This window comes from Monocercomonoides exilis, assembly GCF_001643675.1.
Source record: "Monocercomonoides exilis strain PA203 chromosome Unknown scaffold8-1962414, whole genome shotgun sequence".
Classification (NCBI taxonomy): domain Eukaryota; phylum Preaxostyla; order Oxymonadida; family Polymastigidae; genus Monocercomonoides; species Monocercomonoides exilis.
Window position 1 is genome coordinate 1,758,585 of NW_027150553.1, and position 57,575 is coordinate 1,816,159.

Below are 57,575 nucleotides of genomic sequence, written 5' to 3' on the forward strand. Positions count from 1 at the left end.
TTATTATTATGATAGTTTTGACAGCTTTTCACTCAACACATTTCAATTCAAAAGAAAATTTGAGATTTTGAAATGAAAGTTGATAACAATATGAGAATGTCACAAATGAAGTTAATAATTCAAAAGTGATATATTTTAAAACAAATTACCCATTTTTCAATATCTGCCTGGCGCATCACACCATCTTCGTGATTCTTATCGATGATATCAAAAATGATACTCTCATGAAAAAACGAAAGATGAGGTATCTTGAAATATTAGTTTTTAACCAACTGCTAAGTTTCATTAATTATAATAAATTGAATTTGTTCAACAAAAAAGATGTTTCTTTTCGGGAAGAACAACTTTCAAATAATTGAAAAAAGAAATGGCTGAACAGGTCAACATCAAAACAATTATCCTTATAGATATTAGTGATTATTTTTGATATCAAATTTTTTTCTTTCAAAAATTTCGGTTCGAAAATTTTCCTTGGATATCAACAAAAGAACACTGAAAAATGAAAAAACTCATAGAAGACATCTTCATCTTTATTTGAGTGAAAACATTTGTTTTTGGAATAGTTTTGATGATTTTTCAATTTGAATACAAAATCTCTTCCCAATGACAAACAAGCTTAGAAAAATGAACACCCCGAAAAAAGTTATAATTTCAAAAATAATCACCCACATTTGTTTTTGTTTTTATTCAAGTGAAGAAACATCAAAAATCAAAATTATTGAAATTTTTGTTAAAAACTTTTTTTTTTTTAATTTTTAATAATTTTTAATTTTTTTTTGATAAAAATCATTCGTCGATATATCATCTCACACGGAATATCAGATATAAGTGGGGAATTATAAATATCGCATTTCTAAGAATAAATCATCAGTTATTGTGAAATTTATTGATGTTTGTGGTATTTTTTTCCTGATGGAAAAAGCAACATTTACTGAAATAAAAAATCTGATATGATCACCAAAAATTGAGCAAAAGCAAAAGTGATCATATCAATTAATACTGTATTTCTGGTGAATTTATTTTATTTGAAAAAAAGGATAAAACTGTATTTGTATTGAATTATCAGTTTCCAATATTTAATAATTAGATTGAAAGATAAAGATAATTTGTGATTCATTATCGGCAAAGGAGATTACGGAAAATGGATGCTTTATCAACTTAATTCGTTAATTTTGATAATTCTTTTGAATAAAAACTTTCCATTTCTTTGCGTTTTGGTATCTAAGAAAAATAAACAAAAAAAATAGTATCAAAATCAATTGCTCAGCCAATGAAGACAATATCTAATCATTGCCAAAATCTTTTTTAATCTCATTCATTTTTGGATACATTTTTTGTGACTATAAACGATTGTGATTATTAGCAAGGGTCAAAGAGAGTGCATCTACAGCCAAGCCTGTTATAGATGCGATTGTGAATATTATATTTTTTTTTGATTTTAAACCAAAAAGCCATAACAATTTCATATTTCCATTCCTGATTTTTTTGAAACACTCAAATATATACATTGTTTCATCATTGTTAAAGTTTGTATTTTTTTCCTTTTCTTTTTCTTTTTAGCTTCATTGAATACTTTTAAAGTATTACATAAGCAAACTATTTCGATTTTTTTAATCAAAATACTATTCTATTTCACTTTTTCTAATACAAAAGACAAAAGCTCACAACAGGCAAAAAACTTTGTACCAACAATGAAAAGTGCTCAAACAATAAACATAATCTCAATGATGTTTACATTGTGAGTCCGATATTTCCAAAGATGATGAATTCTCTCCTGTTCCAATAACTGAAATCTTCTTTGATCCAATCTCAATAGTTGTTGCTTCGCTTTGATGCTTCCCTTCCATTAATGTGATTGCCAAACTAATCTGCACCTCACACATCTCAAACGCCTTCTTCACTGTCAGACACGGATATGTTTCATTTGCCCCACACAACTCAAAACTATCATTTCCATTCACCGAAACATATAACGTCTTGTCCTTCAGCCAATCCTTTTTTGATGTTTGATCAAATGTCCAGGCACCTGCATTTGCATAATTGTGTGCATAGCACATTCTCTTGTCATCTGTGTTTGTGGTGTAGCATTCATAGAATGGATTTCCAGAATCCAAGTACAAATTGTTATTATCGTAATATATTGCATCGTGCCCATATGGTGTGGATGCAGATCTACACTTGCAATCGTGAAAAAATAAGAAGAAGCAATATAGTTTATTATCCGGTGCCGTTTCTCGATTTGGATGCAAACATAATCCACCTCCATTGGATAATGCAAAACATGAAATAAACTGAATGGTACTCATTTTGAATTGTGTCGCAGGAACGGTAACGCAATACATCCCTCCACCAATCGTATTTGTGACTGAGCATGAAGTGAAACTGCAGTCAAACACACACGCACTCTCCCCTTCCCCATTTTCTGTTGGAATGCATCCTGACCCTGAAACACTAAAACTGTACAATCGTAAACCACCACCTTCGCTGTTAGCTTTGCAATTCTTAAATTCGCACCCACCGATCCGAACACATTCCAAAATCGAATAAGCATACATTCCTCCTCCGTAATGGTTTTGTGCTGTGCAAGCATTGAACACATTATTTTCGATATATACAGATTTGATTGTATGACATATAATCCCACCACCACGGCTGTACGCAAAACAATTATTAAACAGACAATGCGAAACTGAAAGTTCTCCAGAATTGAGATTGTACATGAAAATGGCCCCTCCACTCGATTTTCCATCCGTCCATGAATCACTTTCTCCTGTTGTCCTCGATCCACTCCATTCGCACCAAGTGAATGTATTCGTTCCATTTTCTGTTTCGTTTTGTCTCCCTGGAGTCAACTTTCTGTCTGAAGTTCCTTCACAAACAACATTTCTTGTCCTTCAGCATTTAATAAAAGAGGTGTTTGAAGCAGTCAGAGAAGCCAAGGGATTGTTGAGGGAAGTGACAATCCCGCCATCATACGTATCACAAACTGATGAGAATGAGCAACTATTCATCAAATATGTGGTTTGGGATGAGGAAGTGGTAGAAGGCGAACATGCGTCATTTGCTGTTGAGATGTTGAAAAACGTGAGTTGTGAGAAGGAAACAAGGGGAATGAAGACTCATGAGAATAATTGGCAAAAAGAGGAGAAGTGCAACTCACACACAAAAATACTATCTTCGACGCTGTCTTCTCTTCCTCTGCCTCTTGGAGCAATCTGGCAAAATATTTAATAAATTCAAAATCCTTCTTCCCGCCTCTTCCGCTGCTTCTCAAAGGGATATCCATAAGAGAAAAGCATCTTTTTTCTTCAGTGCCACCAAATGGATACGGAACTCCAATGTTATTTGTCAACTGTTTTCCACAGAATCTCTTTTTCTTCTGTTGTCATTTCCTGTCTTCTTTCCAAATTCAATTTTCTCGCATATATTTTGAACACATGCAAGGGCTCCGGTATCAATAAAAAAACAGAAAAAAATAAAGAAAAATTACAGACAACGAAAATAAATATATTTCAATATAAAAAAAGATGAAATTAAAAAACAAAGTATTTTTATAAAAATAAAAATTAATAAATAAACTGTTCCTCTTTCTTTTTGCAATCTTCCTCTTCTCCTTCCTCTTCTTTTCCTGCCAGCCCCAGCCTATTCAGCATTGCTTTCCTCCGTTCTTCACCTCGCAAACAGACCTCCCAGCCCTGTCACTTCTCAATGCTTCCAATGCTATTTCGTGCTATCCTCTCATTGCGCCAGATCAATCTTCACTTTTGTCAATCATTTTCACAAAAAAGCACATATCTCTTTGAAAATAAAACCATAAACAAACAAACAAATAAACAAATAAACAAATAAATATCGAATTCACAAACGCAACATGTGTCAACATCCAGAAATGATAACTGCCCCCCTTCCGCTTCCCTTCCCCTCCTCTTCCCTGTCCTTTCCGCTCAACTCTCCCTCCCCCAGCAAAGCACACGACCCACACCCTGACCATTTGCTTCATCGCAGCAACACCAAAACCCCAAGATGTCACCTCTCTCAGCCATCATTCACCCCATTTTTCTGCCATCTTCCTTTGCTCTTTCCTTCTCATCCCATCTGCTCCCCTCTCCTGCTGCCAATTTCCAACACTTCCACAGCCTTCATCTTTCTGTTGCCTCTTCGCCTTTTTCCCTCCTCCCTTTCATTCCTCTATTGATTTATTTCATTTTTTCATATGTAATTTTCCATTTTTCTCTCTTTCTCTCTCTAAAACATCACAATTCCCCAACCAACACTCTTCTGCTAGCATCCATTTCATTTGCAGTGTGCAACACTGCCCCCACCGTTACTGCCCGCAATACACATTATCCACAACAAATCACAAGAATCAAAAAAACATAGCAAACACATCCTAACAACCTGCTGAAAACAAAAGGCAAAACATCCTCATCTTCTAAAATTTTCTTTCCTCTTGTCCTCCCTTCATCTCCACAATTCTCCCCAAAAAAACACACAAAACAATCCCAATTATCGAATTTGCCAACAACCCAGACATCAAATCCCTTTCAAATTCAAAACACCCACAACCACCTCGCCGTAATGCAAATAACAGCCGTCATTGCACATCCACCGGCCTTTGCCTCAGTGCTCGGAGTGTACCGAGAAAAATACAATTTGTCTATTCCAGTCTTCAATTATGCATACGATCGTCACAATTTTGAAAAAAAAGAAAAAACTGAAAACTACCTTTGTAAATGGGAGGGCATCAGACAATAATATTTTATGGTGGATTTGCTGAATTATTGTTTTTGAAGGCGTCTTGTGCGACTGGGACTGGTGTTGAATTTGGAAAGACTTGAAGCGATTTTTTGTACAAGAAAGGGGATGGAGCACCGATGCTTTGAAAATATTATATATATCACGGGATATATGTATTTCTGATAATTCTATATAATGTGAAGATATTTTCATCCGTATCCTTCCCCAAGTCATGATTCGGACAATTTTATATTAAAAGTCAATTTATTTTTTTGAAGAGGACAATAGCAGGGAATCACACCAATATTACCTACAAACAGCAAATATTAAAACATGAGGATTTTTTTAACGAAAAATTTCACAGTTATTTTTGATGCAATATGCAATGGGTCGAAATGCAACGAAAAACGAGTTTTAATGGAGCAGAAATTCATGGAGTCGGAAAATGCCAAATACAAAAAGGAAGTGTGACCAATTTTTCTGAAAAGGCTGCCTTTTTTTTAAAAGAGGAAGAGGACATTTTCAGAAAATTTGTTGGAGGGATTGGAGTGGATGCATTGAATGGAAAATGGAGACAAGTGGCTGAAACAAGAGATTGGCGGTTGTTGCTGGACGAATGGATTTTCTTGGGTTGATAAGGACAAGACAATATTTTTATGGACTGAGAAGAGTAGTGGAACTAAATTTGATTGCTTGGTTTGAGAGCGATAATGCAAGAAAAACAGGCAGTTCGGCGTAATACAAGCAGCTGGAGGCAAATGACAGGCAAAATGGATTTGAATCATTTTGCAATCGCCTTTGGCATTGTATCATCGAAGGGTTATCCATTGAAGCAGAGAACGAGGTTTTTTTTGAAGCAATCTTCGACAGAAAATATCCGACATTAAAGATCTTTAAATCCTCTTCTACACTTTCAGTCTCATCGTTTTCTTCATCTTCATCCCCTTCATCTACTTCATTTCCTTCATCGAATTCTTCTCTGTCATTATTTTCAAATGCATCTCCTCAACAAAGAAATTATATATTTTTTCACCCCTTCTTGGTCATTATCTTCTTCTTCTTCACCAAATCGTTTTGAAGGATATTTGTTGAAAGAGTTATTTGAGAAGAAGCAGAACAGGAGAATGGAAATAGGATGTTTTTTTGGAGAAGCAGAAGAGAAGCAAAGCTGTTGAATGAATGATGGAAGATGGAGATGAGGGGAAATGGGTGCTTTTGCAGAAAGAAAAAATGATCTAGAGAAGAAGAAAGAAGAAAGAAGAAGAACAGAAGCAATGAAGAATAGAGATTGTCAAAGGCATGAACACATAATTTTTTTGAATAAAAGAAATAACATTTTATCAAACTTTTCTAATATATATTTTTATTTGAAATTAGGATCTTTTTGGAAGAATATCTTCGTTGGTTAAAAGCGCGAGGGATGAGGAAAGATGGATTTTGAGGCGATCCCGGGAAGATGGCAGAAGGCAGGAAATGGAATGGGCATAGATGAGTGAGCAAAGGGAAACATATGAAATGTGTGGAAAAGATGGGATTTGCGAAATGGAAAAGGTATTTTGAAAAGGGGGAGGGGAAGCGATAAAAGATAGAGAGAAGAGAAATTGATGATAAGGCAGAAGGAGAAATTTGAGAAATAATTGAGAAGAAGAAGGCATTAATAAGAAAACAGATTGAAAACGGATGAAAGGCGAGGAAATGGAGGAAAAAGGAATTTGAAGATAGAATGTTTTGAGGAGCATTTGCAGAAGAGTGGGAAAAAGGGAAGAGGATGAAAAGTTTGTTGTGGGGATGGGGAAGGATATTGAGGCAGGGGCATTTGATGTGAGTGGGAGCATTGGGGCGTTGACAAACATCACATTGAAAGGATGGAGAAGAGGGGGAGAGATATACTCGGGAAGGCTGTTTGGAGGGAAGGGATATGGAGGGGAGAAGGGTGGAGATGAAGAGAAAGGAGGAGAAAGAGGAGAAGGAGGCAGAGGAAGAGGAAGAAAAGGAGATGGATATGGAGAAGGTATTGAAGGGAGTATTTCGGTGAGTGAATCACGATTCTCTTCTTTTTGTGTCTCATCAGCCCCATTCCTGTCATCCCCTTCAATACCCCTTGTATCCCTCTCCAAACTCACATTTTTCAACATCTCAACAGCAAATGATGCATGTTCACCTCCAACCACTGCATCAATCCAAACCTCTTGTTTTATGAACAGTTGTTCATTTTCGTCTGTTTGTGATGCATATGATGGCAGGATTGTTCATTCCCTCAACAATCCCTATGCCTCTTTAACTGCCTCAAATACCTCGTTTGTTGGATGTTATCGGACAAGAAATGTTGAATGCAGTGGAACAGCAGAGGTTCCTTTGAAGCCAGACAGACAGAACGAAACATTCAATGGAGCTAATTCATTCACTTGGTGCGAATGGAATGGATCGAAAACATCAGGAGAAAGTGATTCATGGACGGATGGAGAATCGAGCGGAGGGGCAATCTGTGTGAATGGTTTATCATCTGCCTCTGTGTCTGTTTCCCATTGTATATTTAATAATTGTTTTGCATACAGTCGTGGAGGGGGAATAATGTGCGCAAGCATAAAAGAAGTTAAAATAGAGAACAACTCATTTAATGCATGCACAGCTCAGAATCATTATGGGGGTGGAATGCTTATTTATGCGATTTCATTGTGTGCTCGAATCAGCGATTGTGAATTCCAGAATTGCAAAGCAAATAGCTATGGAGGAGGGCTTTATCTTAATAATTTTAATATTTCAGGAACCGGATGCATTGAAGCAGAAAATGAAGGAGGAGAGAGTGCGTGTGTGTTTGACTGCAGTTTCACTTCATGTTCGGTTACAAATTATTATGGTGGAGGCATGCGTTGTTACAATGTTCCTAATCAATTCAAAATGAGGAGCATTCAATTTATTTCATGTTCAGCATTAAGAGAGGGAGGAGGATTATTATTACAGCCAAATCGAGAAACAATACCAAATGATGGAATTCATTGTTATTTTTTGTTCTTCCATGAATGCAGCTGCAGGGATGCAAATAATCCACGTGGGCATGACGTTGAATATGTTGATTATTACAATCTGTATTTGGAATCAGGAAATCCATTTTATGAATGTTACACCACAAACACAGATGAGAAGAGGATCTGCTTTGCATACAATTATGCAATTGCAAATGTTTGGACATATGACGAAATATCAAAAAAGGATTGGCTGAAGAGAGGGATTCTCAATCGATTTGTGGCAGTGAGTGGAGGAAACGCAGAAGAGTTGTGTGGATTGGATGAGTCAAGTGCATGCAGAACCATTGGTGTTGCAGTTGAAAAGAGCGTGATTCAAGTGAGCCTGTCAGTCACGCTGATGGGAGGGGATCACACAAGCGAGACAACAACTATTGAGATTGGAACAAAAAAGATTTAAGTCATTGGGAAAAGAAGAGGATTCATCATCTTTGGAAATATCGGACTCACAATGGAAACATCATTGAGATGATGTTTATTGTTTGAGCACTTTTAATTGCCAGCACAAGATTTTGAACAAAACATTTCAAGGCAATGGCCATGTGGATCTGCATTCTGTGCTTTGGAAGATGTTGAGCACCTGAGCCAGGAAAGCACAGAATGAATGATCGTTTTTGTTTCTTGAAGTGCTGAATGGCGATGGGAAGAGGAGTGCTTTCCACTTAGATCTGAGCAATTGGTTGTCATGTTAATGCTGCTGAAACGTATTGACAGGCAAAAGGGGTTTGAAGCATATGAAGCGGAAGATGGCAGGTTAAAGGTGCCTTTGAGGAATTTACTTGAACGGTGATAAACAAATGAAGTGAGCCTTGGGGTTTGTTTGTTATTGGATGGAGAAAAGTATTGTTGGAAGAGAATAAGAGTGAAGCAGCGTTTGATTTGTTCATTAATTTTAGAAGAGTTTTCTTTTTTTTTTTTTTTCAATTTTTGCAAAAATCAAATGTATTGCCATTTTTGAGATATTTTGTGCTTATTATTCTTTTTCTTGAGTAGTTCTGATGATAAATAAGTGTGCAAAAATTAAAATTGACGAGATAAAATGTTTTAGGGATAATATGAATTGGGTATTGGATATGGACAAGGAAATGGGGCATTTCAAACATTTTCATTGAAAAAAGTATCTGTGAAAAAGAATGAGAAAGAATTATTGCAATGAGCCCAAAATGGAGCCAAGAACAGAAAATATCGAGACACATCCAAACAGTTGTTTTAGAAAAATTCTTTATTCCAACTGTTCAGAGAGGATCAAGTCAAATGTGAAATTGAATTTTGTGTAAAACTCGAGAAACATTTTCAAATCATCAAAAAGAGTCAGTTCTGATATGTGAGGATTTTGAAACACAAAAAAAAGGTGACTTTATTTTTTCTCTATTATTATTTTTAAAACGACGATTTTCATTTTCATTTCCTTAATTTTTTGATTGTTTCTGAGGATTGTCAAAATGGTTCGAAGAGATGATGAAAAGAGAAAAAAAATGAAGATTTGGACAAGCGATGCAATCAATTCAGATTAAAAATACAACAGGAATTAAATAATTTGAAACAGGGGTTTTCAACCTTGTTGGCTGTATCATGATTCAATTATCATCCAAATCACTTTCTTTTGGAAAACACAAAATTTTTCAAATTTTTTTAGAAAATGAAACTGAGTGATTTGTTTTCACATCATTCTTTTTCTTTCAAGAAATTTTAATTAAAGTATTGTTTTTATTTTTAACAAACGGATATGAAAAATAATGAAACAGCCTATTCTCAAGTTAATTATGTTCCGTTACATGTTTGTGGTGAATGCTTTATAATGAAAAACATGTTATTCTTTTTGAAACATCGCAAATGTTTGATTGACAAGTGGGAACACAAAACATCATTTGATCTATTTTGAAACAAACTCTTCAAACTGTTCAAAGACACAATAAAAATGAAGTGGTCTTGTCTGCATATTGAAACTCGTATTTTTATTTATTTTGATTGGACGGTTTAAAGAATTTAGCAAATTATAACTTTAATAATTAATTGAATGAATTCAAAATACTTAATTGATTTCACTCTTTATTTGCGATTTAAAAGAAATATCCTTATTTTAGGAAACAAATATTAAAAACACCTTTTAAAAACACAAAACTTTAATTAATAACTTTTTGTTCATTTTTTATTCCTTTTAACATTCAAAGGAGTCAAAATCATCTAAATTTTTATTGTCATCTTTCATTAATTATCTGAATAAACGATTCACTTTTTTTCTCAAATGACAATTATTCTTCTTCAATTTTTCCAGTTTTCATCTTGTGTTTTTCATAAATCTCATCCCATTCATCAATAAGTTTTTCTTATGAAATTTCGAATACGAAAAAACCGAAACAATGTGAGTGTGAAGGAATGAAGTATTTAAAGACTGAGGATGTTTCATTAACACAGATCCAGATTCATTGCTGAGGACTCAGCTGTTAATGAAGGCTTTTTTGATGACTGAAGGGGTGAATGCTGTGTGAAGAGCTTGTGGTAATACATCTGCAACAGCTGTTCTTTTTGAAGATGAAAAGGTGGATGATGGGGAGCTGTAATTGTTTGAAAGCTCCGACTTCAATACTGCAAAAACACCTCTGTCCATAGGCTGCGATATGTGTGTAGTATGTGGAACGAAGGTTACGACGTCTATTTCAGCTTCTTAAAACTGTCTCCATATCGTTGGATCTTTCCTTGATGAATGTGGATCAATGAGAAGAAGGCAACGATAAGATTCTTTTGTGGGATATTTTTTTCTGTCAATAATTGAAGACAGCAAAATTTTAAGAGTATATATACAGAATGATGTTTATTCTTCGTGCCATTATGTTTGGACAAATGTTAAGAAATGATGCGCATAGTAAATAATGTTATTATTGAAAAGTTACGCTCATCCACAGTTCGTCTGAAGGATGAAAGAAGCCTTCAGCAGCAATTCCATGTTAACATCTGCATCACCTTGAAAAAGGTGTGCCCTCGTTAGTCAGAGCCCATCTTTTTTTTTTTCATTATTTCCTTTTTTTTTATTTTTATTTTTATTTTTATTTTTTATTTTTTATTTTTTTTTTTTATTTTTTTTTTTTGATAAAAACAAACACCTTTTTAAATTATGCTTATGAAAGGATAACTTTCCAATAATTCAATAATTTCTTAACATAAATTTCATCACTATATTCAATCAATAAACCTTAATTAAATATTAATTTATTAAAATACTATTTTTAACTTTGACAAAAGTCCTATCATTTTTTGAAAATTATCATCAAAATTTTCTTATTCATTTTTTTATGTTTAAGAAGCTTAATTATCAGTGTCTCATTTTTATTATTTTTCATTTTTTAAAAGCTTAAAAACTGTGTGATTATTCATGTTCAATATAAATGATAATTTATGAAATCATAACATTTTTGGTAGTGTTCATTTTTAAAAGGTTGTTTGTCACTGGGAAGAGATTTTGTCTGCAATTTGTGAATTTTTCACAATTGTTTAATAAATAAATCTTTTTGTTCAAATAAAGATGTTGTTGTTTTTTATAGGCCTTTTCACTCTTCAGCGTTCTTTTGTTGATATTGAAGTTTTATTTTCGATTCGAAATTTTTGTATGAAATGATATGATTTCAAAAATAATCACCCATATATATATATATAAGTTATTCTTTTTGAAAAGTTGCATATGTTAAATATCCAGGACAAATGAGAATGTTCCTTGTTTGATCAATTTTTGCAAAAAAATCAATCAAGATTTTCCACAATTCACATATTCTCGCTTCATATAGGTTGTTTTATTCAAATTTGCAAAGTGATAAAGTCTGATGGATTTATCACCAAAAATTATCAAAAAGGTCAAAATTTTATATAACCCTGATATTAAACATTTGCGACTTTTCAAAAAGAATAACGCACACACATTTATATTATCTTTCATTTGTCAAATATTATTGTCACGCTCAGAAAGAAAGGATTAAAGATGTGATCCACACTCAGAGAAAAGAAATGATTAAAAAAAGAAATACATCCACTTAAAAATTCTTTCACAGAGAATTGATAAATCAGTGTATTAATAATAATTGTCTTTTTTAAGAACCGAAGTGTTTTTGACAACGATTTATTTCTTTGAATGACAAAACTCGTTTTTTTCGCGTTTCTTGAGTTTTGGAGATTTTTCTCTTTTCTCCATCGCTTTCATCAATTTGCACGCTTTCTGATAATTAGTGTTTATTGACTGCATTCCAAAAAGGCAAATCTCACAGCTCACTCATTTTATTAAAAATTAAAAAATTAATGAATGAAAAATCGAAAAATCATTAAAACGCACTTAAAGCCCCAAAACAATGATTATTGTGGATCTTTTCCAAATGCTTTTTGATTCAATGAAAAATCAAAAATCCTTTTGATAAAAAAATTTTTTTTGTTTTCCTGACCATTTGTAAAGAATTGACAAAACCAAAAATCTTCTGATACAAAATCTCAAAGCAACTTCCACTCTCCTCTCGAAAATTAAAAATAGCAAAATATATTTCGTCATCTCAAAGAACCTTTTCAGCCACTTCAATAAATCTCTCCCCAGAATATTCATCTCAAAACACTCTCCATTTCGTGTGACTCAGCTTTCATTGTTCGCTTTATCTTTTCTTTTCATTCCCTCTCTCACCCCACGGAACACTTTCTCTTCCCCACAATCCTCACAATTCTGTTTCACAAAACTGCAGCCGTGTAATATTCGTGTCTTTGATCTCCACACCAACCATCGACAGTTGTGACAGCACCACCACAAACACTGACGAAGACATCACATAGCCTCCAGTTTTACTCGTTGTGATCACAACATCCTCCAATGAGAGTGACCCACTCCCATCAGACACCACAACCACACTCGGAGAAGAAGGATTTGCACTTGAGTTGCAGTCAACCTTCATGTGCAATAAACCAAGATGACCTGTTGACACACTGAATAGAATTCCTACCGATGAAAGTGCCCCTGTTCCAATCAAACTTTTATCTTTGCCTTTCCCAATGACAGAAATCTTCTTTTCTCCAATCTCAATTGGTGCCACCTCGCTTTGATGATTCCCTTCCATCAGCGTGATTGCCAAACTAATCTGTATTTCACACATCTCAAACGCCTTCTTCACTGTCAGGCACGGATTTGATTCATTTGCTCCACATGACTCTAAATTGTCATTCCCACTCACAGAAACATAAATCGTCTTGTCCTTCAACCAATCCTTCTTTTCCGTGTGCTGATATGCCCAAGATCCTGAACTGGAATAGTTATAAACATAACATATCCTTTTATCATTACTGTTTGTGGTGTAGCATTCATAAAATGGGTTTGAGTGTAAATGTGAACTGTAATAGTCCAGATAATATACATCGTGTCCATATGGTGTTGAAGTTGTTCTGCATTTGCATTCATGGAAGAACAGGAAATAACAATAGAATCCATCATCAGGCTTTTCTGTTTTTTCTGGTCTGAAGCATAATCCTCCTCCATTTGCAGCTGTTGAGCATGAAATAAACTGAATGCTCCTCATTTTGAATGCAATTGGGATTCCATAGCAACGCATGCCTCCGCCAACCGTATTAACAACTGAGCAAAAAGTGAAATTGCAGTCAAATACGCACGCACTCTCACCATTATCATTTGCTGCTGGAATGCATCCAGTTCCTGAAACGTTAAAATTGTTAAGATTAAGACCACCTCCGCGTTCTCTTGCCATGCAATTCTGGAATTCACACCCGCTGATCCGAACACATGTTGAAATAGTAAAAACGAACACCCCTCCTCCAATCCATGTTTCAGAAGCACAAGCATTAAATGTGTTATTCACAATCTCAACTGATTTAATGCTATAGCATGAAATCCCTCCGCCTGCGTAATACGCAACACATCCCTTGAATGCACAATGCGAAACTGAAACAGTAGCAGACGATTGACCGAACATGAATATTGCGCCACCGTTCGAAGTGCCATCGGAATATGTTTCACCTTTTCCTGTTGCCTTCGATTCACTCCATTCACACCAAGTGAATGAATTAGTTCCATTGTCAGTAATGTTCTGCCTCCCTGGCTGTTTCTTATTATCTGCAGTTCCAGTGCATTCAACATTCCTTGCACGACAACACCCAACGAATGAGGTGTTTGAGACAGTCAAAGAGGCCAATGGACTGTTCAAAGAAGGAACAATTCCGCCATCATATACGTCACAAACAGACGAAAATGAGCAACTATTCATAAAACTTGATGTTTGGGATGAGGAAGTGGTAGAAGGTGAATATGCCTCATTTGATGTTGAGATGTTGAAAAATGATAATTTGGAGAGAGAAGCAAATGGCATCGAGGGAGTTGAGAGGAATGGAGTTTGACTCACTCACTGAAATGCTTCCTTTTTTGCCTCCTTCTCTTCCTTTCCCCTCTTAGAAAAATATCGCAAAATAACCCAATATGGCTGTGCACATTTTTCTATCTCTTCTGCCCCTTCTTCATCGTCTGCTTTCCCGGTATTCCTTTTCCTTTTGTTTCCATCTTTTGCTCCTAACCTTGTTCCATTCGCATCCATTCATTTTGAATATTCACGCAAAAGCCCCTGCTATCATTAAAAAAATATATATTTAATAAAACAAAATTTATAAAAAATACAAAAATATAAAATTGTAATAAAAATTTCAATTAATTAATATGAAAAGCCCCGTACCATTTTCTTTTCACCATCTTCCACTTCTTCTTCTCGACTTTTTCTCAAATTTCTTCTTCTGCTATATCATCATTTTTCCATTCCCTCCTTTAACTTTTAACAAAATTCGTCCTATATGCCTTCCAAAACATTCAAAAATATATCTTCTTCTCTTTTCCTTTCATTTATATTTTGCGCCCGCTCATCCCTCCATGCTTCCCTCCAATTATTATATCCTGACTTCTTTTAATGCATCCAATATCCCCTCAAACCATATTCCTTGTTCATTTCTTGTCGTTGAACATTCTTTCAATTACCCAAATGTTTTCAAAAAAAAATTGAAATATTATAATAAAAATAAATAAATAAATAAATGACAAACCAATCCATTTCATATCGACCAGCCTTCGCACATTCCTTCTTCTTCTCAAAATATTACTCCCTTCTGCCAATCAAACTCCCCTTCTCTGTCTCCGCTCCCAATCTCACAACTAATGATATATCTTCTCTTCAACCCCACAAATCATTCTTCTTTAGTCCTCCGTTTCGCTTCCATTCGAATAATTCTAACATCTCAAACTACCTCTTTCTTCAAAAAAAGAAAGAAAAGAAAGAAATGGAAAGGAAGATGAACAAAACAAAGTTGCTGAAATAGAAGTTGACAACGATGAAATTATCTTTGATGAAAAAGAAGAAGATGAAGATGATGAAAATATCAGCGAAGCTGACTATTTAGGATTCTGCGAAGGGAAATTATTCGAATAAAAAATAGAAGAAGGAGACAACTGAGGAGAAGAAATCGAAAAGGTTTCGGAGAAATACAGAAAAATACAGAAAAATGTGGAGAAAGTGAAAACTGTTGCTAGGGCTGAGGGATATGAGTGAATGAAGGCAAAGAAGAAGAAAATGATGGTGAAGAAGATGGAGATGAAGAAGATGGAGATGAAGAAGATGGAGATGAAGAAGATGGAGATGAAGAAGATGGAGATGAAGAAGATGGAGATGAAGAAGATGGAGATGAAGAAGATGGAGATGAAGAAGATGGAGATGAAGAAGATGGAGATGAAGAAAATGGAGATGAAGAAAATGATGGTGAAGAAAACAATGGTGAAGAAGATAGAGATGAAGAAAAAGACAGGAATGTTCGTGTTTCAGTGTTTTGGAGGGTACGGCACTTCATCCATTGCAACAGATAAGTCATTCAAAAATCAACGAGGTTGCAGAAGACGAAGATGAAAGCAGCCGAAATAAAACCAAAATGATTTTTGCTGTTCTTCAGCAACGTTGTTGAGGAAGAAAGAGGTAAAAAACAGAGGATAAAAAATAAAAAATAAAAAAATAAAATAAAAAATAAAAAAGAAGTTGGCACTCATTCAACAGGGGTCGTGTGTTCAGATCGCAATGTGAATTGCAATGTGAATTGCAATGCCATCTTCAGCAACCGAGCCGCAAAAGTCGATGAATTGTGCGCAAACACAAAAGAAGAGCGAAGCAACTGACTTTGCCAAAAGGCAAATGAAGAATGCAGAGCGAGCAAAAGAAAAAAGGAATCTCCAACTTTTCTGGTGCTGGCAGCTGCTGCGTTGAGCCAGACTGACATTTAAAAAAAGATAAAATAAAATAAAAAATAAAAATAAAATGGTGTTTGTCCTGCAAAAAATCAAATGGCAGACACTTTGAAGAACAAAATCCACATCCGGATGACTCCAGTTTTGTTTGGTCCCCAACTTCTGTCTGATGGTCGATTGTTTTTGTTCAAAAACGAAATTAGAAATGGACTTCCTTCGCTCAAAGAAAATTCCACAAAGCATGGGCACACCTTTTCAATGGCAAAAGAAGATCATTGCTCAAAAGGAATGCCATTCTCCAATTGCACTGCTTTGCATTGTTTTCTAAGTTTTTATTCACAAGAAATATCCTTCCCTCGATATTTCCACCCACTTTTCTTCCAAAAAACTGTTCTCCCTGCCTTATGCTTCCAAATGCTATATAATTTTGTGCAGATTTTGTCCTTCACAGAATTCCTTCTTTTTAACTTCATTTTATAATATAAAAGTCGAATTTGTTTTCACCTCTTCCACCAAATAAAAAATTATGAAAATCATGTATCTTCCGTAACTTCATTTATTTCCCAATGGCTATACAATAATCAGCTCCATTCTCATCGCATTGCTCCACAAAGCGGAGATTGGCCATTTCAACAATAAGCAGGATTTCTGGACTCTGGAGAGGATACGGATGGAAATATCTTCACAATCTAAAGAACTATATAAATTACATACAATATCATTTTTGTGTGATTGATGAAATTGTTGCATTCCCCTTGGCCATCCAATTGACAAAAATCATCAGGCAGAATTTCAGAATTTTTGCATTGCCTCGTTTCTTGTTGCCTCCACAGGAAATAATATTTCTAGTTCTACAGGTAATGTTCATTCACGGATTTCTCATTCTGTGATGGAATATTCCGTTTTTTCAAATCTGATGATCATTGAATCCATTACAAAAAAGACTCAAGTTACAAACCGTTGTTTTTCTTCCTGGATGCAAGTCAAAAAATACCAACAGTAAATAGGATGGCGCGAGCGCAGCTATTTTTGTGATTGCATAACATTGTATTTATTTGCCTGTTTCTTCTGTTCAGGCGTGGGCTCGTTCAATGTGAATGGCGAAATGGCATTTCTTTCTGGCTGCAGTGCATTTCCAAAAATGCAGGCTGCACATTGCACAAATAGATGTTTATGGTCTGCAGACATTATTTTAATGGACTTTTTGTCAATTTCATTTCTTTTTTTTTTATTATTATTTTTCTTTGATTGAATTTTTGATGAATAATTGTTTTGTGGGCTTGAAGATTTCGCGGAGGATGGGCAGAAACAGAAAACCCCTTGGATGTTATGGAGTGGATGTATATTGATGAATTTCAATCCGTTTTTGCGACAGAGCTGCTCAACAGAATGCAGAAAAAGATGGAGAAAAAGAAAATATTCACCAGAAAATTCAGTCGTGATATTGAAGGTTGGTGGATGTAATAAAATAATGAAGAGGATCCTTAATCGTCGCTTTCATTTTTTCCGAGTTGAACAGAAAAGTTGATAGGAATGATTGCTGATGAAACTGAGGAGAAAGAAGAGAAAGAAGGAAAAGCAGGTGACTGATCTTTGCGAATGCCATGATTCTCTGAGTCAAAACTACCCGCCTGGATTGTTTTCGATTTGTGTGCGTTGCTTTGTGAATGCTTTGTTGAAGAGAGAGGACTATGAGGAGATACAAACAGAAGTGGATATGGCTTTGCTGAGTTTGAGGCGTGTCAATTACATTCGGGTTTGAAACATTTTTTTTGATTGTTATTTTTGTTATTTTTCAGAAAATAGAAATAATATGGAATAGACGACAGAAAGAGAAGGATCCCTGAAGGAGCTGATGGAAATCATGGAGTGTCATCCAGAACACAACAATCTGGCTGGGCTTGTGTGTGTCGGTCAGCACGGGAGTTTTTGATGTGCAGATGAAGATGAGAAAGGATTGGAAGGTGTGATCGCGGACGTGACGGCAGTATATTGAAGTTGAATCTTTTTGTTAAAAATGAAGATGTGTTGATTGAAAACAATATAATTTCTGTGCTTGAATGTTTTATTAATAGTGAATTGCTTGTAAAAAATGAATAATTAGTTTTATTATATTATATTTTATTTCTTTTTCTTTTTCTTTTTCTTTTTCTTATTCTTTTTCTTTTTCTTTTTCTTATTCTTTTTCTTATTCTTTTTCTTTTTCTTATTCTTATTCTTTTTTCTTTTTCTTTTTCTTTTTCTTATTCTTATTCTTTTTTTTCTTTTTCTTTTCTTTTTCTTTTTCTTTTTCTTTTTCTTTTCTTTTTCTTTTTCTTTTTCTTTTTCTTTTTCTTTTTCTTTTTCTTTTTCTTTTTTCTTTTCTTTTTCTTTTCTTTTTCTTTTCTTTTTCTTTTTTCTTTTTCTTTTCTTTTTCTTTTTCTTTTTCTTTTTCTTTTTCTTATTCTTTTTCTTATTCTTTTTCTTTTTCTTATTCTTATTCTTATTCTTTTTCTTTTTCTTTTTCTTTTTCTTTTTCTTATTCTTTTTCTTTTTCTTTTTCTTTTTCTTTTTCTTATTCTTATTCTTATTCTTTTTCTTTTTCTTTTTCTTTTTCTTATTCTTTTTCTTTTTCTTATTCTTTTTCTTTTTCTTTTTCTTTTTCTTATTCTTATTCTTTTTCTTATTCTTTTTCTTATTCTTTTTCTTATTCTTTTTCTTTTTCTTTTTCTTTTCTTATTCTTATTCTTATTCTTATTCTTTTTCTTTTTCTTTTTCTTATTCTTTTTCTTTTCTTTTTCTTTTCTTTTTCTTTTTCTTTTTCTTTTTCTTTTTCTTATTCTTATTCTTTTTCTTTTTCTTTTTCTTATTCTTTTTCTTTTTCTTTTTCTTTTTCTTTTTCTTTTTCTTATTCTTTTTCTTTTTCTTTTTCTTTTTCTTTTCTTATTCTTTTTCTTTTTCTTTTTCTTTTTCTTTTTCTTTTCTTTTTCTTTTTCTTTTCTTTTCTTTTCTTTTTCTTTTTCTTTTTCTTTTTCTTTTTCTTATTCTTTTTCTTTTCTTTTTCTTTTCTTTTCTTTTTCTTATTCTTATTCTTATTCTTTTTCTTTTTCTTTTTCTTTTTTTTTCTTTTCTTTTTCTTTTTCTTATTCTTTTTCTTTTTCTTTTTCTTTTTCTTTTTCTTTTTCTTATTCTTTTTCTTTTTCTTTTTCTTTTTCTTATTCTTATTCTTATTCTTTTTTTTTTTTCTTTTTCTTTTTCTTTTTCTTTTTCTTATTCTTTTTCTTTTTCTTTTTCTTTTTCTTTTTCTTTTATTTGATTCAACAAAATGAATTTATTTTTTGATCATTACAAAATTGAAAACAAAATTAATTAGTCTTCACTCCAATTTGACAAATTTTCCCCATCATCAACCTCATCACTTGAAGTTTCATCTTCTTTTGAAATTTTGATTTCATTGATATCATCAATTTTAAAAGGGTCATTTTTTATTTATTCTTATTCTTCCTGATCCTTTTCTATTTTTTCCAAATATCTGAATCTCCTTTTTCCTGTTGTTCATCTTGAATTATCTTCTTTTCCATTCATGCTCATCAAATTCTACACTTTTTCTACAGCTTTGTTATACAAAAGGATTATGGTTGATTGAATCCATGCATTTCATGTGTTTAACCCTTTTCCAACATCCAACCTTTTTTTTCAAATGAACATCAAAAAGTGCATATTTGAGATTGTGTTAACTCTTTCCATAATATCAAAATGTTCGAGAAAATTTCTTTGTCAGTTTATTGTTTGCTCATCTTGTGCTTATGAAAATTATCCAGTTATTGTTGCACCTGCTGCATATTCAATATCTGTAAGTTTCATTTTTCTAACAACTAAGCAAAACTCAAATGGTGAATTTGACATTCTGGATGTTTGTCTTGATAAATGTATTGAAAAAAATTAATCCCCAGGCTTTAATTGCATTCATGAATTTTCCCAAAATATCGAAATAATAATCCTTTTTCTCTTCAAAAACGTCCTTTTAATGAAATTTGATTTGATCAAGCTCACAAAAAGTTGTGAGTTTCACACAATATATTCAAGAAAAATTTAAAAGAGGTCTTTTTTTTCTATTTTCAATTTCAAAAAGTTCGTTGTAATGATCGAATATATGGTGATTATTTTTGAAATTATAACTTTTTTCGGGGTGTTCATTTTTCTAAGCTTGTTTGTCATTGGGAAGAGATTTTGTATTCAAATTGAAAAATTATCACAACTGTTTTGAAAACAAATGTTTTCACTCAAATAAAGATGAAGATGTCTTCTATGAGCTTTTTCAATTCTCAGTGTTCTTTTGTTGATATTCAAGGAAAATTTTCGAACCGAAATTTTTGAAAGAAAAAAATTTATTGAAAAAAAATAATAACTCATATATATATATTGGAAAAATAAAGTTTCAAGCACTTCAAAATTATGCAATTGTTCCACCAAATTTGACAAAGTTTGCAGGAAAAAGCATGAAGAATTAAATGGCGAGTCATGCATGTTGGATGAAAGGAATTACTGATAGAATGATCAATTGCGACAAAATGAATGAATATCGGAGCTTTCAATTTTGCACCAAAAAAATAGGAAAAGTCATTAACGTTTCATATTGATACAATTCATAAATTTATAGTTATCGGAAGGTCTTTTGAAGAAGTTTATAAATTTTGATGAAGTTATTAATGTTTGAATAAAAAGTTTATGATCAAAAGTGTTTAATGGCAAAATCTGTGGAGGAAAAGAATAGCAAACAATATTTCAATTGAGAGCGTTCTTCTTTGATAAAAAAGAAACTTGAAATTGGTTTTTTTCAACGTTTTCAAGAGTATGCTGCAAAGGGTTGCCCTATATGCAGAAATAAAAGGAAAGAAAAAGAAGAAACAGAAGGATACAAACACATTTGCCGTCAAACATATTGAAAAAAAACCTCAATATTTCAAAATTCCATTTTTTCCAAAATGAAACTTCCAATTTATATTGTTCTACTAATTCTTTTATATTATTGGATTGGAATTGGATTGAAACAGATTCATTTGCTGACAGATGTTTCTTGTCCAACAATAGGTTTATGGATAAGCATTGTTCGAGTTGTTTGCACACAAATATGGAATGAAATGATATCAAAATTATGAGGATCTTGAAAATTCTTCGAAATTAATGAGGATGTTTGGAGGTGAAGGAAATATGGAAGAGGAAGAAAGAAGGACATGCTGTGGATTTTTGGAGGAGTTGAGAGCAAGGAAGGAGGAGGAGCTGGAACATATCCCGTTATCATCGTTCCAAGCGGAACAAAAGAAACATTGATCCCGATAATTCAAGATAGAATTTTTCAAGGAACGACAATAATTCGTGAAGAATGGAAAAGCTGCAATTGATTGAAAGATTAAGGATATGTTAATATCATCGTTTGCCACAAAAGGAACAACAAAGACCCAGAAACAGGTGCTTGCACCAATGCAGTTGAAGAGTTATAGAGTCATTGAAGAGCATTTTTTCCCTTTGCAAGGTATTAGAAAAACATTCAAAACAAATTGCTTGTGCATGTGGCTTCTAAAACGAATTTCAAACTCAAATTTTGTTGATATTTAACAAAAAATGCAATATTTTGTTCCAAAAGAAAGACCTATTACTGCGGATGATGAATTGGTTCTGACAGAAAATGATGAAATCTCTGATACGGATGACATTCAACATGAGTTGCACGATGCTGAAATTGAAGAAGATTCGTATGGTATTGATGACGTAGAAGTTGCTTCTAATTATTCTGATGAATAAACAGAAATCTTCAGTTGATCAGTTTAAATGAATATCAATTGATTTGCTTTTTCAAAAACATTTTCTGTCAACTTTTTTTCACATTTCAATCCTTTATTAATACAAAAGAAATCATAAGAGACTTAAATAATCTCAATTTGAAAGTTCAGATATTATTTAAATTTGTCTCAATTGCTTTCATTGCTACATATTCAACATGGAAAAACTCAATAACACACTGCCGAGGTGGATTTATTTGTCATTTGTTTCAAAGAAGTTTTTTATTATTTTGGTCCATTGTCATAATCAAAGAAATGACAATCTTACAAATAATCTTTTGAATTGAACTTTTTTGTGTGCTTTATCATTTCCATATTTTTTGATGAATGATTAATTTTCAATTGCTTTCAAGTGGATAATTCATTTCAATACTTATTTCAATTCAGGTGATTCTTCTTTGCCAATCTTCAATGATGAATGATGTCTTCCCATAATTTGAATTATGATTCAAGAACATATATCCTTCACGAGATTGTAATTAAACAATGGAAATTGCTTATTATCGCATTGTCTTATTTAATATTGTTTATTGGAATAGACTCCTATGATTGAATAAGATGAAGCACAACACAAGAAAAGGATGAAATGAAATTATAAATCGAATCATTTTGAAGAACAATATTTCATTTTTTCCAACTTTTTATAAATTAAAAGGATCTTCCACAGAATAATTAATCTAACTGTCGTTCTTTCTTGAAAAGACATTCATTCTGCATATGAGAAATTCTTTTTGACATCATATTATTTTCTATTTAAAATTCCGATTTGATGTTTTGTTTCAAAAATGAGCAAACACATGGGAAAAAATTATTTTTGATTTCCAGTTTGATGTCTTTTTTTTCTTTTTGAAATATTCGTTTTTCTTGATTTCAAATTAGGGAACGTTTGTATATTTATTTATTAAAATTTACTAATACTCAAAAAAAAAAAAAAATAAAAAAATAAAAATAAAAAAATAAAAATAAAATAAAAATAAAAATAAAAATTGTTCATCAGAATTCAGAAAATAAGCTGGAAACACGTTTCCTTTTTTGAAAAGAATTATTCAAAAATAATTGGACTGCTTTCAATACATCAAACTGATGAACAAACATTTTGCATGCAAATACAATAAAAAACAAAAGAATTTCAAATTTGTGCTTATCGCAACTTTTTGTGCACAGCAATGACAACAATATGAAATCAGGGCAATTTCATTTCCTAACTGTTTTTGGTGCAGCATACATAACTAGCTTCCGCAAGCTGAAATGCAAACCAATTTGTCTTTCAGCCAATCCATTTTCGTTGTTTGGCCAAAAACCCAAGAACCTGAACTCGAATAATAATACACATAGCACACCCTCTGATTATCAGTGTTTGTCGTGTAACATTCATTGAACGGATTTCCAGAAGACAAAAAAACATTGAATTGATCATAATATATCGCATCGTGACCATATGGCGTATTTGCAGAGCACTTGCATTCATGAAAGAACAGAAAATAACAATAAAAATAATTGGTTGGAACTGCTGTGTTTCTGGATTCAAAATACAATCCCCCTCCATTTGCTGTTGCTGAACATGAAATTAACTGAATGCTCCTCACTTTGAATGCAGCAGGAACAGTGTTGCAATACAGCCCTCCGCCCCATGTGCTTATTGTTGAGCACGAAGTGAAATTACACTCAAACACACACGAGCTCCCTCCTTCTCCATCTTCTTCCCCGATGCACCCTGATCCAGGCACACTGAAATTGAACAACCTCAACCCTCCCCCATCGTGGTGAGCCTTGCACATCTGGAAGTCGCACCCACTGACAAGGGCACATGAACTTATTTGGTAAGCATACACCCCTCCCCCGCCAAAGTTATGCGCTGTGCACGAATTGAACACGTTGCTCACAATCTTGATCGTCTTGATTGCGTGGCACATGATTGCTCCCCCATGGTAGAATGCAGTGCAATCATTGAATGAGCAATGAGATACAGATAGTTCTCCAGAATTGAGATTGTACATTCGAATTGCTCCACCATTTGAAGCATCATCAGTATAATCATCTTTGTTTCCAGTCGTTTTCGACCCGTTCCACTCGCACCAAATAAACGAATTGGTCCCATTTTCTGTTTCATTTTGTCTCCCCGGAGTCAACTTTCTGTCTGATGTTCCTTCGCAAACAACATTTCTTGTTCTGCAACATCCAACAAACGAGGTATTTGAGGCAATCAAAGAGGCAAAGGGGTTGTTGAGGGAAGGAACAATTCCGCCATCATACACATCACAAACTGATGAGAATGAGCAACTATTCATCAAACATGTAGCTTGGGCTGACGTAGTGGTTGGAGGTGAACATGCCTCATTTGCTATTGAGATGTTGAAAAAAGTGAGTTTGGAGAGGGACATTAGGGGAATAGAAGGGGATGATAGGAATGGGGCTGATGAGACACAAAAAGAAGAGAATCGTGATTCACTCACTGAAATACTTCCTTCAATATCTTCTCCTTCTCCATCTCCTTCTCTTCCTCTTCCTCTTCCTATTTCTCCTCCTTCTCCTCCTTTTTCTTCACCTCCACCCTTCTCCCTTCCATATCCCTTCCCTCCAAATAGCCTGCCTGAATAGATCTCTCCCCCTCTTCTCCACCCTTTCAATGTGACGTTTGTCAACACCCCAATGCTTCCACTCACATCAAATGCCCCTGCCTCAACATCCTTCCCCATTCCCACAACAAACTTTTCATCCTCTTCCCCTTTTCTCACTCTTCTTCAAATGCTCCTCAAAACATTCGATCTTCAAATTCCTTTTTCCTCCATTTCCTCGCCTTTCATCATTTTCAATCAGCGTTCTTATAAAAATCATCTTCTTCTCAAATTCTTGTAAGACTCCTTCTTTGGTCATATCATCAATTTCTCTTCTCTCTATCTTTTATCGCTTCCCTTCCCCCTTTTCAAAATACCTTTTCCATTTCGCAAATCCCTTCTTTTCCACCCATTTCATATGTTTCCCTTTGCTCACTCATCCATTCCCATTCCATTTCCCGCCTTCTGCCATCTTCACGGGATCGCCTCAAAATCCATCTTTCCTCATCCCTCGCGCTTTTAACCAACGAAGATATTCTTCCAAAAAGATCCTAATTTCAAATAAAAATATATATTAGAAAATTTTGATAAAATGTTATTTCTTTTATTAAAAATAAAAAATATGAATTCAAACCTTGTATAATCTCCATTCTTCATTGCTTCTGTTCTTCTTTTTTCTGTCTTTTCTTCTTTCTCCTTCTCCAGATTATTTTTCCTTTCTGCAAAAGCACCCATTTCCCCTCATCTCATTCTTCCATCATTCAATCAACAGCTTTGTATCTCTTCTGCTCCTCCAAAAATAAACATTCCATTTCCATTCTCCTGTTCTGCTTCCATTCGAATTGCTCCTTCAACTTGTGCTTTCATAAAATAGGCGAGGACCACTGAGAAGAGGAAGAAGTGGAAGATGATAATAATTGTTAAGAAGAACAAATAGAATGAAAAAATGAAATCGACAATTAAGAGGAGTAAATGATGGCGAAGAAGGCGAAGAATACGAATTCACTTCTGTTCCAATCGTACTTTTCTCAATGCCTGTCCCAACAACAGAAATTTTCTTTGTTCCAATATCAATCGTTGTTGTCTCGCTTGTGTGATCCCCTCCCATCAGTGTAACCGACAGGCTCACCTGGATCACGCTCTTTTCAACTGCAACACCAATGGTTCTGCATGCACTTGACTCATCCAATCCACACAACTCTTCTGCGTTTCCTCCACTCACAGCCACAAATCGATTGAGAATCCCTCTCTTCAACCAATCCTTTTTGATATTTGATCATACACCCAAGAATCTGAAGGATAATGTGCATAGCACACTCTCTTGTCATCTGTGTTTGTGGTGTAACATTCATAGAAAGGATTGTCTGAATTCAAAAAGATTTTGTAATAATCTAAGTATATCATATCGTGACCATATGGAACATTGGCCAAGCATTTGCATTCATGGAAGAAGAGGAAATAGCAATAAATTGTTTCATTTGGCGCTGTTTGTTTTGCTGGCTCCAAATGAAATCCGCCTCCCCTTGTCATTGCAGAACATGAAATAAACTGCATGCTCCTCATTTTGAATTGATTAGGAACACCATAACAGTACATACCTCCTCCCCATGAGCCAGAAACTGAACATGATGTGAAACTGCAGTCAAACACACACGCACTCTCCCCTTCTCCACTTTCTGTTGAAATGCATCTTGTCCCTGAAATATTAAAATTATCTAATTTTAACCCTCCTCCATAATCAATCGCTTGACAGTTTTTGAACTCGCATCCACTCACCCGAGCACAAGTAGAAATGCCATACAAATAAACACCTCCTCCATATCGATTTGTGGAGACACAACAATTGAAAGTGCTGCTTTCAATACCCACTGATTTGATCGTGTGGCACATTATCCCTCCTCCACCATAATATGACAAGCAGTCGTTGAATGAACAATTCGAAACTGTAAGTGAACCAGACGTCAAGCCATACATAAATATTGCTCCTCCATTCGAGGCTTGTTTTGAATAATCTTCGCTCATTTCAGCAGCCTTCGATCCGTTCCACTCGCACCAAATAAATGAATTTGCTCCATTGAATGTTTCGTTCTGCCTCCCAGGAGTCAACTTTCTATCTGCAGTTCCAATGCATTCAACGTTTCTTGCCCTGCAACATCCAACGAATGAGGTGTTTGAAACAGACAAAGAGGCATAGGGATTGTTGAGGGAAGGGACAATCCCGCCATCATACACATCACAGACCGATGAGAAAAAGCAACTATTCATCAAACATGTGATTTGTGTTGACGTAGTGGTTGAAGACGAACATGCGTCATTTGCTGTTGAAATATTGAAAAAAATATGTTGGAAGAGAAAAATACAGAAAAAAGAGAAATGCAGTTCGCTCACTGAAGCACTTCTTTCTTTGCCTCCTTCTCTTCTCAATGCTTCTTGGTGAAATTTCACAAAATACCTCAACATGGTCGCATCCCTTTTTCCATCTTTTCTGCCCCTTCTTCATCGTCTGCTTTCCCCGTATCCCTTTTTCTTCTGTTGCAATCTTCTGCTTGTTTTCAAAAATCCATTTTCTTTCATCGCTTTAATTGGCATTCGTAAAAAAATTCCAAGTACACAACAATACAAATATACAAGAAAAATGAACGAAATAAAATCATTTATGAAATATATGAAAATCAGAAAAATAAGCATCAAGGCATAACCTTTGTGCAAGAAAAAAATAAAACAAAATAAAACAAAACATACAATAAACCTTTTTATTCAATTTTTTTTTCGCTTACTCTTTCCAATTCGTCGTTTCTTCTTCTTCTTTTCCTCCTCCTCCTCCTCCTCTAAATATTGCTCCTTTTTGCTAACACACCCGCCTGCTCCATCTCTGCCGGCGATCCCGATGCCAATAGCATTTTCCCCATTTTGCTCAAAAGGAAAGAAAAGAAAATAGTCAAAGTCCAGTCCTCAGATTCCCTGATTCAAAAAACTTCAACAACTTGATTCCAATAAATAGATCAGAATGGCGAAGAAGGCAAAGAAGTAATTATTGAAGAAGTATTGAACGACAAATAGAAGGAGATGATAAAACTGATGAATCAGGAGAAGTGGATGATGATGATGTTGTTGTTGATGATGATGACCAAGAAGAAGTTATTTTAAAAATTATTTACAAAAAAGTTAGTGATTATAAATGAGCATTTGACAGCACCTTCACAGTTAGCAGCTCCAAGTGCTCCACCTCTATCTTTCTACTCCTCCTTCTTCGTTGTCTCAAAATCTTGCCAGGCAAAAATAATAAGAGAAGGGAAATTGAAAATAAGACGCTTGCAGATTTAAAGTTGAAGTGAAATGAATTGAAATAGCCAAGGAACAATTTTTAGAAGAAAAATTGCATGAAGAAAATAAAATGAGCAGAAGAAGATGAGAAGGATTAACGGCTAAAATTCGCTCCTGTTCTAATTGAACTCTTCTCTTTGCCTGTCCCAATGATTGAAATCTTCTTTTCCCCAATCTCAACTGTTGTTGCCTCACTCACATGATTCCCTTCCAGCAGCGTGACTGTCAAGCTAATCTGCACCTCACACATCTCAAACGCTTTCTTCACTGTCAGACACGGATATGTTGTATTTGCCCCACAAAGTGGAGTAGTATCATTCCCATTCACAGAAACATATATCGTCTTGTCCTTCAGCCAATCCTTCTTTTCCGTGTGCTGATAAGACCAAACACTTGCATTTGCATAATTGTATGCATAGCACACTCTCTTGTCATCTGTGTTTGTGGTGTAGCATTCTTTGAACGGATTGTCTGAAGATAAAAAGACACTGTAGTAATCATTATACATAACGTCATGACCGTAAGAGGGGTTGTTATAACATTTGCACTCGTGGAAGAAAAGGAAATAACAATAGATTCCATCATCAGGTGCTGTTGGCCTGTTTGGATACAATCTCATTCCTCCGCCCTCTTGCCGTGCTGAACATGAGATAAACTGCATGCTCCTCATTTTGAATGCAACTGGAACAGCAGCACAATACATACCTCCGCCGTAATAATTTGTAACCGAGCACGAAGTGAAACTGCAGTCAAACACACACGCACTCTCCCCTTCTCCATTTTCTGTTGGGATGCATCCTGTTCCTGAAACATTAAAATTGTTAAGATTAAGACCACCTCCATAGCTATTTGCTTTGCAATTCTGGAATTCACAATCGCTGATCAGAACACATGATGAAATCGTATAAATAAGCATTCCACCCCCATAATGATTCTGAGCTGTGCATGCATTAAATGAGTTGTTCTCTATTTTAACTTCTTTTATGCTTGCGCACATTATTCCCCCTCCACGACTGTATGCAAAACAATTATTAAATATACAATGGGAAACAGACACAGAGGCAGATGATAAACCATTCACACAGATTGCCCCTCCGCTCGATTCTCCATCCGTCCATGAATCACTGCTTCCTGTTGTTTTCGATCCGTTCCACTCGCACCAAGTGAATGTATTCGGTCCATTGTCAGTAATGTTTTGCCTCCCTGGATTCAACTTTCCATCTGAAGTTCCTTCACATACAACGTTTCTTGTCCGGCAGCATCCAATGAATGAGGTGTTTGAAGCTGTCAAAGAGGCCAAGGGGTTGTTGAGGGAATGAACAATCCCGCTATCATAAACGTCACAAACTGATGAGAATGAGCAGCTGTTCATCATACACGTGGTTTGGGTTGACGTAGTTGTTGAAGGCAAGCATGCATCATTTGCTGTTGAAATGTTGAAAAATGACAGGTGAGAGAGGGATACAAGGGGTATGGAAGGTGATGAAAGAAATGCTGTTGAAGATGAGATAAGAGATTCGCATGTCGAAACGCTTCCATCTTCACCTCCTTATCTTCTCCTTGCTCTTGGAGTCATGTCGCAAAATATCTCAAGAAGCTCATATCCCATTGTCTTGCCTCTTCCACTTCTTTTGATTACATGCTCTCTTTAAATATCTTTTTCTCCGCTTTTCTCCTTTTGCCTTCTTTCCATATTCCATTCGCATTCTTCGCTTTTGAATGTTAGCACAAAAGTCCCTGTTATGATTAAACAATTAAGAAAAAATATTAAAAATACATAAAATTGTTATTAAAAATATCACAAATCAGTACCATTTTCTTTTTGCAATCTGCTTCCTTTTCTTCATCTTCATTTCCTTCTTGACTTCCTGTCACATTTCTTCTTCAGCCATTTCTTCAATTTTCCGATTATTCTTTTCCGTCGCTTCGCCTTCTTCTTTTTCAAAATTTAACATAAATCTTCAAAGGTCTCCTCTTCCATTCATTTCATTTAAAACCTCTGGCTTATTCATCTATATTCTCAAAAAAATTGTCATTGCCTGATTTCTGAAAAGCATCCAGCATGCTCTTTCCCCCATGTTCATTCATTCCCTGAAAATGTCCTTCCATAAATCTTAATCCCTCAAAAAAAAAAATAAAATGTTTGAAAAATTGGAGGAAAAAAATAATACAAAACAAACTCTGAAATATATTTATCGCCAATCTTCACACACTTTCTTCTTCTTCTTCGAGTGCCTCTCAAAATATTGTTCTTTTCTGCCAACAACATCCAGCTGATCTGTCTCCGCTGCCAATCTCAACATCAATGAAAGTGATTCTGTTCTGCTTCCAAAAATTTGCTTATTTCCAATTCTTGGCGCTGATTCCACTCGAATAACACATAAATAATAAAAATCCATTAAAATGATTTGGTGAAGAAGAAGAAGATAATGACCAAGAAGGGATAAAATTGACATATAATTTCAATTTCCGAAAAGGAGCATACAAAAACAATGATGGTGAAGAAGATGATGAAGAAATATAAAAATTAGTTGCATTCGATGAAGAATAAATATTTGCAGAAGGTGATGAAGGTGATGAAGGTGATAATCAAAAGTGAAGAGAAAAATACACGATTTCATATCATTTGGAGGTGCATATGGAAACACGATTGCGATGTTGGTGATGAAAACAATAAGGCTGAAGAAGAAAGGGGAGAATAGACGGAATAGTTGAAGAAGACAATGAAGACGATGAAGAGGATGAATAAGATGTTAAGGAAATTTCATATGAAAGATAATTTTCTGTTGGAAGATATCCTCAACATAACAATCTCGTTCTCTGCTCCAGTTGCAAATACTTCGATGGCACAATGCCTAATGCGATAGCAAAATGACTCAAATCCATTTTGCCTATCATTTGCCTCCAGCTGCTTGCATCACGCCAAATTGTCTGTATTTCTCGGATTTTCGCCCCTCAACCCAAGCAATCAAGTGCCATTCTACCCCTTTCACCTCGTTCCATAAAATCAATGTCTTGCCCTTCTTCTCCAAAGAAAGGCACCTTGTTCTGCTCCAATTGCCTCCAATGTCCTGTTTCAGTCACTTGTCCCAATCTCTTCAACAAAATTTTTTGAAAATGTCCCCGCCATCTTCAAATGGTGCTCCCATTTCATAGAGATTGGCTGTTCTTCCTTTTTGCCTTGGATGTCTTCCAACCCCGTTCATTTCCGCTCCATCAAAATTCATTTTTCATCGCATTTCGAAACATCGCGCATGTTGAGTCCATTATAAGTCACATAAACATTTGTAACAAAATACATTCAGGCTCTAATATATTTGTAAGGTAACATTTGTCTCGCTTCCTCGTTGTTCTGCTCTGCATAGAATAAATTGTCCATTTTATATAAGTTGTCTGAATCACGACTTTGGAGAGGATACGGATGGAAATATCTTCACAACATATAGCACAATGTAAAATACATACATTGAAAATTCTTCATTTCCATCGAAAATATTGTTGCTTCACAGTTCTCCATCAATCAATATGAACAATTTCATCTTCCATTAAACAGATATTGTTTTTGTAATACCCAACCTTTTCACTGGAAATATTTCACTTAGTCAACCTGTCTTTGTTTTAGCTTCGGAATCTGACCCCGTTGACAGTTTCTGAGCATTTGGCAAAACTTGATCATTTTCCATAACGAATAAGGGCCACAAAAGAAAAGAAAGTCCTACTCGATGCATTGTGGCTGAATGGACATATAAAGGCAATGTGATTAAAAAAATATGTATTTCTGGTGTGGGGTGATGGAGCTGAGCTTTTGGAGGGGCAGGGTTACGAAGGGGAAAGGAGCGATAAAAGGATGTTTTTTGTGGAAAAGAGGTGTTTTCGTGAGATTTCAGAGGCAAAATGGATGTGTGGCGGATAGATAGGGATGAGATTTAGAGGGGTTGTTTTTGAGATTTTTATCATTGGGAAGGTGTTGAGGCAGTGTTTATTATTTGAGAAAAGGAATTTGTTGTTGAGAAGGTGGGATAAGATGGAAAACAAGAAGGGCCGAAAATGAGTGGAGTGAATGGAATATATTTATTGGAGGAGAGGACGAGAAATGGAGAGATATGTGGAGGAGGTGTTATTTATTTTCAAATGCAGGGAGAGAGAGGAGGGCTCATATGAGGCGGAACAAGAAGAAAAATTTTTGTGAGTGCGTGTATAATTAGAGAGGGAAGCGGGGTTGAAGGGGAAAAAAAAGTGAGAGATATTTTTTTAATCTTTTTTAATTTTTTATTGAAAGGACCGTTTGGCCGCGCCTCTCATTTGCAGGACAAGTGTTGGAGGCGGATGCGGAGGAAGACGGGAAGAAGGAACATCAGCGCTGGCACTTTGCATTGGAGGTGTGGAGACAGAGGAAGATGAGGAGCTGACTATGGGAGGTGTTTTGCAATGGAAAGAGACAGAAAAAGGATGGAGATATTTATATTTTTTTGGTTGGAAGAAGGGGAATGGGAGATGGGGAGACAGGGACTGTGATATTTGGCGTGGTGGTATTGTTGTTGTTTTGGGGGGAAATGGAGAGAAGAAGAAGAGGTTTTGCGAAAAGAGATGGGAAGGGGTTATTCAGATGGAATCTTCTTCTTTACCAGTTTTTTATGGAATGGAGTTTGTGGAGGTTATTTGAGTGGAAGAAGAATAGAGGGTTGTGGTTTGATTAATATTTATTTGAGGAAGCAGAAAAGAAGCGAAGGCGGGAAAGATGGGCTTTGTTGGCAGAACGGAGAAATATTTAGAAAAGTAGAAAGAAAAAAGTCGCGAAGGGGGGTTGCTATAAAAGGCATGAATATATATTTTTTTATTACGATTTTTCATATATTATTTTTGTTGAAATCAGGGTTTTTGCAAAGATATTTTATGCAAATGAATGAACATGGAATATGGAAAGAGAGGATTAAAAATGCATAAAAGAAGTCTGGATGAAATAAATGAAGGGGCGCATAGAGGAGTGAGCTGGAGGAGAAATGCGAAATGAAATGAAAGAAAGATAATTTTGAAGGTTTTGGAAGGAGTGCTGGACAAATGTGGTTGAAAGCAAAAAGAGAGAATGGGAAAATGATGAAAAGACAAAAAACATGCACAAATAATTGAGAAGAAGAAAAGAAAGTGTGCCTAACAAAGAAGAAAAAGAAAGAGAAAGGAATTTTAGAGAAAACTTGATGTGAGAGGCTTTTATGAGGAAATAATTCAAAAATTTGGAGAAAGTTCTAAAAAGAAGATGGAAATATACCTCGGAATATTAATCAAAATAAAAGGCTTGAAGATAGAGGTCACACTCCGCGTCTATTTCAGAAGGGTTTGTTTTTGCGGGAGATAACGGAAGGGACGAGGAAGCGAGGAATGCGGTGATTCTTTGACAAAAGTTGGCAAGATTGAAGGATAAAAAAGGTATGATATTTTTATTAATTATATTATTTGACTATTTTTTATATGATTTATTGTTTTTTCTTTCTATTTGTTTGAACAAAATTGTTTTTGCTTGCGTTTTCTAAAACAGCGAGGAAAAGCAGAATAAGATCAGACGATAGAAAGTGAAGGGCAATGAGCAGAATCAGCGTGGGAAAGAGCTTTATAGGATCATTAATAATAAAAAGGCATTGGCAGTGAAGGTTCTTTTACACATTTTTTAAACAAGATACTTTATATGAGCAGCGAAAAAGGAAGGAAAAGAGTTTTAGGGGTATTGGAATTATGATGAAAATAATATTGAGAGGGGTTGGGAGAGGAAGGGATGAAGGAGGACAACGAGGTGGTGAAGAAAGAGGTGGAAAAGGAAGAGGAGAAGAAAGAGAAGAAGAAAGTGAAGGAGGTGGGAGTGTGTTTGTGTGTGAGTCGAATTTCTCATCTTTTTGTGTGTCTTCAGCCCCGTTTCTGGCACCTCCTCTGACACGCCTTGTGACACTCACCCGACTGACCTTCTTCAACATCTCCACAAATCCACCAAAAATAACACATCTGGATGAAGGGCCGAGCCAAAGAGTGTTTCTGATGAGTGGATGTGAATTTGTGTTGGTATGGGATGTGTATGATGGGGGCATTGTCCCCTCGCTCAACAGCCCTTCATCGTCATTGGCTGCCTCGAACACCTCGTTTGTCAGGTGCTATCGCACTCAGAATGTTGAAGTCAATGGGAGTGAAGGGAATCCATCGAAACCAGCGAGACAGCAGATAGCAGACAATGGGGCGAATTCGTTCACTTGGTGTGTGTGGAATGGGTCAAATACAACTGGAACAAACTCTGGTTATTCTTATGGAGATTCAAATGGCGGAGCGATTTACATGTATAACAAGGCATCAGGAACACTTTCAGTGAAGTTTTGTTCGTTCAATGATTGTTATGCGCATTATGATGGCGGAGGAATATTGTGTGTTTCAATCAATTCTATCAAGATTGAGAACAACTCGTTCAATGCTTGTACAGCAAAAAATTGGGCTGGAGGAGGATTGTATGCTAATTCGATTTCGTCATGTGTCAGGATCAGCGGTTGCGAATTCAAGAGTTGCAAAGCGAAAAATTATGGAGGAGGTTTATGTCTCGATTCTTTTAATGTTTCTGGAACCAATTGTATTGGAACAGAAAGTGGGAAAGGGGAGAGCGCTTGTGTGTTTGAGTGTTTCTTCGCTTCGTGCTCTCTTACAAATTCTTATGGCGGAGGGATGTATTGTTATGGTGTCCCATCTGCTTTCAAAATGAGGAGCCTCCAATTTATTTCTTGCTCAGCAGTGTCATATGGTGGAGGATTTTGGTTTAATCCAAGCCAATCAACAGCTCCAGGCAACAAGCTTTATTGCTATTTCTTCTTCTTCCACGATTGCAGTTGCAATGCCTCCACTCCATATGGACACGATGTAATGTATTACGATTATTACAATCTCTTCTCATCGAATAACCCATTCTGTGAATCGTATACAACGAATAGCGATGCAAACAGATTATGCTATGCTTATTATTCAGGCAGTTGGCAATATCAGCATACACAAAAGAAGGATTGGCTGAAGGAAGGGATGAAGGATCGGTATGTTGGGGTGAGCGGAGATGATACAAACAATCTGTGTGGGATGAGTGAGGCAGCGCCGTGCAAGACAGTGGGGCATGCAGTGGGGTCGAGCATGGCGCAGCTGAGCTCGACAATCACAGTGCTGGGTGGGAGGCATGTGAGCGAAGAGAAGACGATCAGTGTTGGGGGAAAGAAGATTTCTGTTTTGGGGAGAGGGAAGACGGTGAGTGTGATTGGGACAAGTGCGCTTTCTCCGCCTGCAACAACGCTGTTCAGCATATCTTCTGGCCAACTGGAGGTGGGGCATGTGGGGATCGATCACAACGCGACAAGAAGCTCATCGCCGAGTGTGTTTGTGGTGTCACTGGGGAGCGGGACGCTTTTGCTGGAGGATGTGGTGATCGACTCTTCGACATCAGGTGGGAATGGAATGACGAAGTGTGTGTTTGAAGTGGCACTGAGGCAGCTGAAAACGATTGATGTGGAGATAGAAAATATGAAAGTGAGCCAACTTCTGTTTGTCGAACCATCATCAGTAGGATTGGCATTGAGAGAATATTATTTATTGTTTATTTTGTTCTGACCGCATAACACATTGACTGAAGAGAGAGAGAAAATAGAAATTCTGAGATTAACTTTTTAATATCATTTTTAGTGAAATGAAATATGATGAAGTGTTATTTTGCATTGAGAATACGTATGCTTTACAAATTAGATTATTTTTTATGAATATGATTTGTTGATAAAAATTTTGTGGATGAGTGAAAAGATGGAATAAATGAAAAAACACACAAAAAACAATGGTAAAATGATAAATTTTAAATGAATTCAAATATCTGTTTTTGACAAATTATTCCAAAAATGATTGTTATTTGAACATTCTGATAAAAAAGTTTCAAAATATTTGAAAATAGAAACAAAAATCGAAAATGCTTTAATTATCAAGAAAATTGTATTTATCAATAATCATGATTTATCATTCACTTTAGATTGCAATGATAATAAAATTATCATAGATTTATATATGAGTTGCTTCAGTCTTCTGATGATTGTGAATCATGAACACCACAGATAATCTTGTTTCAATGAGTATATTATTGTGAAGGTATTGAATATATTCAAACTCTGAAAAATATATTATTTTCATTTTTTATAAAAAAAATAATTTAAAAGATAAGAGAAGAAATTGTGTCAAATCATTTACAGGGATCTGTATTGTTTTCAAAAATTAATTCAAATAGACATTTGTTCATAAATGGGTGATTATTCTTGAAATCAAACAATATTTCTGGGAGTGAATTATTTCCTTTCTCACTTTTCAATGAAGTTATTTGTGTTGAATTGAAATTGACACAGAGAATGGTGATGAACAATAAATGTGATGTTTTTTCATTTTTGAAAGTCATTTGATGTTGTTTTCCAACAATCATCAAAAATCTGAATTTATTGACAGAACGTGTCTGATCTCAAAAAAATGGATTAGCCTTGAATAGCATAATCCTCAAGCCAATGAATCATTGTTGGAATGGTATCAACAATTTATCCTTAGAAAAAGACATTTCATCTTGAAACACTCAGCTCTTGCTCGTTTCTCAATGATCGTTTGTTGTTGAGTCTTTTCATCTCAAACAAATGTTTTGACATATTTTTCTTCTTTATTCCTATTTCTTATTTTCAGATGTCTCAACTTTTGTTGAAAAAGTGGAAAATTGAGAAAAAATTGGAATGACAAACTGAAAAGGAAAGGGGGATGGGTATTATTCTTTTTGAAAAGAAACAAATATTCATTTTAATTTCTGAAATGATTTTTGTGATTTTGTTTATCTTTTTTGTTCCAAAATTTTCAAATATCACGATTAATCAGCAAAAATATTCTATTTTTCCACATCAAAGAATGATTTCATTTCACATTCTCTTTTATTGAAATGAATATTTGTTTCTTTTCAAAAAGAATAATACCCATCCCCCTTTCCTCTTCAGTTTGTCATTCCAATTTTTTCTCAATTTTCCACTTTTTCAACAAAAGTTGAGACATCTGAAAATAAGAAATAGGAATAAAGAAGAAAAATATGTCAAAACATTTGTTTGAGATGAAAAGACTCAACAACAAACGATCATTGAGAAACGAGCAAGAGCTGAGTGTTTCAAGATGAAATGTCTTTTTCTAAGGATAAATTGTTGATACCATTCCAACAATGATTCATTGGCTTGAGGATTATGCTATTCAAGGCTAATCCATTTTTTTGAGATCAGACACGTTCTGTCAATAAATTCAGATTTTTGATGATTGTTGGAAAACAACATCAAATGACTTTCAAAAATGAAAAAACATCACATTTATTGTTCATCACCATTCTCTGTGTCAATTTCAATTCAACACAAATAACTTCATTGAAAAGTGAGAAAGGAAATAATTCACTCCCAGAAATATTGTTTGATTTCAAGAATAATCACCCATTTATGAACAAATGTCTATTTGAATTAATTTTTGAAAACAATACAGATCCCTGTAAATGATTTGACACAATTTCTTCTCTTATCTTTTAAATTATTTTTTTTATAAAAAATGAAAATAATATATTTTTCAGAGTTTGAATATATTCAATACCTTCACAATAATATACTCATTGAAACAAGATTATCTGTGGTGTTCATGATTCACAATCATCAGAAGACTGAAGCAACTCATATATAAATCTATGATAATTTTATTATCATTGCAATCTAAAGTGAATGATAAATCATGATTATTGATAAATACAATTTTCTTGATAATTAAAGCATTTTCGATTTTTGTTTCTATTTTCAAATATTTTGAAACTTTTTTATCAGAATGTTCAAATAACAATCATTTTTGGAATAATTTGTCAAAAAAACAGATATTTGAATTCATTTAAAATTTATCATTTTACCATTGTTTTTTGTGTGTTTTTTCATTTATTCCATCTTTTCACTCATCCACAAAATTTTTATCAACAAATCATATTCATAAAAAAATAATCTAATTTGTAAAGCATACGTATTCTCAATGCAAAATAACACTTCATCATATTTCATTTCACTAAAAATGATATTAAAAAGTTAATCTCAGAATTTCTATTTTCTCTCTCTCTTCAGTCAATGTGTTATGCGGTCAGAACAAAATAAACAATAAATAATATTCTCTCAATGCCAATCCTACTGATGATGGTTCGACAAACAGAAGTTGGCTCACTTTCATATTTTCTATCTCCACATCAATCGTTTTCAGCTGCCTCAGTGCCACTTCAAACACACACTTCGTCATTCCATTCCCACCTGATGTCGAAGAGTCGATCACCACATCCTCCAGCAAAAGCGTCCCGCTCCCCAGTGACACCACAAACACACTCGGCGATGAGCTTCTTGTCGCGTTGTGATCGATCCCCACATGCCCCACCTCCAGTTGGCCAGAAGATATGCTGAACAGCGTTGTTGCAGGCGGAGAAAGCGCACTTGTCCCAATCACACTCACCGTCTTCCCTCTCCCCAAAACAGAAATCTTCTTTCCCCCAACACTGATCGTCTTCTCTTCGCTCACATGCCTCCCACCCAGCACTGTGATTGTCGAGCTCAGCTGCGCCATGCTCGACCCCACTGCATGCCCCACTGTCTTGCACGGCGCTGCCTCACTCATCCCACACAGATTGTTTGTATCATCTCCGCTCACCCCAACATACCGATCCTTCATCCCTTCCTTCAGCCAATCCTTCTTTTGTGTATGCTGATATTGCCAACTGCCTGAATAATAAGCATAGCATAATCTGTTTGCATCGCTATTCGTTGTATACGATTCACAGAATGGGTTATTCGATGAGAAGAGATTGTAATAATCGTAATACATTACATCGTGTCCATATGGAGTGGAGGCATTGCAACTGCAATCGTGGAAGAAGAAGAAATAGCAATAAAGCTTGTTGCCTGGAGCTGTTGATTGGCTTGGATTAAACCAAAATCCTCCACCATATGACACTGCTGAGCAAGAAATAAATTGGAGGCTCCTCATTTTGAAAGCAGATGGGACACCATAACAATACATCCCTCCGCCATAAGAATTTGTAAGAGAGCACGAAGCGAAGAAACACTCAAACACACAAGCGCTCTCCCCTTTCCCACTTTCTGTTCCAATACAATTGGTTCCAGAAACATTAAAAGAATCGAGACATAAACCTCCTCCATAATTTTTCGCTTTGCAACTCTTGAATTCGCAACCGCTGATCCTGACACATGACGAAATCGAATTAGCATACAATCCTCCTCCAGCCCAATTTTTTGCTGTACAAGCATTGAACGAGTTGTTCTCAATCTTGATAGAATTGATTGAAACACACAATATTCCTCCGCCATCATAATGCGCATAACAATCATTGAACGAACAAAACTTCACTGAAAGTGTTCCTGATGCCTTGTTATACATGTAAATCGCTCCGCCATTTGAATCTCCATAAGAATAACCAGAGTTTGTTCCAGTTGTATTTGACCCATTCCACACACACCAAGTGAACGAATTCGCCCCATTGTCTGCTATCTGCTGTCTCGCTGGTTTCGATGGATTCCCTTCACTCCCATTGACTTCAACATTCTGAGTGCGATAGCACCTGACAAACGAGGTGTTCGAGGCAGCCAATGACGATGAAGGGCTGTTGAGCGAGGGACAATGCCCCCATCATACACATCCCATACCAACACAAATTCACATCCACTCATCAGAAACACTCTTTGGCTCGGCCCTTCATCCAGATGTGTTATTTTTGGTGGATTTGTGGAGATGTTGAAGAAGGTCAGTCGGGTGAGTGTCACAAGGCGTGTCAGAGGAGGTGCCAGAAACGGGGCTGAAGACACACAAAAAGATGAGAAATTCGACTCACACACAAACACACTCCCACCTCCTTCACTTTCTTCTTCTCTTTCTTCTCCTCTTCCTTTTCCACCTCTTTCTTCACCACCTCGTTGTCCTCCTTCATCCCTTCCTCTCCCAACCCCTCTCAATATTATTTTCATCATAATTCCAATACCCCTAAAACTCTTTTCCTTCCTTTTTCGCTGCTCATATAAAGTATCTTGTTTAAAAAATGTGTAAAAGAACCTTCACTGCCAATGCCTTTTTATTATTAATGATCCTATAAAGCTCTTTCCCACGCTGATTCTGCTCATTGCCCTTCACTTTCTATCGTCTGATCTTATTCTGCTTTTCCTCGCTGTTTTAGAAAACGCAAGCAAAAACAATTTTGTTCAAACAAATAGAAAGAAAAAACAATAAATCATATAAAAAATAGTCAAATAATATAATTAATAAAAATATCATACCTTTTTTATCCTTCAATCTTGCCAACTTTTGTCAAAGAATCACCGCATTCCTCGCTTCCTCGTCCCTTCCGTTATCTCCCGCAAAAACAAACCCTTCTGAAATAGACGCGGAGTGTGACCTCTATCTTCAAGCCTTTTATTTTGATTAATATTCCGAGGTATATTTCCATCTTCTTTTTAGAACTTTCTCCAAATTTTTGAATTATTTCCTCATAAAAGCCTCTCACATCAAGTTTTCTCTAAAATTCCTTTCTCTTTCTTTTTCTTCTTTGTTAGGCACACTTTCTTTTCTTCTTCTCAATTATTTGTGCATGTTTTTTGTCTTTTCATCATTTTCCCATTCTCTCTTTTTGCTTTCAACCACATTTGTCCAGCACTCCTTCCAAAACCTTCAAAATTATCTTTCTTTCATTTCATTTCGCATTTCTCCTCCAGCTCACTCCTCTATGCGCCCCTTCATTTATTTCATCCAGACTTCTTTTATGCATTTTTAATCCTCTCTTTCCATATTCCATGTTCATTCATTTGCATAAAATATCTTTGCAAAAACCCTGATTTCAACAAAAATAATATATGAAAAATCGTAATAAAAAAATATATATTCATGCCTTTTATAGCAACCCCCCTTCGCGACTTTTTTCTTTCTACTTTTCTAAATATTTCTCCGTTCTGCCAACAAAGCCCATCTTTCCCGCCTTCGCTTCTTTTCTGCTTCCTCAAATAAATATTAATCAAACCACAACCCTCTATTCTTCTTCCACTCAAATAACCTCCACAAACTCCATTCCATAAAAAACTGGTAAAGAAGAAGATTCCATCTGAATAACCCCTTCCCATCTCTTTTCGCAAAACCTCTTCTTCTTCTCTCCATTTCCCCCCAAAACAACAACAATACCACCACGCCAAATATCACAGTCCCTGTCTCCCCATCTCCCATTCCCCTTCTTCCAACCAAAAAAATATAAATATCTCCATCCTTTTTCTGTCTCTTTCCATTGCAAAACACCTCCCATAGTCAGCTCCTCATCTTCCTCTGTCTCCACACCTCCAATGCAAAGTGCCAGCGCTGATGTTCCTTCTTCCCGTCTTCCTCCGCATCCGCCTCCAACACTTGTCCTGCAAATGAGAGGCGCGGCCAAACGGTCCTTTCAATAAAAAATTAAAAAAGATTAAAAAAATATCTCTCACTTTTTTTTCCCCTTCAACCCCGCTTCCCTCTCTAATTATACACGCACTCACAAAAATTTTTCTTCTTGTTCCGCCTCATATGAGCCCTCCTCTCTCTCCCTGCATTTGAAAATAAATAACACCTCCTCCACATATCTCTCCATTTCTCGTCCTCTCCTCCAATAAATATATTCCATTCACTCCACTCATTTTCGGCCCTTCTTGTTTTCCATCTTATCCCACCTTCTCAACAACAAATTCCTTTTCTCAAATAATAAACACTGCCTCAACACCTTCCCAATGATAAAAATCTCAAAAACAACCCCTCTAAATCTCATCCCTATCTATCCGCCACACATCCATTTTGCCTCTGAAATCTCACGAAAACACCTCTTTTCCACAAAAAACATCCTTTTATCGCTCCTTTCCCCTTCGTAACCCTGCCCCTCCAAAAGCTCAGCTCCATCACCCCACACCAGAAATACATATTTTTTTAATCACATTGCCTTTATATGTCCATTCAGCCACAATGCATCGAGTAGGACTTTCTTTTCTTTTGTGGCCCTTATTCGTTATGGAAAATGATCAAGTTTTGCCAAATGCTCAGAAACTGTCAACGGGGTCAGATTCCGAAGCTAAAACAAAGACAGGTTGACTAAGTGAAATATTTCCAGTGAAAAGGTTGGGTATTACAAAAACAATATCTGTTTAATGGAAGATGAAATTGTTCATATTGATTGATGGAGAACTGTGAAGCAACAATATTTTCGATGGAAATGAAGAATTTTCAATGTATGTATTTTACATTGTGCTATATGTTGTGAAGATATTTCCATCCGTATCCTCTCCAAAGTCGTGATTCAGACAACTTATATAAAATGGACAATTTATTCTATGCAGAGCAGAACAACGAGGAAGCGAGACAAATGTTACCTTACAAATATATTAGAGCCTGAATGTATTTTGTTACAAATGTTTATGTGACTTATAATGGACTCAACATGCGCGATGTTTCGAAATGCGATGAAAAATGAATTTTGATGGAGCGGAAATGAACGGGGTTGGAAGACATCCAAGGCAAAAAGGAAGAACAGCCAATCTCTATGAAATGGGAGCACCATTTGAAGATGGCGGGGACATTTTCAAAAAATTTTGTTGAAGAGATTGGGACAAGTGACTGAAACAGGACATTGGAGGCAATTGGAGCAGAACAAGGTGCCTTTCTTTGGAGAAGAAGGGCAAGACATTGATTTTATGGAACGAGGTGAAAGGGGTAGAATGGCACTTGATTGCTTGGGTTGAGGGGCGAAAATCCGAGAAATACAGACAATTTGGCGTGATGCAAGCAGCTGGAGGCAAATGATAGGCAAAATGGATTTGAGTCATTTTGCTATCGCATTAGGCATTGTGCCATCGAAGTATTTGCAACTGGAGCAGAGAACGAGATTGTTATGTTGAGGATATCTTCCAACAGAAAATTATCTTTCATATGAAATTTCCTTAACATCTTATTCATCCTCTTCATCGTCTTCATTGTCTTCTTCAACTATTCCGTCTATTCTCCCCTTTCTTCTTCAGCCTTATTGTTTTCATCACCAACATCGCAATCGTGTTTCCATATGCACCTCCAAATGATATGAAATCGTGTATTTTTCTCTTCACTTTTGATTATCACCTTCATCACCTTCATCACCTTCTGCAAATATTTATTCTTCATCGAATGCAACTAATTTTTATATTTCTTCATCATCTTCTTCACCATCATTGTTTTTGTATGCTCCTTTTCGGAAATTGAAATTATATGTCAATTTTATCCCTTCTTGGTCATTATCTTCTTCTTCTTCACCAAATCATTTTAATGGATTTTTATTATTTATGTGTTATTCGAGTGGAATCAGCGCCAAGAATTGGAAATAAGCAAATTTTTGGAAGCAGAACAGAATCACTTTCATTGATGTTGAGATTGGCAGCGGAGACAGATCAGCTGGATGTTGTTGGCAGAAAAGAACAATATTTTGAGAGGCACTCGAAGAAGAAGAAGAAAGTGTGTGAAGATTGGCGATAAATATATTTCAGAGTTTGTTTTGTATTATTTTTTTCCTCCAATTTTTCAAACATTTTATTTTTTTTTTGAGGGATTAAGATTTATGGAAGGACATTTTCAGGGAATGAATGAACATGGGGGAAAGAGCATGCTGGATGCTTTTCAGAAATCAGGCAATGACAATTTTTTTGAGAATATAGATGAATAAGCCAGAGGTTTTAAATGAAATGAATGGAAGAGGAGACCTTTGAAGATTTATGTTAAATTTTGAAAAAGAAGAAGGCGAAGCGACGGAAAAGAATAATCGGAAAATTGAAGAAATGGCTGAAGAAGAAATGTGACAGGAAGTCAAGAAGGAAATGAAGATGAAGAAAAGGAAGCAGATTGCAAAAAGAAAATGGTACTGATTTGTGATATTTTTAATAACAATTTTATGTATTTTTAATATTTTTTCTTAATTGTTTAATCATAACAGGGACTTTTGTGCTAACATTCAAAAGCGAAGAATGCGAATGGAATATGGAAAGAAGGCAAAAGGAGAAAAGCGGAGAAAAAGATATTTAAAGAGAGCATGTAATCAAAAGAAGTGGAAGAGGCAAGACAATGGGATATGAGCTTCTTGAGATATTTTGCGACATGACTCCAAGAGCAAGGAGAAGATAAGGAGGTGAAGATGGAAGCGTTTCGACATGCGAATCTCTTATCTCATCTTCAACAGCATTTCTTTCATCACCTTCCATACCCCTTGTATCCCTCTCTCACCTGTCATTTTTCAACATTTCAACAGCAAATGATGCATGCTTGCCTTCAACAACTACGTCAACCCAAACCACGTGTATGATGAACAGCTGCTCATTCTCATCAGTTTGTGACGTTTATGATAGCGGGATTGTTCATTCCCTCAACAACCCCTTGGCCTCTTTGACAGCTTCAAACACCTCATTCATTGGATGCTGCCGGACAAGAAACGTTGTATGTGAAGGAACTTCAGATGGAAAGTTGAATCCAGGGAGGCAAAACATTACTGACAATGGACCGAATACATTCACTTGGTGCGAGTGGAACGGATCGAAAACAACAGGAAGCAGTGATTCATGGACGGATGGAGAATCGAGCGGAGGGGCAATCTGTGTGAATGGTTTATCATCTGCCTCTGTGTCTGTTTCCCATTGTATATTTAATAATTGTTTTGCATACAGTCGTGGAGGGGGAATAATGTGCGCAAGCATAAAAGAAGTTAAAATAGAGAACAACTCATTTAATGCATGCACAGCTCAGAATCATTATGGGGGTGGAATGCTTATTTATACGATTTCATCATGTGTTCTGATCAGCGATTGTGAATTCCAGAATTGCAAAGCAAATAGCTATGGAGGTGGTCTTAATCTTAACAATTTTAATGTTTCAGGAACAGGATGCATCCCAACAGAAAATGGAGAAGGGGAGAGTGCGTGTGTGTTTGACTGCAGTTTCACTTCGTGCTCGGTTACAAATTATTACGGCGGAGGTATGTATTGTGCTGCTGTTCCAGTTGCATTCAAAATGAGGAGCATGCAGTTTATCTCATGTTCAGCACGGCAAGAGGGCGGAGGAATGAGATTGTATCCAAACAGGCCAACAGCACCTGATGATGGAATCTATTGTTATTTCCTTTTCTTCCACGAGTGCAAATGTTATAACAACCCCTCTTACGGTCATGACGTTATGTATAATGATTACTACAGTGTCTTTTTATCTTCAGACAATCCGTTCAAAGAATGCTACACCACAAACACAGATGACAAGAGAGTGTGCTATGCATACAATTATGCAAATGCAAGTGTTTGGTCTTATCAGCACACGGAAAAGAAGGATTGGCTGAAGGACAAGACGATATATGTTTCTGTGAATGGGAATGATACTACTCCACTTTGTGGGGCAAATACAACATATCCGTGTCTGACAGTGAAGAAAGCGTTTGAGATGTGTGAGGTGCAGATTAGCTTGACAGTCACGCTGCTGGAAGGGAATCATGTGAGTGAGGCAACAACAGTTGAGATTGGGGAAAAGAAGATTTCAATCATTGGGACAGGCAAAGAGAAGAGTTCAATTAGAACAGGAGCGAATTTTAGCCGTTAATCCTTCTCATCTTCTTCTGCTCATTTTATTTTCTTCATGCAATTTTTCTTCTAAAAATTGTTCCTTGGCTATTTCAATTCATTTCACTTCAACTTTAAATCTGCAAGCGTCTTATTTTCAATTTCCCTTCTCTTATTATTTTTGCCTGGCAAGATTTTGAGACAACGAAGAAGGAGGAGTAGAAAGATAGAGGTGGAGCACTTGGAGCTGCTAACTGTGAAGGTGCTGTCAAATGCTCATTTATAATCACTAACTTTTTGTAAATAATTTTTAAAATAACTTCTTCTTGGTCATCATCATCAACAACAACATCATCATCATCCACTTCTCCTGATTCATCAGTTTTATCATCTCCTTCTATTTGTCGTTCAATACTTCTTCAATAATTACTTCTTTGCCTTCTTCGCCATTCTGATCTATTTATTGGAATCAAGTTGTTGAAGTTTTTGAATCAGGGAATCTGAGGACTGGACTTTGACTATTTTCTTTTCTTTCCTTTTGAGCAAAATGGGGAAAATGCTATTGGCATCGGGATCGCCGGCAGAGATGGAGCAGGCGGGTGTGTTAGCAAAAAGGAGCAATATTTAGAGGAGGAGGAGGAGGAGGAAAAGAAGAAGAAGAAACGACGAATTGGAAAGAGTAAGCGAAAAAAAATTGAATAAAAAGGTTTATTGTATGTTTTGTTTTATTTTGTTTTATTTTTTTCTTGCACAAAGGTTATGCCTTGATGCTTATTTTTCTGATTTTCATATATTTCATAAATGATTTTATTTCGTTCATTTTTCTTGTATATTTGTATTGTTGTGTACTTGGAATTTTTTTACGAATGCCAATTAAAGCGATGAAAGAAAATGGATTTTTGAAAACAAGCAGAAGATTGCAACAGAAGAAAAAGGGATACGGGGAAAGCAGACGATGAAGAAGGGGCAGAAAAGATGGAAAAAGGGATGCGACCATGTTGAGGTATTTTGTGAAATTTCACCAAGAAGCATTGAGAAGAGAAGGAGGCAAAGAAAGAAGTGCTTCAGTGAGCGAACTGCATTTCTCTTTTTTCTGTATTTTTCTCTTCCAACATATTTTTTTTCAATATTTCAACAGCAAATGACGCATGTTCGTCTTCAACCACTACGTCAACACAAATCACATGTTTGATGAATAGTTGCTTTTTCTCATCGGTCTGTGATGTGTATGATGGCGGGATTGTCCCTTCCCTCAACAATCCCTATGCCTCTTTGTCTGTTTCAAACACCTCATTCGTTGGATGTTGCAGGGCAAGAAACGTTGAATGCATTGGAACTGCAGATAGAAAGTTGACTCCTGGGAGGCAGAACGAAACATTCAATGGAGCAAATTCATTTATTTGGTGCGAGTGGAACGGATCGAAGGCTGCTGAAATGAGCGAAGATTATTCAAAACAAGCCTCGAATGGAGGAGCAATATTTATGTATGGCTTGACGTCTGGTTCACTTACAGTTTCGAATTGTTCATTCAACGACTGCTTGTCATATTATGGTGGAGGAGGGATAATGTGCCACACGATCAAATCAGTGGGTATTGAAAGCAGCACTTTCAATTGTTGTGTCTCCACAAATCGATATGGAGGAGGTGTTTATTTGTATGGCATTTCTACTTGTGCTCGGGTGAGTGGATGCGAGTTCAAAAACTGTCAAGCGATTGATTATGGAGGAGGGTTAAAATTAGATAATTTTAATATTTCAGGGACAAGATGCATTTCAACAGAAAGTGGAGAAGGGGAGAGTGCGTGTGTGTTTGACTGCAGTTTCACATCATGTTCAGTTTCTGGCTCATGGGGAGGAGGTATGTACTGTTATGGTGTTCCTAATCAATTCAAAATGAGGAGCATGCAGTTTATTTCATGTTCTGCAATGACAAGGGGAGGCGGATTTCATTTGGAGCCAGCAAAACAAACAGCGCCAAATGAAACAATTTATTGCTATTTCCTCTTCTTCCATGAATGCAAATGCTTGGCCAATGTTCCATATGGTCACGATATGATATACTTAGATTATTACAAAATCTTTTTGAATTCAGACAATCCTTTCTATGAATGTTACACCACAAACACAGATGACAAGAGAGTGTGCTATGCATACAATTATGCAAATGCAAGTGTTTGGTCTTATCAGCACACGGAAAAGAAGGATTGGCTGAAGGACAAGACGATATATGTTTCTGTGAATGGGAATGATACTACTCCACTTTGTGGGGCAAATACAACATATCCGTGTCTGACAGTGAAGAAAGCGTTTGAGATGTGTGAGGTGCAGATTAGCTTGACAGTCACGCTGCTGGAAGGGAATCATGTGAGTGAGGCAACAACAGTTGAGATTGGGGAAAAGAAGATTTCAATCATTGGGACAGGCAAAGAGAAGAGTTCAATTAGAACAGGAGCGAATTTTAGCCGTTAATCCTTCTCATCTTCTTCTGCTCATTTTATTTTCTTCATGCAATTTTTCTTCTAAAAATTGTTCCTTGGCTATTTCAATTCATTTCACTTCAACTTTAAATCTGCAAGCGTCTTATTTTCAATTTCCCTTCTCTTATTATTTTTGCCTGGCAAGATTTTGAGACAACGAAGAAGGAGGAGTAGAAAGATAGAGGTGGAGCACTTGGAGCTGCTAACTGTGAAGGTGCTGTCAAATGCTCATTTATAATCACTAACTTTTTTGTAAATAATTTTTAAAATAACTTCTTCTTGGTCATCATCATCAACAACAACATCATCATCATCCACTTCTCCTGATTCATCAGTTTTATCATCTCCTTCTATTTGTCGTTCAATACTTCTTCAATAATTACTTCTTTGCCTTCTTCGCCATTCTGATCTATTTATTGGAATCAAGTTGTTGAAGTTTTTTGAATCAGGGAATCTGAGGACTGGACTTTGACTATTTTCTTTTCTTTCCTTTTGAGCAAAATGGGGAAAATGCTATTGGCATCGGGATCGCCGGCAGAGATGGAGCAGGCGGGTGTGTTAGCAAAAAGGAGCAATATTTAGAGGAGGAGGAGGAGGAGGAAAAGAAGAAGAAGAAACGACGAATTGGAAAGAGTAAGCGAAAAAAAAATTGAATAAAAAGGTTTATTGTATGTTTTGTTTTATTTTGTTTTATTTTTTTCTTGCACAAAGGTTATGCCTTGATGCTTATTTTTCTGATTTTCATATATTTCATAAATGATTTTATTTCGTTCATTTTTCTTGTATATTTGTATTGTTGTGTACTTGGAATTTTTTTACGAATGCCAATTAAAGCGATGAAAGAAAATGGATTTTTGAAAACAAGCAGAAGATTGCAACAGAAGAAAAAGGGATACGGGGAAAGCAGACGATGAAGAAGGGGCAGAAAAGATGGAAAAAGGGATGCGACCATGTTGAGGTATTTTGTGAAATTTCACCAAGAAGCATTGAGAAGAGAAGGAGGCAAAGAAAGAAGTGCTTCAGTGAGCGAACTGCATTTCTCTTTTTTCTGTATTTTTCTCTTCCAACATATTTTTTTTTCAATATTTCAACAGCAAATGACGCATGTTCGTCTTCAACCACTACGTCAACACAAATCACATGTTTGATGAATAGTTGCTTTTTCTCATCGGTCTGTGATGTGTATGATGGCGGGATTGTCCCTTCCCTCAACAATCCCTATGCCTCTTTGTCTGTTTCAAACACCTCATTCGTTGGATGTTGCAGGGCAAGAAACGTTGAATGCATTGGAACTGCAGATAGAAAGTTGACTCCTGGGAGGCAGAACGAAACATTCAATGGAGCAAATTCATTTATTTGGTGCGAGTGGAACGGATCGAAGGCTGCTGAAATGAGCGAAGATTATTCAAAACAAGCCTCGAATGGAGGAGCAATATTTATGTATGGCTTGACGTCTGGTTCACTTACAGTTTCGAATTGTTCATTCAACGACTGCTTGTCATATTATGGTGGAGGAGGGATAATGTGCCACACGATCAAATCAGTGGGTATTGAAAGCAGCACTTTCAATTGTTGTGTCTCCACAAATCGATATGGAGGAGGTGTTTATTTGTATGGCATTTCTACTTGTGCTCGGGTGAGTGGATGCGAGTTCAAAAACTGTCAAGCGATTGATTATGGAGGAGGGTTAAAATTAGATAATTTTAATATTTCAGGGACAAGATGCATTTCAACAGAAAGTGGAGAAGGGGAGAGTGCGTGTGTGTTTGACTGCAGTTTCACATCATGTTCAGTTTCTGGCTCATGGGGAGGAGGTATGTACTGTTATGGTGTTCCTAATCAATTCAAAATGAGGAGCATGCAGTTTATTTCATGTTCTGCAATGACAAGGGGAGGCGGATTTCATTTGGAGCCAGCAAAACAAACAGCGCCAAATGAAACAATTTATTGCTATTTCCTCTTCTTCCATGAATGCAAATGCTTGGCCAATGTTCCATATGGTCACGATATGATATACTTAGATTATTACAAAATCTTTTTGAATTCAGACAATCCTTTCTATGAATGTTACACCACAAACACAGATGACAAGAGAGTGTGCTATGCACATTATCCTTCAGATTCTTGGGTGTATGATCAAATATCAAAAAAGGATTGGTTGAAGAGAGGGATTCTCAATCGATTTGTGGCTGTGAGTGGAGGAAACGCAGAAGAGTTGTGTGGATTGGATGAGTCAAGTGCATGCAGAACCATTGGTGTTGCAGTTGAAAAGAGCGTGATCCAGGTGAGCCTGTCGGTTACACTGATGGGAGGGGATCACACAAGCGAGACAACAACGATTGATATTGGAACAAAGAAAATTTCTGTTGTTGGGACAGGCATTGAGAAAAGTACGATTGGAACAGAAGTGAATTCGTATTCTTCGCCTTCTTCGCCATCATTTACTCCTCTTAATTGTCGATTTCATTTTTTCATTCTATTTGTTCTTCTTAACAATTATTATCATCTTCCACTTCTTCCTCTTCTCAGTGGTCCTCGCCTATTTTATGAAAGCACAAGTTGAAGGAGCAATTCGAATGGAAGCAGAACAGGAGAATGGAAATGGAATGTTTATTTTTGGAGGAGCAGAAGAGATACAAAGCTGTTGATTGAATGATGGAAGAATGAGATGAGGGGAAATGGGTGCTTTTGCAGAAAGGAAAAATAATCTGGAGAAGGAGAAAGAAGAAAGACAGAAAAAAGAAGAACAGAAGCAATGAAGAATGGAGATTATACAAGGTTTGAATTCATATTTTTTTATTTTTAATAAAAGAAATAACATTTTATCAAAATTTTCTAATATATATTTTTATTTGAAATTAGGATCTTTTTGGAAGAATATCTTCGTTGGTTAAAAGCGCGAGGGATGAGGAAAGATGGATTTTGAGGCGATCCCGTGAAGATGGCAGAAGGCGGGAAATGGAATGGGAATGGATGAGTGAGCAAAGGGAAACATATGAAATGGGTGGAAAAGAAGGGATTTGCGAAATGGAAAAGGTATTTTGAAAAGGGGGAAGGGAAGCGATAAAAGATAGAGAGAAGAGAAATTGATGATATGACCAAAGAAGGAGTCTTACAAGAATTTGAGAAGAAGATGATTTTTATAAGAACGCTGATTGAAAATGATGAAAGGCGAGGAAATGGAGGAAAAAGGAATTTGAAGATCGAATGTTTTGAGGAGCATTTGAAGAAGAGTGAGAAAAGGGGAAGAGAATGAAAAGTTTGTTGTGGGAATGGGGAAGGATGTTGAGGCAGGGGCATTTGATGTGAGTGGAAGCATTGGGGTGTTGACAAACGTCACATTGAAAGGGTGGAGAAGAGGGGGAGAGATCTATTCAGGCAGGCTATTTGGAGGGAAGGGATATGGAAGGGAGAAGGGTGGAGGTGAAGAAAAAGGAGGAGAAGGAGGAGAAATAGGAAGAGGAAGAGGAAGAGAAGGAGATGGAGAAGGAGAAGGCATCAAAGGGAGTATTTCAGTGAGTGAATCACGATTCTCTTCTTTTTGCGTCTCATCAGCCCCGTTCCTATCATCCCCTTCTATTCCCCTAATGTCCCTCTCCAAACTCACTTTTTTCAACATCTCAATAGCAAATGAGGCATGTTCACCTCCAACCACTACGTCAGCCCAAGCTACATGTTTGATGAATAGTTGCTCATTCTCATCAGTTTGTGATGTGTATGATGGCGGAATTGTTCCTTCCCTCAACAACCCCTTTGCCTCTTTGATTGCCTCAAATACCTCGTTTGTTGGATGTTGCAGAACAAGAAATGTTGTTTGCGAAGGAACATCAGACAGAAAGTTGACTCCGGGGAGACAAAATGAAACAGAAAATGGGACCAATTCGTTTATTTGGTGCGAGTGGAACGGGTCGAAAACGACTGGAAACAAAGATGATTATACTGATGATGCTTCAAATGGTGGAGCAATTCGAATGTACAATCTCAATTCTGGAGAACTATCTGTATCTCATTGCTCATTCAATGATTGCACTGCATTCTACCATGGGGGAGCAATCATGTGCCACGCAATCAAGACGATCAAGATTGTGAGCAACGTGTTCAATTCGTGCACAGCGCATAACTTTGGCGGGGGAGGGGTGTATGCTTACCAAATAAGTTCATGTGCCCTTGTCAGTGGGTGCGACTTCCAGATGTGCAAGGCTCACCACGATGGGGGAGGGTTGAGGTTGTTCAATTTCAGTGTGCCTGGATCAGGGTGCATCGGGGAAGAAGATGGAGAAGGAGGGAGCTCGTGTGTGTTTGAGTGTAATTTCACTTCGTGCTCAACAATAAGCACATGGGGCGGAGGGCTGTATTGCAACACTGTTCCTGCTGCATTCAAAGTGAGGAGCATTCAGTTAATTTCATGTTCAGCAACAGCAAATGGAGGGGGATTGTATTTTGAATCCAGAAACACAGCAGTTCCAACCAATTATTTTTATTGTTATTTTCTGTTCTTTCATGAATGCAAGTGCTCTGCAAATACGCCATATGGTCACGATGCGATATATTATGATCAATTCAATGTTTTTTTGTCTTCTGGAAATCCGTTCAATGAATGTTACACGACAAACACTGATAATCAGAGGGTGTGCTATGTGTATTATTATTCGAGTTCAGGTTCTTGGGTTTTTGGCCAAACAACGAAAATGGATTGGCTGAAAGACAAATTGGTTTGCATTTCAGCTTGCGGAAGCTAGTTATGTATGCTGCACCAAAAACAGTTAGGAAATGAAATTGCCCTGATTTCATATTGTTGTCATTGCTGTGCACAAAAAGTTGCGATAAGCACAAATTTGAAATTCTTTTGTTTTTTATTGTATTTGCATGCAAAATGTTTGTTCATCAGTTTGATGTATTGAAAGCAGTCCAATTATTTTTGAATAATTCTTTTCAAAAAAGGAAACGTGTTTCCAGCTTATTTTCTGAATTCTGATGAACAATTTTTATTTTTATTTTTATTTTATTTTTATTTTTTTATTTTTATTTTTTTATTTTTTTTTTTTTTTTTGAGTATTAGTAAATTTTAATAAATAAATATACAAACGTTCCCTAATTTGAAATCAAGAAAAACGAATATTTCAAAAAGAAAAAAAAGACATCAAACTGGAAATCAAAAATAATTTTTTCCCATGTGTTTGCTCATTTTTGAAACAAAACATCAAATCGGAATTTTAAATAGAAAATAATATGATGTCAAAAAGAATTTCTCATATGCAGAATGAATGTCTTTTCAAGAAAGAACGACAGTTAGATTAATTATTCTGTGGAAGATCCTTTTAATTTATAAAAAGTTGGAAAAAATGAAATATTGTTCTTCAAAATGATTCGATTTATAATTTCATTTCATCCTTTTCTTGTGTTGTGCTTCATCTTATTCAATCATAGGAGTCTATTCCAATAAACAATATTAAATAAGACAATGCGATAATAAGCAATTTCCATTGTTTAATTACAATCTCGTGAAGGATATATGTTCTTGAATCATAATTCAAATTATGGGAAGACATCATTCATCATTGAAGATTGGCAAAGAAGAATCACCTGAATTGAAATAAGTATTGAAATGAATTATCCACTTGAAAGCAATTGAAAATTAATCATTCATCAAAAAATATGGAAATGATAAAGCACACAAAAAAGTTCAATTCAAAAGATTATTTGTAAGATTGTCATTTCTTTGATTATGACAATGGACCAAAATAATAAAAAACTTCTTTGAAACAAATGACAAATAAATCCACCTCGGCAGTGTGTTATTGAGTTTTTCCATGTTGAATATGTAGCAATGAAAGCAATTGAGACAAATTTAAATAATATCTGAACTTTCAAATTGAGATTATTTAAGTCTCTTATGATTTCTTTTGTATTAATAAAGGATTGAAATGTGAAAAAAAGTTGACAGAAAATGTTTTTGAAAAAGCAAATCAATTGATATTCATTTAAACTGATCAACTGAAGATTTCTGTTTATTCATCAGAATAATTAGAAGCAACTTCTACGTCATCAATACCATACGAATCTTCTTCAATTTCAGCATCGTGCAACTCATGTTGAATGTCATCCGTATCAGAGATTTCATCATTTTCTGTCAGAACCAATTCATCATCCGCAGTAATAGGTCTTTCTTTTGGAACAAAATATTGCATTTTTTTGTTAAATATCAACAAAATTTGAGTTTGAAATTCGTTTTAGAAGCCACATGCACAAGCAATTTGTTTTGAATGTTTTTCTAATACCTTGCAAAGGGAAAAAATGCTCTTCAATGACTCTATAACTCTTCAACTGCATTGGTGCAAGCACCTGTTTCTGGGTCTTTGTTGTTCCTTTTGTGGCAAACGATGATATTAACATATCCTTAATCTTTCAATCAATTGCAGCTTTTCCATTCTTCACGAATTATTGTCGTTCCTTGAAAAATTCTATCTTGAATTATCGGGATCAATGTTTCTTTTGTTCCGCTTGGAACGATGATAACGGGATATGTTCCAGCTCCTCCTCCTTCCTTGCTCTCAACTCCTCCAAAAATCCACAGCATGTCCTTCTTTCTTCCTCTTCCATATTTCCTTCACCTCCAAACATCCTCATTAATTTCGAAGAATTTTCAAGATCCTCATAATTTTGATATCATTTCATTCCATATTTGTGTGCAAACAACTCGAACAATGCTTATCCATAAACCTATTGTTGGACAAGAAACATCTGTCAGCAAATGAATCTGTTTCAATCCAATTCCAATCCAATAATATAAAAGAATTAGTAGAACAATATAAATTGGAAGTTTCATTTTGGAAAAAATGGAATTTTGAAATATTGAGGTTTTTTTTCAATATGTTTGACGGCAAATGTGTTTGTATCCTTCTGTTTCTTCTTTTTCTTTCCTTTTATTTCTGCATATAGGGCAACCCTTTGCAGCATACTCTTGAAAACGTTGAAAAAAACCAATTTCAAGTTTCTTTTTTATCAAAGAAGAACGCTCTCAATTGAAATATTGTTTGCTATTCTTTTCCTCCACAGATTTTGCCATTAAACACTTTTGATCATAAACTTTTTATTCAAACATTAATAACTTCATCAAAATTTATAAACTTCTTCAAAAGACCTTCCGATAACTATAAATTTATGAATTGTATCAATATGAAACGTTAATGACTTTTCCTATTTTTTTGGTGCAAAATTGAAAGCTCCGATATTCATTCATTTTGTCGCAATTGATCATTCTATCAGTAATTCCTTTCATCCAACATGCATGACTCGCCATTTAATTCTTCATGCTTTTTCCTGCAAACTTTGTCAAATTTGGTGGAACAATTGCATAATTTTGAAGTGCTTGAAACTTTATTTTTCCAATATATATATATGAGTTATTATTTTTTTTCAATAAATTTTTTTCTTTCAAAAATTTCGGTTCGAAAATTTTCCTTGAATATCAACAAAAGAACACTGAGAATTGAAAAAGCTCATAGAAGACATCTTCATCTTTATTTGAGTGAAAACATTTGTTTCCAAAACAGTTGTGATAATTTTTCAATTCGAATACAAAATCTCTTCCCAATGACAAACAAGCTTAGAAAAATGAACACCCCGAAAAAAGTTATAATTTCAAAAATAATCACCATATATTCGATCATTACAACGAACTTTTTGAAATTGAAAATAGAAAAAAAAGACCTCTTTTAAATTTTTCTTGAATATATTGTGTGAAACTCACAACTTTTTGTGAGCTTGATCAAATCAAATTTCATTAAAAGGACGTTTTTGAAGAGAAAAAGGATTATTATTTCGATATTTTGGGAAAATTCATGAATGCAATTAAAGCCTGGGGATTAATTTTTTTCAATACATTTATCAAGACAAACATCCAGAATGTCAAATTCACCATTTGAGTTTTGCTTAGTTGTTAGAAAAATGAAACTTACAGATATTGAATATGCAGCAGGTGCAACAATAACTGGATAATTTTCATAAGCACAAGATGAGCAAACAATAAACTGACAAAGAAATTTTCTCGAACATTTTGATATTATGGAAAGAGTTAACACAATCTCAAATATGCACTTTTTGATGTTCATTTGAAAAAAAAGGTTGGATGTTGGAAAAGGGTTAAACACATGAAATGCATGGATTCAATCAACCATAATCCTTTTGTATAACAAAGCTGTAGAAAAAGTGTAGAATTTGATGAGCATGAATGGAAAAGAAGATAATTCAAGATGAACAACAGGAAAAAGGAGATTCAGATATTTGGAAAAAATAGAAAAGGATCAGGAAGAATAAGAATAAATAAAAAATGACCCTTTTAAAATTGATGATATCAATGAAATCAAAATTTCAAAAGAAGATGAAACTTCAAGTGATGAGGTTGATGATGGGGAAAATTTGTCAAATTGGAGTGAAGACTAATTAATTTTGTTTTCAATTTTGTAATGACCAAAAAATAAATTCATTTTGTTGAATCAAATAAAAGAAAAAGAAAAAGAATAAGAATAAGAATAAGAAAAAGAAAAGAAAAAGAAATAAAATATAATATAATAAAACTAATTATTCATTTTTTACAAGCAATTCACTATTAATAAAACATTCAAGCACAGAAATTATATTGTTTTCAATCAACACATCTTCATTTTTAACAAAAAGATTCAACTTCAATATACTGCCGTCACGTCCGCGATCACACCTTCCAATCCTTTCTCATCTTCATCTGCACATCAAAAACTCCCGTGCTGACCGACACACACAAGCCCAGCCAGATTGTTGTGTTCTGGATGACACTCCATGATTTCCGCCAGCTCCTTCAGGGATCCTTCTCTTTCTTTCGTCTATTCTATATTTTCTCTATTTTCTGAAAAATAACAAAAATAACAATCAAAAAAATGTTTCAAACCCGAATATCATTGACACACCTCAAACTCAGCAAAGCCATTTCCTCTTCTGTTTGTGTCTCCTCGTTGTCTTCTCTCTTCAACAAAGCTTTCACAAGGCAAGACACACAAATCGAAAGCAATCCAGGCGGGTAGTTTTCACTCAGAGAAACATGGCATTCGCAAAGATCAGTCACCTGCTTTTCCCTCTTTCTCTTCTTTCTTCTCAGTTTCATCAGCAAGCATTCCTATCAACTCTTCCGTTCAACTCGGAAAAAATGAAAGCGACGATTAAGGATCCTCTTCATTATTTTATTACATCCACCAACCTTCAATATCACGACTGAATTTTCTGGTGAATATTTTCTTTTTCTCCATCTTTTTCTGCATTCTGTTGAGCAGCTCTGCCTCGAAAACGGATTGAAATTCCTCTTCGTTCATCCACTCTATAACACCCAAGGGGTTTTCTGCTTCTGCCCATCCCCCGCGAAATCTTCAAGCCCACAAAACAATTATTCAACAAAAAAACAATCAAAGAAAAAAAGAAAGAAATGAAATTGACAAGAATTCCATTGAAACAATGTCTACAGACCATAAACATCCATTTGTGCAAAACACAGCCTGCATTTTTGGAAATGCACTGCAGCCAGAAAGAATTGCCATTTCGCTTTTCGCATTGAACGAGCCCACGCCTGAACAGAAGAAACAGGCAAATAAATACAATGTTATGCAATCACAAAAATAGCTGCGCTCGCGCCATCCTATTTACTGTTGGTATTTTTTGACTTGCATCCAGGAAGAAAAACAACGGTTTGTAACTTGAGTCTTTTTTGTAATGGATTCAATG

General features: G+C 35.5%; 13 protein-coding genes across 13 annotated transcripts; 6 read left to right on the forward strand and 7 right to left on the reverse strand.

Moving 5' to 3' along the window:
* Positions 1-1,721: 1,721 nt before the first annotated feature.
* On the reverse strand, positions 1,722-2,720 carry MONOS_12093 (uncharacterized protein; the record flags this gene model as incomplete). Its single annotated transcript, XM_067864682.1, has 1 exon — positions 1,722-2,720. The coding sequence occupies one exon, from the start codon at positions 2,718-2,720 to the stop codon at positions 1,722-1,724; it is 999 nt and encodes a 332-aa protein (XP_067733156.1).
* A 4-nt stretch (positions 2,721-2,724) lies between these two features.
* On the forward strand, positions 2,725-3,231 carry MONOS_12094c2 (uncharacterized protein; the record flags this gene model as incomplete). The annotated part of the gene is made up of 1 exon (XM_067864684.1): positions 2,725-3,231. One exon carries the CDS (start codon positions 2,725-2,727, stop codon positions 3,229-3,231), a length of 507 nt encoding a protein of 168 aa, XP_067733157.1.
* A 3,294-nt stretch (positions 3,232-6,525) lies between these two features.
* On the forward strand, positions 6,526-8,160 carry MONOS_12095c2 (uncharacterized protein; the record flags this gene model as incomplete). Its single annotated transcript, XM_067864686.1, has 2 exons — positions 6,526-6,748; positions 7,838-8,160. 2 exons carry the CDS (start codon positions 6,526-6,528, stop codon positions 8,158-8,160), a joined length of 546 nt encoding a protein of 181 aa, XP_067733158.1.
* Positions 8,161-12,156: 3,996 nt separating this feature from the next.
* MONOS_12096 (uncharacterized protein) lies at positions 12,157-13,999 on the reverse strand (the record flags this gene model as incomplete). The annotated part of the gene is made up of 1 exon (XM_067864687.1): positions 12,157-13,999. The coding sequence occupies one exon, from the start codon at positions 13,997-13,999 to the stop codon at positions 12,446-12,448; it is 1,554 nt and encodes a 517-aa protein (XP_067733159.1). The 3' UTR covers positions 12,157-12,445.
* Positions 14,000-15,299: 1,300 nt separating this feature from the next.
* MONOS_17167 (uncharacterized protein) lies at positions 15,300-15,638 on the reverse strand (the record flags this gene model as incomplete). Its single annotated transcript, XM_067870061.1, has 1 exon — positions 15,300-15,638. The coding sequence occupies one exon, from the start codon at positions 15,636-15,638 to the stop codon at positions 15,300-15,302; it is 339 nt and encodes a 112-aa protein (XP_067733160.1).
* Positions 15,639-23,053: 7,415 nt separating this feature from the next.
* Positions 23,054-24,520, reverse strand: MONOS_12098 (uncharacterized protein; the record flags this gene model as incomplete). The annotated part of the gene is made up of 1 exon (XM_067864688.1): positions 23,054-24,520. The coding sequence occupies one exon, from the start codon at positions 24,518-24,520 to the stop codon at positions 23,054-23,056; it is 1,467 nt and encodes a 488-aa protein (XP_067733161.1).
* A 2,622-nt stretch (positions 24,521-27,142) lies between these two features.
* Positions 27,143-29,556, reverse strand: MONOS_12100c1 (uncharacterized protein; the record flags this gene model as incomplete). Its single annotated transcript, XM_067864692.1, has 3 exons — positions 27,143-29,128; positions 29,343-29,440; positions 29,516-29,556. 3 exons carry the CDS (start codon positions 29,554-29,556, stop codon positions 27,798-27,800), a joined length of 1,470 nt encoding a protein of 489 aa, XP_067733162.1. The 3' UTR covers positions 27,143-27,797.
* Positions 29,557-31,597: 2,041 nt separating this feature from the next.
* On the forward strand, positions 31,598-32,366 carry MONOS_12101c1 (uncharacterized protein; the record flags this gene model as incomplete). The annotated part of the gene is made up of 2 exons (XM_067864694.1): positions 31,598-31,603; positions 31,983-32,366. 2 exons carry the CDS (start codon positions 31,598-31,600, stop codon positions 32,364-32,366), a joined length of 390 nt encoding a protein of 129 aa, XP_067733163.1.
* A 1,064-nt stretch (positions 32,367-33,430) lies between these two features.
* MONOS_12102 (uncharacterized protein) lies at positions 33,431-35,320 on the forward strand (the record flags this gene model as incomplete). The annotated part of the gene is made up of 1 exon (XM_067864696.1): positions 33,431-35,320. The coding sequence occupies one exon, from the start codon at positions 33,431-33,433 to the stop codon at positions 35,318-35,320; it is 1,890 nt and encodes a 629-aa protein (XP_067733164.1).
* Positions 35,321-40,823: 5,503 nt separating this feature from the next.
* On the reverse strand, positions 40,824-41,592 carry MONOS_12101c2 (uncharacterized protein; the record flags this gene model as incomplete). Its single annotated transcript, XM_067864695.1, has 2 exons — positions 40,824-41,207; positions 41,587-41,592. The coding sequence occupies 2 exons, from the start codon at positions 41,590-41,592 to the stop codon at positions 40,824-40,826; spliced, it is 390 nt and encodes a 129-aa protein (XP_067733165.1).
* Positions 41,593-43,632: 2,040 nt separating this feature from the next.
* MONOS_12100c2 (uncharacterized protein) lies at positions 43,633-45,391 on the forward strand (the record flags this gene model as incomplete). The annotated part of the gene is made up of 3 exons (XM_067864693.1): positions 43,633-43,673; positions 43,749-43,846; positions 44,061-45,391. The coding sequence occupies 3 exons, from the start codon at positions 43,633-43,635 to the stop codon at positions 45,389-45,391; spliced, it is 1,470 nt and encodes a 489-aa protein (XP_067733166.1).
* A 3,584-nt stretch (positions 45,392-48,975) lies between these two features.
* Positions 48,976-50,876, forward strand: MONOS_12099 (uncharacterized protein; the record flags this gene model as incomplete). Its single annotated transcript, XM_067864689.1, has 2 exons — positions 48,976-50,606; positions 50,691-50,876. One exon carries the CDS (start codon positions 48,976-48,978, stop codon positions 50,389-50,391), a length of 1,416 nt encoding a protein of 471 aa, XP_067733167.1. The 3' UTR covers positions 50,392-50,606; positions 50,691-50,876.
* A 5,826-nt stretch (positions 50,877-56,702) lies between these two features.
* Positions 56,703-57,333, reverse strand: MONOS_17168 (uncharacterized protein; the record flags this gene model as incomplete). Its single annotated transcript, XM_067870062.1, has 4 exons — positions 56,703-56,709; positions 56,771-56,976; positions 57,184-57,221; positions 57,321-57,333. 4 exons carry the CDS (start codon positions 57,331-57,333, stop codon positions 56,703-56,705), a joined length of 264 nt encoding a protein of 87 aa, XP_067733168.1.
* Between the last annotated feature and the right edge of the window lie 242 nt (positions 57,334-57,575).